Source organism: Glycine soja, chromosome 9 (genome assembly GCF_004193775.1).
Source record: "Glycine soja cultivar W05 chromosome 9, ASM419377v2, whole genome shotgun sequence".
Lineage (NCBI taxonomy): Eukaryota > Viridiplantae > Streptophyta > Magnoliopsida > Fabales > Fabaceae > Glycine > Glycine soja.
The window spans coordinates 11,367,036-11,421,902 of record NC_041010.1 but is presented as its reverse complement, the minus strand read 5'-3'; the positions used below and the strand labels follow the sequence as shown (position 1 = coordinate 11,421,902).

At 33.2% G+C, this 54,867-nt stretch overlaps 4 protein-coding genes across 4 annotated transcripts; all 4 read left to right on the top strand.

Annotated features, from left to right (window-relative positions):
- The first annotated feature begins 5,519 nt into the window (after nt 1–5,519).
- Nucleotides 5,520–6,426, top strand: LOC114368171 (GATA zinc finger domain-containing protein 13-like). Its single transcript, XM_028325511.1, has 2 exons — nt 5,520–5,569; nt 6,108–6,426. Exons 1-2 carry the CDS (start codon nt 5,520–5,522, stop codon nt 6,424–6,426), a joined length of 369 nt encoding a protein of 122 aa, XP_028181312.1.
- A 722-nt stretch (nt 6,427–7,148) lies between these two features.
- LOC114367817 (regulator of nonsense transcripts UPF2-like) lies at nt 7,149–23,687 on the top strand. The gene is made up of 18 exons (XM_028325021.1): nt 7,149–7,380; nt 7,587–7,661; nt 8,026–8,113; nt 9,494–9,696; nt 9,817–10,161; nt 10,397–10,501; nt 10,643–10,770; nt 11,381–11,557; nt 11,736–11,817; nt 12,559–12,846; nt 12,956–13,153; nt 13,252–13,353; nt 17,519–17,770; nt 17,864–18,082; nt 18,423–18,593; nt 20,475–20,660; nt 21,559–22,032; nt 22,431–23,687. Exons 2-18 carry the CDS (start codon nt 7,617–7,619, stop codon nt 22,932–22,934), a joined length of 3,567 nt encoding a protein of 1,188 aa, XP_028180822.1. The 5' UTR covers nt 7,149–7,380; nt 7,587–7,616; the 3' UTR covers nt 22,935–23,687.
- Nucleotides 23,688–37,296: 13,609 nt separating this feature from the next.
- LOC114367236 lies at nt 37,297–40,113 on the top strand. The gene is made up of 3 exons (XM_028324383.1): nt 37,297–37,639; nt 38,207–39,604; nt 39,830–40,113. Exons 2-3 carry the CDS (start codon nt 38,252–38,254, stop codon nt 39,851–39,853), a joined length of 1,377 nt encoding a protein of 458 aa, XP_028180184.1. The 5' UTR covers nt 37,297–37,639; nt 38,207–38,251; the 3' UTR covers nt 39,854–40,113.
- Nucleotides 40,114–44,130: 4,017 nt separating this feature from the next.
- Nucleotides 44,131–45,667, top strand: LOC114425672 (photosystem I reaction center subunit psaK, chloroplastic-like). The gene is made up of 3 exons (XM_028392622.1): nt 44,131–44,332; nt 44,512–44,595; nt 45,337–45,667. The coding sequence occupies exons 1-3, from the start codon at nt 44,246–44,248 to the stop codon at nt 45,562–45,564; spliced, it is 399 nt and encodes a 132-aa protein (XP_028248423.1). The 5' UTR covers nt 44,131–44,245; the 3' UTR covers nt 45,565–45,667.
- The last annotated feature ends 9,200 nt before the right edge of the window (nt 45,668–54,867 follow it).

Sequence of the window (54,867 nt, the reverse complement as noted above, 5' to 3'; positions counted from 1 at the left end):
TTTAGGGTTTTTATGTTTTGTTAGAATTAGTTTAAGATTAGGGCTATATACGCTTCTATACTGAATTGAGTATGATGCACACATTGCATGTCTGATATGCTTTTTAAAGGCTTGAAAAGTGCAAGAAAATGAACTGCATTTTCTGCGTTTTCTAGAAAATGCGATGAACTCGCTAAGCGAGTATGCTGCGCTACGCGAGTTCATCAATACTCATTGTGTATAAAGGCGTTCTCAAAAGAACTCGCTAAGCGCATCTACCGCGCTAAGCGAGTTCATCCTTTGAGGATAAACACTCATCCTCTTGCTGAACTACCTGTGGCTAAGCGAGGCTGAATCGCTAAGCCCAAGTAACTTAGACAATTTTTTTTATAGTCGCGCGCTAAGCTAAGCTTTCCCGGGCCAAGCGCGATTTGTTGCGGCATCCGTTGAGCTAAGCGAGCTTCGCTCGCTAAGCTCCCAACACTTAGTGAAATTTTTGAAGAGTTGGTGCCGCTAAGCGTAGCCTTTAAGGAGCTTAGCGCATATCCTTGCGGCAAGTGTTCAACTTAGTGGGCGCTGTCCAGCTAAGCCAATTCTACAGAAGCTAAATTTCTGCAACTTCCGCTAAGTGGCTTCACATGTCACTAAGCGATAGTGTTTTTTTTTTTACAAAGGCCAGCTAAGCGGACCATGTCTCGCTAAGCGGCCAGTGTCTTTTTCGGTTTTTGAAATTTGAATAACTCGTGTCCTGATTAATTGTTTGGTTCCTTTGTTTGCATATGGCTTCCAAAAAGAGAAAGAGTATTGGTACAAGGCCCACATATCAGTATGATACAAGGAGGTTCCACTCCTTTGAGGCCTGGACCCGATACACAAATAATGTTCTAGGAAGACATATACTGCCTAAGAGGAAGGTAGAAATATACCATACTGAGCTGGACGAGTTTAAGGCTGAATTGGAGACGTGTAACTTCCATAAATGCCTTACCAATTTAGTTGACATCAGCATAGATCTAGTTTTGGTGAAGGAGTTTTATGCCAATCTTTACAGCCCTAAAGGACCTTCACCAAAGCAAGTCAGGGTCAGAGGCCACGTGGTGAAGATTGATGTAGACAACCTCAACACCTTTCTAGAGACACCTGTGGTACTAGCTGAGGGTGAAACCTTACCCGCATATTCCAGATATTGCAGGTTGCCCGCTGATATTAGAGAAATTGAGGCTGCCTTATGTATCCCAGGTCGGGGATTTGTTTTAAATGCTGAAGGCCACCCTGGGAAGATTCTCAAGTGTGGAGTGTTCTCTCATACTCCAACCTGGCTCCTACTTCCCACACCCCGGACCTGACAGTAGATCGAGCTAGGCTAATCTTTGGCCTAGTTTCTCATATGGACATGAATGTGGAAGCTCTCATCTCTGGTCAGATTACATCTATGACCCAGTCTAACTCTTCTAGACTTGGGTTCCCTGCTCTTATCACCGCTTTATGTAAGTCCAGAGGGGTTGCTTCTGACAGCCTAGTCTTTGAACGCCTGAGCCCGGTCATTAACTTGGCATATATCAGGAAAAATTGTTGGAACCCTGATGATCTGACAGTTACTATCAGAGGGGCCAGGAGAGTGAGGACAAGGCCAGCTAAGGCCCTTTCCACATCTACAGCTCCTCCTCCAGCACGTACCCTAGCAGTTCCTTCTGCCTCAGCTCCTGTAGATCTTCAGCATTTTGAAGTCATGCTTCAAAGCATCCATCAGGGGCAGATTATCTTATTATAAAGTTTACAGATGGTGGCAGCTCCAGACTCTATTCCTTCCGTAGAGCAATTTAATGAGTGGGTAGCCTGGCCCGGAACTCAATCTTCTCTTCACAGGGTAGATGAAGGTCCCACAGCCCAGGTACCACAGCAGATGGAGGATGAGTCATCCGAGACTACCACTCCAAAGCCCTTGGTCAGAAGGAAGAAGGCAGCACAAGAAGCTGCAGCCACTTCTGAGAAATCTCATGAGGCCACTTCTGAGCCTTCAGAACCAGTGGCAGATACAGCTTCAATTCAGCAGGCAGCAGACCCCTCCACTCCTGAGGATCAGACTACACCAGTTCTGTCTCCGAACACCTCTCCTACAACTACCCATGTGCTTCACTTAACAGACGAGGAGGATGTTCAGACACAGGATACTCAGGACCGATCACAAGATTTTTAAATTCCTGATGATATTTTTGTGCCATTTAGTTTATTATTATTTTAATTAGGGTTTTAGTACAATAATTCCTTTTTGCTAGTTTTATTTATGAATAGTTGGTTTGCTTATTCTGAAGCATTTTGAACAGTTTAACTTGGTTTTTAATGATATAACAGTGAAGCACTTTTATTGACTTATGAAAATGGTTGTATGCTTTTATTTTAAATTAAGTGCACGATTTTGATGGAGTTTGTGTTTCTTTTCATGAGTTTGAGCAAGTGTGTATGTTAGACAAAGAAAGAACAAGAATGTGAACTTGCAATTACAGTATAAACTCTTTAAATTAATACTCGGTAAATTAATAAACTCTCTAAAATAATAAATTTGTCCGGTCCCGACTTGGGCCAATGTAAAAAATTGAAAAACTTGATAAAATAGTAAGATAATAATTTTTCGTTAGATCCCTTTATAATTTTTGGTCCCAAAAAAATCATAAATTAATAATTCATAGAAACTGAAAAAAATATATTACACTTTATTGAAATATGATTTAATAGTTGTTTGTTTTCGGTCCCTCTTGTTTACATTTATTGTACTTCAAAAGTCATTATTGATTTCCAATGCATATGAACATAGTAGTTACTAATTTACGTTGAGTCCCAAGGTTCGCTGCAACATAATTCTAAGAGGCATAGACTAATTTGCCTTTTTGTTTGGTATGTACAGTATAATTACTTAAAAACTCTTTAAATAAATAATTATTAATTTATCGATAAATTAATAACTCTCTAAATTAATAAATTTCTTTGGTCCTGACATTATTAATTTATAGAGTTTTAACTGTAGAATTGTTAGTCAGTAGACAGATTGATTGTGAAAGAAAAGCTTGAACCAAAACCAGTGAGAGTGTGACCTTAAACTATGAGTGAACGACTAGCTGTGAGTAATAATCTTTGCATGAATCTCCGAATTTTAGAATGAAATGTATAAATGAGGACATGATGAAAACCATGATTGTACATACATAAGCCTTTTGACCAAAAAGCTTACCTTGAATGATAATTATATCCTTTGCACCCTTTTTGAGTTGAAAGATTTCGTCATAAATTGAACCCTGAACTTAAATAATTATCTCCTGATACCTTGTTTAGATTCTAGGAGAGCATATAGTTCAAGGCAAATTTACCCCAAATTTGGGGGAGTGGAACTAATTGGGATGCAAAGAAAGAGAGAAAGCATCAGCACACACAACACATAAGTTGTATGTTAAAAAAAAGAAAATAAAAGAATAAAGTGTGTTGATGTAACAAGGTCAAAAGCAAATGAAAGTGAAAAGCTAGTGAGCAAGCTAAGCGCATGAAAAAGACCATTGGGATAAGTCTAGGATTTGTGCTCTCTTAGAATCTAAGCCTTTGAATCCTAGAAAAACCAATGAATTTTTGTAGCCAAGCCTCACTACAAGCCTAAGAAAGCCCTTCTGATTCTGTTTATACATTTTTGACTTTATGGCATGAGATGAAATTCAAAGATTGGACCTCTTGCTAGTTGTTATTAATGAATAGCTTAAACACTTGTGCTTGAGTGAAACAGTAGCCGTGAGACTATGGTTTAAGCTACTTTCCTTGATATCTGTCTTATGCCTAACTCCATCTAATTGTTCAGGTTACATTTTATTCTTCTCTTTGGATAACTGCATACCTTGTGAAAAACAAGTGATGAGGGCATTTTACTCCATTCTCTTATCATGCAATCAGTAACTTTTGTTGCATACACCTTTGTACATAGTCACTGTATGTCATTGTCACTTGAGGACAAGTGAGTTGTTCTCTTTTTGCTTGAGGACAAGCAAAACTGTAAATTTGGGGGAGTTGTTAGTCGGTGAAAACGACTAACTTTTGTGTATAAAACTTGTGTAAATTGTATCAAACTCTTCCAAATTATGGTTATTTTGTAGTGTTATAAGTATTTTCTGTTAAGTATAGGTAATAAATACTTAGTACTTCCATTTTGTGTGTTTAATAATCATTTTCTCTCAATTTCAGGTTAATTAGGCAAGCTTTGAAAAGTGTTGTTTTTCACTTTCTCGCTAAGCCAATCTGCTAGCTTAGCGAGCGTCCGCTAAGCGCAAGGGAGACTCTGGAAGAAGATGAGCTATACAGGTTCGCTAAGCACACCGTTTCATTTCATCCTCTAAGTGAGAAAGGCGCGCTAAGCCAAAAATCACTAATGTGTGCTAAGCGGTCCATAAGTGCGCTAAGCGCACGAGCACAAACAAGGCCACCTATTTAAGCCTGAAATCAGATTTTAGAGGGAGAGTTTGGACTGGGATTCAAAGCTTTGCATGTCTAGGGTTTCTAGAGAGAGAAAGGTCCAAGTTCCAGAGAGTTTTGAGAGATTTTGCTATGAGAAGATCTGCAAAGACCAGAGCTTGAAGTAGGAGTTGGTTTGAAAGCTTGAGATGAGTTTGTGAGTGATTGTGAGATCCTAGAGGTGAAGGAGACATCCTCACCACTTGTATTTTTGCAATCTTTCATCCTCAGTACAATTATATATTTCTCTTGCTCATAAGAAAATATATTAAATTTCTTACATATGTCATGTTTTTGAAATTTAATTATTCTTTTATAAGTTATGATATTTTAAGTTGCTCCGTTAAAAAAGAAATCTTGGGTCTACCCTTGATGGGGGCTATAGGTGCCTTTCAATTTGGTGGAGTTTAGTGATGTGGATGAGTTTATTCAGATGTCAACAAAATCCACCCTAATTCTAAACCTATATTTACTTTAAAACCCAAATCTCAAGTTGTGATTTTGTTCTAATTTGCATGTCCAATCTTGATATGTTTATGTGCTGATTTTTTTGCAACTCACATCATTTTTGCTACCATAACACTGCTGATATAGTTGTGATTCATATATGAAATTTTGGAGTTTTTCTAGTTAAGTATGGTGTTTGTTGTGCGTTAGTTTAAATTCAGGCTTTTTTCTTATGTATGGTGTGTTTTTTGTTTCATATTTATTTTCATGATTTCTTTGTGTGTTTGTGTTCTTCATTTTGAGGGGACTTCACCTTTATATGATAAAGGGGAAACACTATTGTGTAACAAATTCTGACAGTAAAAAATCATTTAATACCTCTCGTTCAAGTAATTTTTGGCAATTTTGAATCACTAAAAAATAAACCAATAAACCACCATAGAGCATAATAAAATAATGGGTAAATAGTCACGTTTGTCTCTCAATATGTAATTCACTGACAAACGCATCCCTCTCGTCTTTCATGGACTAATTTGTCAGTGGAGTGAGAAGACGAAAAGTCAAGAAAATATTATATGACAAATATGTTCCTATATTGACAATTAGAGATGGTCACATTGATAATCATTTCAGTAACAAATTTGTCCATGTGTGCCACGTAAGATATTTTATTAATAGTGACAGATGAAAGTTAATGGTCGAATATATTTGTTGCACTTTTTACACTTTCGAGGACTAAATTTTGTATTTTTTTATCTTTGTCGCACTTTTTACCCTTTCGAGGACTAAATTTTATATTTTTATCATTCAGGAACGCATTTATTGGTAAATTACACATTTAGGGGTTAAAGTGACTATTTACCCTAAAGTGATACTAAAACTAATGTCATCATTTAATGGTGATATTTGATGCATGGACTAAAAACATTAATAAGACAAAAGTTTAAAGATCAAGACAATTCAAAATGTTTTGTTTTGTTTTTCTTTACTTTAAATAGTGCAAAATGTTGTTTAGACTAAAATTATAAATTTGAAAAAAGTTTAATGTCTGATCGAGATGGTTTTTAATTGTAAATTTTTAAATTTTAAAAATTGATAAAAATTAGTTTTTTTTTCTTTCTAATTTTTAGTTCCAAAATAAATTAGTTTTTTTATCCTATTAAAATTAGTTTAATAGTGTGTTTGGATGGTGTTAGTTGTGCCATTGATGATGGTAATGGTAGTAATAGTGATGACGATAACGGTGTTGACACTAGTAGTGTTAGTAGTAGTGTTGATGGTGATAATATTAGTAGCAATGATAAGAACAATGGTAATGATGACAATGTTAATGACGATGATAATGATGGTGCATGTGAAAGTAATAACAATGTTAGTGATGATAATAATAATAGTGACAACATTGATAAGAGTGATAACAACGACCATAATAGTAATTGTGATATTAGTGATAGTTGTGGTGATAACGATAATAATTGTGGTAACAACAACGATATTATGAATTACTATAATTGAAGATAATAAATAGATATTTTTTTAAAAATTAAAATCCAAATTCATCATTATTCTTTTTATTTATTCAGAAAGTGAATGCAAAAGTGTTTTAAAATCGAGTTATGAGTTTTATTTTTAAAATTGGATTTGAAAATAAAAAATCAACAAACTTGCGACCACCTCAAATGAAACCTGAAATTTACATAATAAATATTATTCTAATATAAGTAATATTCAAATTAATAAACATATATAAAAGTATAAATTTTAGTCTAAATAATATTATAAATAAAATTCATACTAATAAATAAGTATTTTTGAATATATAAATTATACTTTATATTTGTAATGTATAATTTAAATTATAATATAAAATAATGTTTAACTACTGATATTTTTCAAAAAGCTATTAGTATTTATTTAATTTAGAGATAAAATAAATTAAATTTCAGCTAAAATTATTCATTATAAATTTGAAAAATATATTTTATATATTAAATTGATTAATTAAGGGAGTCTAAATTAATGGGTTGAGTAGGATGCACGAGTGTTGTAGGGTCTGATATCGTGTTGAATTCTTATGAATAAAAAAATATTTTATTAATAATATTATATATATGTTAAAAATATTTAATTATTTTTATAAATTTTAATTATCTAAAATAAATATTTACCGGGCTACAAACACATTTTCTAAAATCTAAACTATTAAAAAATTAACGAATAAACTCCTTGGCTCACTCGTGTGGTACGGTGGTTTCCCACACCAACAGTGGCGCAAACAAACGAGACCTCAAAAACAAAAACTCACAAACCCATCATCTCTCGCATTCGAAATTTCATCTCTCAACAAAACCCACCGTTTTCTGCGAAAATCAAACCCACACTCACCACTCTCCAATCTCCCATTCTCCCCTCTTTCTCCAACTCAGCGCAACCGTCACGATTGCGCCCAAAATCTCGATCTTCACTGCGGTAATTTCATCTTTGATTCGTTTTTTTCTTCTCTCTCCCTTAATTTCATGCCTGTGTTGCGTTGGGTTTCGTTTTAACGCTACTACGTTTCACCGATTTGATTGCCGTTTTCTTCGAGTGTTATTGGGTGTGGTAAAACAACGTTTGTTTCTCGCGTTGAACCCTAGTGCTTGCTAATTCGTGTTATTGTTGCTGCTGCTGTGCAGAGGCGTGTTTTGTGAGCACGGAATACGAATATGGATCACCAAGAGGATGAAAGTAACAGCAAACAAGACGATGAGGTTGCAATCATTCACCTTTTATGTGCTACTTTGTTTGAAATATGATATATATATATATATATATATATATATATATATATATATATATATATATAACTTGCATCAGTGGCTTAGGTTTTTTTGACTATATGCTACCTATGTTGGTTGAGTAGTTTTCTTTTCTTTCTATGGAAATTCAGCTAAGAATTAAGTAGTTTTGAGAAGGGTAACTGTATAGATTGTTTGCCTATTTTGTGTGGATATGTGGTTTGTATTGTCCTTTGCTTTCAATGGTGAATGAAACATTGTGTAATGGAAGTTCCTGGGTAGATTTTTCGTTGCAAGCAGACTTATTTGAGGCCTAACTTGTCTAATCTTTACACAGGAAGCTGTTGCTCGCCTTGAGGAAATAAAAAAATCCATTGAGGCGAAGCTGGCTTTACGGCAAAGCAATTTGAATCCAGAAAGGCCTGGTTAGTTAATGTTCCTTTTGATTTGAATAATAATATATGTGCTAAATATTTCTGTGCAGCTGATAGGAATGGATAAAATTCTTCAAATTACCTGATCTCAGGATTGATCCCTAGACATAATATTAGGTCTTATACCTTCTTTATAACAAAAGAAAAATAAACTGACCCTGCAAGATGAATAAAGTTTTACTTTCGTAAATAAAAGTTCTTTCTTGTTGCATGATGTTTTAAACTTGATTGGAAACATGCGCAAGACTGATGTTTGCGGTCAGAGTGATCTTGGTTTCATGTTATTAATATAACACGATTCATAGCTTTTAGAACATCATAAAATTATGAATTACACTTAATGTCATATAACCCTTAAAAGATCCTTCAAAAGTCAAAACGTCATTGTGTGAGCCTTTTTTTTTTCCTTTGATTTTCTCCAAACTAGTTTGACCTGTTCTTCATTTGATTTTACTGATTTTGCTCTAATTTTTTGCATAGCCTGTTTTCTAGGTTAAATGGACCGTGCACTTGACAAATTCATTAGTTTTCTAGTCAAATTGGCTAGTTCAGTCTATTTGCAATTGGTGGTTCCTTAGGAGATTTTCATGTGGGATTAATTTATTATTCAATGTGTGTTTGGTTGAGCGTTGATAGAAGTAATTTTGATTGGAATTGATTTTGGTTAAAATTGATTTTGAATTATTGTGATTTATGTTTGGATGTTTTTATCATAAAAGCAAGTTAGGAGTAAAGCTCAACATAATTTTTTTTATCCAACGCATAAGCTACTCAAAGTTGCTTCAACTCATAATCAATTATGAACTCAGAATCAATTCTAGGCTCTTTTTTGATGTGAAACCAAACATGTGAAAGTTTATCTAAAATCAATTTTGGACAAGGAATCAATTCTCCAAAGTGTTACCAAACACGCACTCAGAGTCAAGACTCTGTGGTTGTAGCTGGAACTTCATTGCTACCTGTTGCTTTAATCTATGTGGTTGTTATATCAAGGTTTAAAATATGCTTTAGATTGTGACACTTGAGGATGTTTCAGTATGAAGTAGAGAGACTGGGTAATTAGTAATATTTTTCCTGGTGAGAAGAAGGGTGATTGACAATTGAAATTTGTAACTCTTCCCTCCCCTCTTTCTTTGTTATAACCATTAGTGACAAAGAAACCTTAATCTAAATGGTCTCTTAAAGTTTGACCTTGAATTGAGATCACTGTTGTATAATCCATGTTTTGCATCCCACATAAAATTGGAAAAAAAGGTTTGGTTGTTGTTTTAACCCCATAGAGCATGTGTTTGTCTGTTTTCTCTTGTATGTGTATTGTATTGTTTCAATATTTGTTGCATTAATAATAATACAATCTGCTCTTACATGCAGACTCAGGATTTTTAAGGACATTGGATTCTAGCATTAAGCGCAACACTGCTGTTATTAAGAAACTGAAGCAGATTAATGAAGAACAGCGTGAAGCTCTGATGGACGAGTTGCGAAGTGTCAACTTAAGCAAATTTGTCAGTGAAGCCGTGGCTGCTATATGTGATGCCAAGCTTAGAAGTTCTGATATACAAGCTGCAGTTCAGGTATGGGCTTTGCAGTCCCCCTGGTTTCTACACATTTGAAGCTGTTTCTATATTTTATATGATGTTACCTTAAATACTTGACCCCTGATATGCGGCCATCATTTGCTTCTTTTTGGAAAGATCTGTTCTTTGCTTCATCAAAGGTACAAGGACTTTGCACCAAGCCTGGTTCAAGGGCTTCTGAAAGTCTTCTCTCCTGGAAAACCTGGTGATGAATCAGATACAGACAGAAATTTGAAGGCAATGAAGAAGCGCAGCTCTCTAAAGCTTCTACTGGAACTCTTTTTTGTTGGAGTTATTGAAGATGGTGGCATTTTTATCAATATCATAAAAGATCTTACCAGTGGGGAACAGCTAAAAGATCGGGATGCTGCACAAACAAGTTTGACCCTTCTTTCGAGTTTTGCTCGCCAAGGGAGAATTTTTCTTGGACTTTCTGTTAGTGGGCCGGAAATTCATGAAGAGGTATTTCTTTCATTAATCTTCATTAGAATATTCTCATGCTTTCTATTATTAATTTTTGTCCATTTTTCCATTTTAGCTTTTCATTGACTGTCATAATCTATAGTCATTTTTCATCATGATGGCAAGTTTAACTTCATCTTTTGTTTGTATTTATATATTATATTATTTTGTATCAAGGCTTGTTCTCTGTTGCTGGCTGCGTTTTATATGTTCCTGTACTGACATTCTGATACAGTTTTTTAAAGGCCTTAACATCACAGCAGATCAGAAGAAAGTTTTACGGAAAGCATGCTATTCCTTTTATGATGCTGCAGCTGAATTACTTCAGTCTGAGCATTCTGTAAGAGTTTCTGCCTTTGTAGACACACAAACACTAATATATATTTTGTCTTCACCTCTGTTCGGGTCTCTTAATTCCATCAAATCTTGCACACCAATTGTTTGCCCTTTGTGATTATTGATCAATTTTGTTTCTTGACAGTCACTTCGCTTAATGGAGCATGAAAATTCTAAGATTTTGAATGCAAAAGGAGAGCTCAGTGATGAAAATATTGCTTCATATGAAAAGCTTCGTAAATCCTATGACCATTTGTACCGTAACATCTCATCGTGAGTTGTTTTGTTTACTTTTGACTATTTCATTACCTGTTTACTGAATCTGTTCTTGGTGTATATTGGCTTAATATATTCTTGAAATACTATGAACCCCAGTTTAATGTTTACATGTGTAGCTGCACATGCATATATTGATCCATTACTAGCATGTATGTATATGCTAAAAGGTTTGATCTAACAAGAGACACTCGGTCAAGCAAATTTGAGGCAAATATGGATATGATTTTTTGCTGGTTAGGATAGTTCGTGAGATCTCTGTTTTTTGGAAACATAAAATGCTTTCAGGTTCCTCTGTTCCTATATATTAAGATCTTGTTGTGTCTGAGATGAGCTGCACCCTCCAGCTAACAAGGATGTGTTTCTTTGCTGCTTATCTCTCTTTACCTGGTACCCCAAATTGATTTAAAAAAAGAATTTGTTATGTCTTTGTATGATAGCTCTGCTTCATTACCCATTAAATTTAGATTTTTCTTAAATTCAGTCTGCCACTCTCTTCTGTCTAAAGGGGATTAAAAGTCAAATCATTCGAGTTGAATATTGCTTTGATGTCAATAATTATTCCCTTTAATTCTTCTATCCTGTAATTATGATTGTCGTGTTACAGATTAGCAGAAGCACTTGATATGCAGCCTCCTGTAATGCCAGAGGATGGCCACACAACTAGGGTTACCAGTGGTGAGGACGGTATTTCTTCTGCTTCTGGTAAAGATTCTTCTGTTGTTGAACCCATATGGGATGATGAAGATGCAAGGACTTTCTATGAATGTTTACCTGATCTTAGGTTTGTATTTCTACAAAACATTGCTGTAGCAAATATATTCATCCATTAGTCCTTGATTGCCGTATTGTTTCTTGTTTAAAGTTTTGATGTAAACACATCAATGGTTTAAATTTTTTCTTTAGTTGCTATACCAGTCTTTTACTTTACATGGAACTTTATCCTGCATATTTTTCTCCAGAGCTTTTGTTCCTGCTGTGCTTTTGGGAGAAACAGAGCCTAAAAGCAGTGAACAATCTGCGAAGAATCAAGACCAAACAACTGTAAGAACTCATATTGGTTAAAGTTTTTTTTTTTTCTCTTAAAAAAATTATTTCAGGATCTTCTGATTTTTAGTTCTTCATGCTTATTTAAATGCTTCCTGTCAACTAATCAGAGTTAGGTAACATCTAACTGTATCCAATTCTTATAACCTTAGGTCTTTCTATCTCTTCTGGGATCACTCATGATGCTTTGAAACCATTCTAGTTCTTTAAATACTTGATGGTATTATTCTCTGTTTTCTTATGGTAGTGTGACTTGGTTTACTTTCAATATTTTAGCTGTTTAGTCATTCTTTAAATACTTGATGATACTATTATCCATTATCCATTGAGCCTCTAACTAGCAGTCTAAGCATTTAAGAATGTTGACCCTTGACAAGAACACCATCCATTCTGTATATAGTCTGGAATGGGCGATTCTTTCAACTACTTTGTAGGCAGCAGCATTGATAGTTGATACATACTCTTGTTGACATGTCATAAAATGCATATAATTTACTTATTGTTTCATATTTCTTGTATCTTGTTGTCCTTGTATTGGAGCATATCTTATTGTCTTCATTCTTGTAATAAAATACTTTTTCTATTAAGAGACCTTCAGCAACTTTAGTCACTACGCCATATAGTTATGTGAGAATATTTTTATTCATACAACCATCCTGTTGGTGTTTTTTTTTTTCTCTTTACCAAGCCTTCTGCAACTATTTTACTGACTTCAAGATATATGATTTGATTATCAAGGAAATATTACCTGAATCAGACAAAGGTCAACAGACCACCCATGAAAGTGGAGAGGTCTCTACAGAGTCTAGTGCTTTGCCAGAGGCAGAAAGCACAGAAAGAGTGAAGGATAAGGAGGAAAAAGACAAGTCTAAAGAATTGGACAGAGAGAAGGAAAAAGAAAAAGAAAATGACAAAAAGGGAGAAAATGAAAAAGACAAACTCAGAAGTGTTGAAGGGACAAATTTGGATGCTCTACTGCAGAGGCTTCCGGGTTGTGTGAGCCGGGACCTTATTGATCAATTGACTGTGAGGATATCTTATTGTGTTCTATACTTATTCTTAGATTGCATTGTTATTTTTGTTGTCATTATTTATTATTATTGCCTTTTTGTTGAACTGTTGGACAAAATATTAGGTGGAGTTCTGTTATCTAAATTCAAAATCAAGTCGGAAAAAGCTTGTGAGGGCTTTGTTCAATGTACCAAGGACATCTCTGGAATTGTTACCATATTATTCACGCATGGTTGCCACTCTCTCAACTTGTATGAAGGATGTCTCGTCCATTCTTTTGCAGATGTTGGAGGAGGAATTCAACTTCTTAATAAATAAAAAGGTTAATTTTTCATAATTTTGTATTGACATCGTTTTTTATTATCTGCTTTAAATTCAGCTAATTACATTTGTTATCTGGTTTTTGAAATGTGTTTACAGGATCAGATGAACATTGAGACAAAGATAAGGAACATCAGGTTCATTGGAGAACTTTGCAAGTTCAAAATTTCCCCTCCTGGCCTAGTCTTCAGTTGTTTGAAGGTACAAGAGATTAATAATTGAATTATAAATGAAGGCTAAATCCTTCCAATTATAATTACAATTTTTTATTGTTGCAACTTATGTTTTGGAGCCATTCCTATATTTTCGATAGGGTTCAGTTTCACCATGACCATACATAGTGTTTTTAAAACTTCTGTTACTTTCTTTTTTTTCTTTGGATACCGAAATCTTAAGTATTGATAAGTTATATTCAAGTATGAAATATACTTTGTTAACCTCCATTTTTTCTGACTTTTAGATACTATATATTTTTGTGGATTGAATTCCCTTTGCCACCATAGTATTTCCTTGTATGACAATTAAAATATGTTTTCATAGTTCTTAGGTGCAAAGACTCCTTTATTCTTTATAATTTCACAAATTGAAAGATTCATTCTAAGTTCGAAATGTAAAATTGTCAAGGAAATTTGCCTCATTTGATGAGATATGACCTACTTTATTTGTCTTCCATAAGTTTTCCCTTTTGTTTACATTTAATTTATAGATTTCGGGGGGGGGGGGGGGGGGGGGGGGGGTGGCTATTACGATGATGGTAATGATATTCATTCTCCAAAGTAGAAAATTCTAGGGTTGTCCCAAACCAACCTTTTGAGACAGAGCACCAAACCAACCTTTTGACAAAAAAATCTTGCTCAATGTACAGGTATTATTTTTTTTTTCACTTTGTCCACTGTCACTTTGATATAAACCTTAGGAGAATCACTTTGTAAAATCTAGTCATTGTGGTAAGTAATGTTGTCAAAATTGAGATCTTACCTAGGAACGGGAATAAAGTGAAAAATTGTAAATTGTGGGATCATAACATGGATTGCTAGATCTCACCAAAATGCAAATTAAATTAATGTTTATATATGCATAGAAATAACACAAGAAAAATAACCTCTAAATCACAATATTTAACTAAAATTGTATTGAAAATTCATAATCATAAGGCCATGTGCAACTCATAATAAGTCACATAGCATAAGTTTTTAATACACAGCTAAAGGCCTAAAACATAAGAAAATAGTCCAAAACTAGCACCACTAACTGTTTAGTATTTCTTGGCACTTTAGGACCTCCATTCAAAGCAACTTCACTGTTGGACCCAATACTTGCACTGCCACCACACCCACTAGCACCAGTACCAACACCTATTTTTGTTACAACAAACCAAAATAGAGCAAAAGCAAACCAACAAAGGGGGAGAAACTGAAGAAGAGGTCAGAGGTTGAGGCAAGGGCTTGAACACAAGTTTGAACCAATGGCTGCAAACTAGTTTGTGATGGGAAAGATGGAAAGAAAGGTGCAAAGGAGAGTCAATGTTTTTTTTTGGAAGGCAAAGATAATTTATATTATAGAATAAAAAGTACCAGAGGTACTACATAGTACAAAAAAAGGGGGTCCTGAAAAGCCAGGAGATACAGCACCCTACACAATTGAATACCCTACTAACAGAAGCTTTAACTAAAAGCTATAGACATATTTGAAGACCAACAATAATAAGGAATCTGGAAGTTCCTTTCCCAACCCCTCAGCCAGGTCCATAATAGGAACAAAGTGCTATCTGTCAGCCTAGTGATATCAAAAGTTTGATTCTGGAAAATGATATCATTTCTGAGCCTCCAAATTGAACTTGTAGCTGCTATCCACCACATTGTCCTTCTTGTGTTAGAAACCTTTGATGCTGCTGAGGAATAGTGCTGGAGAAAATTATCCATTGGCCTGCAGTGAAACACCTTGTCTTCCTTTACCCAAGATAGGAATTCCCACCATAAAGGCATAGTTTTGTCACAAGTGAAAAACAAGTGGGATGCAGTTTCAGGTTGACTATGGCAGAAGGGACATAGATCATTATCCACCTGAGGGTCAATGTGGTCTCTGAGGGTTGTGTATGCAACAACACTAGGGTAATCAAAAGAGGGAAAAAGGGTCTTTTGAAGTCACAGAAAGAGGGAACAGGGCTCTTTTTGAAGTTGGGTTACAGGACCGGAACCAAAAAAATTGTGGGTCCAGAGCTTAGAAGAAATACTGCAATCCCTTGATTACAAGATCTTACCTGGCAATCCTAAGCAATCCTCCAAATTTGTGATCTAAGGCAGGATCAAGAATGGAATTATGGAGAAAAATCGTAAGATTATCGAATCTAATGATCTTACTCACAAATTTGACAACACTGGTGGCAAGAGTGCCCTAGGCCATATAAATTTTCATCAAAATTCCATTCATCCGATTTGGCTTGTATCTTGCATTCTTGCTATTGGATCCTAACTGTTGGGAGTCTCAAGTGTGAGTGAAATTCCATGTTGTATATAAGTGGACAATTGGAATAATAATAATTGGCAAGACTCATAAACCTAATTCTTTAAGGTTTTGGGTTGGATGTAGTGTTCATTTCACTTTTGCAGTTCTCACTTGGTTTGTTGATGCAGATCCCTCTAGTGTTTAAGGCTCCCGTTGTGTCCCAAGAACACTAAAATTCCACCATGCTCCATAGTCCTGGTGCCCACGTAGGCAGGCTTTGCAGCATCTTTTTGACTAGTCCCAGGGTATACACACGTGCTGCTCATTTGTAAATGAAAGGCTTGGTGGAAAGATCTGATACCAATTGATGAACCTCAGGATAATTCCAGCATAAAAGCTGACTATTGTAGTGGGAGAGCCCAATGCCACATAAACCAAAGCCCAATCAAAATTCTATATTTTTTATGTTAAACTCAAGTTCCATACCTTGCAATTGAATTCCAGCATTCGCATTTCTTGAATCTGGAACAAGGCTACCATCCACTGTTCCAGCTTGATTTTCTCAAAGCTAGAACCCAGCTCTGCTCCAATTTCTTTATGACACATCTGCACCTTTTGGTGATTGCAACTATATGAAACAATTTGAGAAGTTAGCATCTTGACTGTTTACACATTGAAACGTAAATTTCTTCTGCCAACTTGTTTATATCATCACTTCAAAATTTTTTCCCAAGACTGGTGTTCTAGGTCTTTGTATAAAGGAAATGGAAGTGGACCTCCCTATTTCAGAACTTATTGTCTTATCCTATATGTTAATTTCTTTCAGAAATCCCTTTTTCTGACTTTAATGTCTCCAAGAACATTCTGGTTCCTCTATTTCAACTTGCCCTTGAAAATTCTTGATTCTCATTAACTTTGACTCTTTTAGTATTCTCTCCCATCAACTCTTTTCCCTAATATCTTCGACAAAAGAAGAAAATAAATGGTAACTCAAACTGCGCTTAATGTTTTAGGATTAATATATTATAAAAAAGTGATCTGAGACTTGCTGTAGTAACCTCTCTTGAATAAGATTTGGAAACATAGCCTTCCAAGTGCTGGGGAAAAATCTGTACAATCTGGAGTATAGGAGTATACTTACTCGGTCTACTTATCTTTTTGTTTTTAACTGATCTGTAAAGGCTAAACTACAGTTAGTAGTTAGTCTATAGTCAGTTAGTTAATCTGTTAGGACAGCTGTGTGACAGCTATCACTAACTAACTCAGGTCAGTTGACAGTTACAGTTGTGTAACTGTATATATATACTGAGGTGTAACTAATTTCTCCTTGGGTTGAATAATATCCCACTTCACCTCAATTCTGTTTGTGATATTTTCTCTCTTTCTCTCTCTGAGATTTCTATATGGAGGAAACAACTAATCTGTATCCTCATAATTGACAAAGTCAAACAGGGTATAACCAAATGATCTTGAATCAATTAGTTGGTTTAAATATCTTTTTAGTCCTTGCAATTTAGCACTTTTTTGCTTTTCATCCTTGCAAAAATATTTTTTTGTTTTTAGTCCTTCCAAATTATGTTTGTTTGATTTTTAGTCCTTAAAGCACTTTAGTTAACGCTTTGAACAGTTAAAAAAAAGTTTTAGCTATAAGGACGAAAAACAAAACAAACTTAATTTGCAAGGACTAAAAACAAAAAATTGATTTTACAAGGACGAAAAGCACAAACAGCTCTCAATTATAAGGATTAAAAAGGTATTTAAGCCTAATTAGTTTTATATTTCCCCCTTACTTGCTTCAAGTCTAAATCCACTTGCATCCTTGCACTATTTGTTGAGAGATGTAAAGAGAATGAGGTTATGTAACCTTGATATTTTCATATAGTATATTCAATCCTTGATTGATGTTTTGTTGTCCTTCCAGGCCTGTTTAGATGATTTTACACACCACAACATTGATGTAGCTTGCAATCTTCTTGAAACATGTGGCCGTTTTCTGTATCGGTCTCCAGAAACTACTATACGTATGGCTAACATGTTGGAGATACTGATGCGGTTGAAAAATGTAAAAAACTTGGATCCGAGACATAGCACTTTGGTGGAGAATGCATACTACCTTTGCAAGCCACCAGAAAGATCTGCACGAGTAGCTAAAGTTCGTCCTCCATTGCATCAGGTGAGATTTTTATTTTGATTTCTTTTTCCTTCTCAGTTTCTCTAATAACTTTCATAAACTCAGTTAATATTTTAATTGGTGTCTTTATTGCAGTATATCAGAAAATTACTTTTCTCTGATCTTGATAAGTCTACCATTGAGCATGTGCTGAGGCAACTCCGTAAGTTACCTTGGAATGAATGTGAACCATATCTTTTGAAATGCTTCATGAAGGTCTACAAAGGAAAATATGGTCAGATCCACCTGATTGCATCTCTTGCTGCTGGATTAAGTCGCTATCATGATGAGTTTGCTGTAGCTATCGTTGATGAGGTAGTTATGTTTGATATATTACTCTTGATTTGTGATCTCTTCTTGTACAGTAAAATGATGTGTAGTTTGAGCAGTGCCTACTTGTTTGCATGTAAACTTGGTCAGACTAAACAAGTGTTGCCTCTCGATTGGAATCTGCACACTTATTTAACATGTTAAAACCAAATTGCTTTCATTTGTTTAATATTGGAAGTTTTAAGTTTACTATTTCAAGTTCTAGAATCAACAGTAGTTCTGAGGGAGAAGGAGAGTTTTTCTGGCGAATCTTTTATAAACATTTACTCTACAAACAGTTTTGAGATTTTGGGGTGAAATTGGGATTTTAGAATATGATTTTCAGGTACTGGAGGAGATTAGAGTTGGGCTGGAGTTAAATGACTATGGGATGCAGCAAAGACGCATTGCTTACATGCGATTCTTGGGGGAGCTTTACAACTATGAGCATGTAGACTCATCTGTTATTTTTGAGACACTATATCTCATTCTCATCTATGGCCATGGGACACAAGAGGTATTGATTTTACACTGGTTACTTGTTTTTAAGAGAAGGAATTAAGCTTTTGCATTCTTCTGTATTGCTAAAACCTGAAAGTATGTTTCTTTAAAACTAGGCGGCCACTATATGTACCAGAATTTCTATATTTCGTTTAAATTTTTCACACGCCTTCCTTTCTACAATCAGTATGAAAACATGTTTCCCCTTTCTTTCATTTTTGAATCACTTGAACGAACTTCTAATACCTGCTCTACTTTTGGAAGACCTTGTGTTATATCACCCGATCTCAATTTTTCATAGATAAATGTAACTAGTATATCTTCTTCAGAAAGTTTCCCCATAATGGCCATGAACTGTTGCTCCAGTTTTTTTTTATCATTATTAAAATTCCTTGCCCATTTAAGTATTTCTTTATTGTCTGGACATGACTTACGAGATGGTGAAAATAAATGTAACACCAAGGTACAATAAGGGAAGGATGAGATATGCTTCAATTTAGAAAGGATTTGAGGATACAATATTGTTGGTTTCATTAGAATTTCATTTAGCCTTTTGCTATCTGCTATGTAAATGTAAGATATATTTTATTTATATTGTCTTCACTATTCAACTATCAACAACCATAGGTTGAAGGTACCAGTTAGCTCTGCTGGTAAAATCCTTTGCAGTTGATTGCAGGGACATGTTATCAAATCCTGCCTTCACCCATTCCTCTCCATGTTGTGCATGAATGAAAAACCTTTTAGTGCCTGAAATCTAAAGTATATTTCAGATCAATTATATATGGACAAAATAAAAATTATCAATTAAAGCTTATTCCTTTCGCTGGGGTTGGCTACATGGATGAGTTGATCCCTTTGATCTCTATCAAAAGCCAAAAGTTTCAACAAAACATTTAGATCAATGTCTTTCTTAGATGTTTCTTGTCTCATGGAGTTTTTTTCAATCCTCTTCTACCCTTTTTGTCAGACTCTCTTACATTTAGTTCACTTTCTCATTAGATTTTTGGTCTGTCTCACATGTCTAGATCTAGACCATCTTAGGCTTATTTTTGTTTTCATCTTATTCTCATTAGTTGCTAATCCAACTTAGATGCAGTCATTCTTAATCTTGTCCACTCATCCTCATCAACATTGTTATTTGGGTTGCACATAATTTTTGCTTCCCACTATTCACTTTCATCTTTTGTTAACCCTCCATGCATTTTTTAATTAGTTGTGTCCATCATACATAACCTTTATTGTTCATATATATGTAATATGAATTACTTTTTTCTTTAGTTCCATCCCTGGTACTTCTCATGGTATTTATTGTAGGCCTTTACTTGATAGATGAATGAGTGGTTCTGCTTTTTTTTTTTTTGGCATGTTCCTTTCAAACCATGAAATAAGTATATATATCCTCCGGTATGGTTGATTTGGTATAAAACCAAAATAGGTTTCTTGTCTTATTCCACTGTTAAATTACTTCTTCCCGTAGTTTTGTAGTGTGGCTCATGAGCTTGATCCCTTCATAATTTCTACAACTTTGTATGTCATTTACACTTTTTGTAGGTATCAAACTGCTTCTCCTCCTTCATTATACAGCATTTTCGTAGATCTTATCATCAAATTGAACAACATACTAAGCGTAATTGTACACTCCCCCCTAATCACCCTTAAACTTAAATGGGTATACTATTTGGTTTGTTATCATTATTCGTCTAGTACTTCCTTTACCTCTTTTTGTTTAACACATTGTTATTACGAAAAAATAAGCAGTAAACAGATTACATAATTTTGTTGTGTAGCTTGAATATAGACATGCTTGAATATTTTAATTTTTCCATTAATTTACTTATTTTGTATGTGAGAGCCTTCTCGTGACATTATGGAATTCATTCATTAATCTTGTCAGCAAGATGTACTGGATCCACCTGAAGATTGTTTTCGCATAAGGTTGATCATTACTCTGCTTGAAACTTGTGGGCATTACTTTGATCGTGGCTCTTCTAAGAGGAAACTTGATCGATTCCTAATACACTTCCAGAGGTATATTTTAAGCAAAGGGGCACTGCCTCTGGACATCGAATTTGACTTACAGGTGAGTCAGGCAGCCTTTATTTGACTGTATTTCATTATGAGGGTATGGTTAATATGTTGATTCATGTGTTTATTGATTTGGTTTTGCTATCCTAGTATTATGTTTACTTCAGTATTAATGTTGGGCTACTAATGCTGTAGACATGGGATTGCTTTTGAGTGTCCTTTATATTCCATATTTTATGTCTTTGCTCTTTTGGATTGCAGCTTACATAACATTTGGATATTTAGAATTTTGATGTGCAGAGAGATTTAGTAGCTTTACGCATTCTAGCTTCTTTCTTGAACTTTATTGTTATTCTGGTTTTACACTTAGGAAGATAACCTATCGTTCTTTATTCTTGTTTGGTTGAAGATATTTTGGCTTTTCTTGTTTATTCTTGCTTTTAGTAGTTACTAATGCCATCTGAGTGACCTTATCACTATGGAATATTTTTAGATGGCGGAATTAAGTATCAGTGTAAAATAGGATTTGTTTATATGACTAACATGTTGTATTGTATCTTCCAATTTGACAATTTCCAGTAATAGAATAAGGTTACATATGGGGTGATGTTTGGAATGAAAATAGAATTTGCATGTTATGGCCACCTGAGAAAACATGGTAATTTTATAGAAATTTAGAATGCTAGATGCCAAAAATTTACCCCGCCCTATACCTAGCCCTCTCCATATTCTACTGCCCATGGACTCAAGTATTTCTTTTAGAATTGTTTATTAGGCAGACTGACAGTAGATCTTAAAAACTGTCCCACTAACTAAAAGGTGGCGTTCTCAAGTCAACCTTTTCCCTGCAGTAAAATCATTTTAAGTTAATTTTTCATTATATATATATGTGTGTGTGTGTGTCTTCGTTGTCTTGCATTTGCTATTTTTGGCTAATTATAAGCTGTGTGCAGGATCTGTTTGTGGACTTGCGTCCCAATATGGTTCGTCACAATTCTATTGAGGAAGTGAATGCAGCTCTCGTAGAACTCGAGGAACATGATCGAATTGTTTTTGCTGATAAGGCCAGTAGTGAAAAACATTCTGACACTGAGAAGTCTTTAAGTAGGACCACTTCCACTACTACAGTGGTTGGCAATGGACAAAGCATTGATAATGGTATGGAAGAAAATGGAGTGCAAGATGATAATGACAGTGAGACTGATTCAGGGAGTGACACAATTGATGTTGAGGGACATGATGATGAAGAGTTGGATGAGGAGAATCATGATGATGGGTGTGAAACTGAGGATGATGACGACGACGACGATGATGGGCCTGGACCTGCTTCTGACGAGGAGGATGAAGTCCATGTGAGACAAAAAATGACCCAGGTGGACCCTCTGGAAGAAGCCAATTTTGATCAGGAGCTCAAGGCTGTAGTACAGGCAAGGGTTTGCATAATTTATTATACTTGCTCCTGCTACATTTCTGCAAAATTTGATGTTTCCTTGTGAGTTTTGATTTATTTTGAGAAAAATATTTCCTGGGAATCATACTGCTATGCTGATATGGTAAGAAAAAAAAGAAAAGCAAATTTCCTCTAATCTAATACCATCTGAATTAAATAGATTGGGGGCAATTCACACTTTATATCACTATTATTTGGAGACCTTTTTTTTTTCCAAATATATTCTGTCTTCTCTCTTTTCCATCCAAACCCTAAATTTAACAATATTTGGTAATTTAAGATTTGACTTTGGAAAGAAAAAACATTATCTTGCTGTAAGTCATGTCTAGCTGTATTTCTAACAATTTCAAAGTTCTTGTTTCGTAAATTTTGCAGGAGAGTATGGAACAGCGAAGGCAGGAGCTACGAGGTCGTCCTACATTGAACATGATGATTCCAATGAATGTATTTGAGGGATCTGCCAAGGATCACCATGGGAGGGGAGTTGGTGGGGAAAGTGGTGATGAGCCCCTGGATGAGGATACTGGAGGAAACAAAGAGGTTCAGGTGAGAGTTCTTGTGAAGCGTGGAAACAAGCAGCAAACAAAGCAGATGTTCATCCCACGGAATTCCTCACTGGTGCAGAGTACAAAACAGAAAGAAGCAGCAGAGCTTCAAGAGAAAGAAGACATCAAGAGGCTTGTCTTGGAGTATAATGACAGAGAAGAAGAGGAGCTTAATGGATTAGGGACCCAGGCAACAAACTGGATGCAGAGTGTAGGTTACAAGGGTGGTGGCCGTGGCAGCAGTTTGGAAGGAAACAGTGGCAGGGGTAGTGGATCAAGACATCGGCATCATAATTATTCTGGCAGTGGAATCTATTACAGTAGAAGAAAGTGAATGGTACTTGAGTGAATACTGAAGGCAGATATTTGTTGCCTTCTGCTTCCCCTCAGCAAGGCAGATATTTGTTTGCCACACTACCACACTACCACACTTTGCTGTTCAAAAAATTCATGGCAAAGGCAAGTCTAATAGCTTATCTTGTTGGTAAGTGGTGGTTTCGAACATAGAGTGTTGGAGATGCTGGCAGGGGTTATAGAGTGGTGTACACACCACTTTGGTTTCCTGATCTTAAGCTGACATGCAGGATGTAAGATTGTGGGTTGCCTGCATACATGTAGCAAATGTAGTCCTGTAATTTATATCACGGCTTCGGAGCTTCCTGTATAGCTATCTGTATGGAGCTAAAATCACAATGTTTGGTTTTGGTGGTGTCAAGTTAGCCAAAGGTTGGATTATATAACGTGAAGAAAGAATAGGCAAAAAAATGTCTTGATGCTTTGTTAACATATCAAAAACCCTGTCAAACATCAGTGTAAGAATCGATCTCTATTGTTTACAAGTTTGTATTGCCAATCATCATCATTACATTCTAGTTCAATGAGTAATTCTTGTATGGGCATTGGTTTGATCCCAGACTGCTCAATTGGAGATCTAGCTGAAGATTGTACCATAGTTTGCCATTGGGAATGTGTTAAGCTTTTTCTTGTAGAAACTCCTTAGATGTGATGGGGTTTGGTACACCATGAATATTTATTATGCGTGAAAGCATAGATGATGCAAGGGGTATTCATGAGTTGGTTTGGTTTAGATTTAGTGATTTACGTAATATAAATCCAAATGAATCATATGTAATTGGGTTAGTTTTGTTTTGTTTGGGTTATCAGATTTAAGCTTAAAGGTAAATTATATTTTTTAACTTTTTAAATTAATTTTTCTGTTACAAAGTAAAAAGGTTCTTTAATGATTTTAGATAATAAATTAAATTATATATACATATGATATTATTACTCATTAATATGTAACATTTTTTACAGCTATAAGTTTTACGCAGCTCATTAATCTTTGTTTGAAATGTGACAAAATAGTTAGATAATAATTAATAAACATAACTTTAGATACTTTTAATCACAATTGTGGATAGTTTGCCTAGCAAAAGATTTTAAAACCATTTTTTTCTCACCTTGTTGGGTAATTGTTAAATGTTAAAGGATTTATTGAAGTTTATACCCATAATTTGTTTTTATTTATAGAGTCATGGGCCCATTTGACAATTCATATTCGGGAATTGCTTTGTGCATCTATTTTTTTTTCTTGTGCGTCCAGTAATTTTTTCAAATTCCAAAAATGTCCCTTGCTAACTTCTTCCTTTTGCCTTCTTCACGCACCATTCATTCTGTTGCTTTCTTCTTAGACATTCATTCTGTTGCTTTCTTCTTTGATCTAGTTTTATACTAATTTGCAATTCGTGTAAAATTTACAGATTGATAATCCGTAATCTTTATAAAAGTTACGGAATGATAATTCGTAAGTTTTATATAACTTACAGATTAACAATTCATATGATTGTTACGGATTGACAATCTGGATATTTCTTATGCATTAAAGATTGTTAATTCGTAAGGTTTATATAAATTGACAATTCGTATAATTTTTATGGATTGTCAATCCGTAAAAAACATGTGGATTGTCAATTTGTATGGTTTTTACAGATTGTTAATCTGTAAGGACCTTTCGTTTTTAATTTTTTTAAAAAAATTATTTTATTATTTTTTAATATAATTAGTTTTATTATTTAAAATATTTTTAAATAGATATAGTTTCATAATTTATATTTTTTAGTTTTTATAATTTGAAAGTGATATTTATTTTAAAATAATTTAGACTTATTTTATTTTAGTCGTTTTATTTTAAAATTGTTTTTTAGTCCTTATAATTTTATGAGTTAGAATTAATTACAAAAGTATTAGCAGGAAGTAATTTATCGTAATATAATTTGTAATAAAAAAGAATTGATATTTATAACTAATTTGTAGGTAATTATTTGTGTATTTTGTTTTGTAGCAAAGGTAAGTCCCTAAAAGAGTTGATATTTTTTTTTTGTAGCTAGTACTCGATGAGTATTCAAACATTTATAATATTTGTGTAAATATTATTAAGTTAACTACTTTATGGAAGTCAAAAAATAATTATATTGTGTCATATATTAGTTTATGCAAGTCTAAGTTTTAATATATATGGTTATAATTTTTAATGTATTATATTATTAAATGCAATAAAAAAATTAAAAAATTGTGTGATAGTATATGTATGGTGTCGTTAGGGGTCGTTTGTTTATCATTGAATTTTTTTCAATATTTTGTTAAAATGGACGAAGATCAGTGGATGTATGACAATACAATGTTTGAAGAAATTGATATGAATGAAGAAAATGAAGAGAAACCTGGTGTGAATGAAGAGAATGGAGAGGAATCTAGTGTGCATCAACATGTTGATTATTTTAATGCCTTCAATACTTCTTAAGTATTAATATGATTTTTTTTAAAGTAAGTAAATGAATGTTCCTTGACGACTAAACATGTATTATCCATATTGTAGGTGTTTGCTACCCGTGATGATGTTTTGCATTGGGCTTGATCTATTGTGTATGATATTGGTTTTGGTGGTAATTATGAGGTCAGACACATGTACTGAAATTAGAGGAAGGACCTCATTTATTTTAATAGGTTGTGAAAGGAATGGAAAATATAGAGTCAGGAAGAAATATTTAGTACGAACAATTACTGACAATAGAAAATGTGGGTGTCCTTTTAAGCTGCAAGCGAAACTAGTGGTGGGAGGTGAAGGATGGATGATGAAGTTAATATGTGGGAGTCATAATCATGTATTGGCTAAGTCATTAGTTGGACATCCATATGTTGATCGATTGACTAAGGATGAGAAGATTATTATTGTTGATATGACAAAGTCAATGGTCAAACCAAGAAATATTCTTCTAACATTGAAGGAGCACAATGCCAACAGTTATACAACAATGTGATATATCCTGCAAGTTGCCTGGTGGATTTCTTTGACGCATCATTCAAATTGTCATACACATGGACTAGTGCAACTGCTCCCTATGAATAGCTTCCAGATTAGCTTAGGTCACGAAATGCGTCCAAGAATAACACATGCACATGTGTGACACTCTTATTAGCAAATAGTGTGCAATCAAGTATATGCAACAGATATGCTCAAGCTGCTACGGTCCACTGTCTTGCGTCACATTTGCTGCGATAAATGTCTCGCAGCCAAACTAGTCGAACATATGCCCCATGACATTGAAATGTCTCATCTTTTGCTTCTTGTGTACTAACTTCAAGCAACTAAACTAACAAGTTTGCGACTTGGTCTACATGAAGAGTATCAAAGGTATGGAAGACGCCTGTAATGGCCAGATGTAGCAACGATGCCACATCATCGAGGGTGATAGCAACCTCTCCAATCGAAAGATGGAAACTACTAGTTTCCTTGTGCCATCTTTCCACAAAAGCAAATATACGTCCTTTATCACCGGTGTCTAAGAAACATGAAATCAAATGACTTAATCCTATGGCGGCCACTATTTCTTCAATCTTTGGACTAGGCCTTTCAAATTTATGTACCTTCCTTCCATGAGAGGACAATGTCAACTCAGGATGTTCCTGAAAAAAAAATATTAATCACTTCAAGTTAAATGAAAAATAGTTATGAAAATATTATATAATTCAAGAAATAAGTACCTCTTCTACCCAAGCTGTGGTTGTCACATGATGAACATATTCTGTCAAAACTGATGTATCATGGGACCCGTCTGGAAAACCCTGGGCATCAGCACGTGCATCATCAGTAACTCTCTCTTGAGGCTGGTCATGAATCTCGTCAACTACATGAACCACATGCTCAACATTTTTAGTAACAGGTGCAACTGCTTGTTGTTTATGTGCAGATGTTGTCGGCCTTCGACACTGAGGGGCTTCATCCACATCACCACTAACTTGGGTCCCTAAGACTTTTCCAATAACTCTACTTAAAGCCCAACGCAATCCTCTGGTTCTAACCATAATATGCACATTTAAACATTAGTAACAATTAATGTTATCATTCAAATAATAGTTGACTTTCATAAACTAACTAACAAATTGACTAATAAATAAATTCAATTTAAAATATTGAATAAATTACATTTTAATAATTCATAAATAAATATTTAATTATTTTTTAATTAACTTTTTTAATACTTGTATATATTCATAATCTGCACATGTAAACATTAGTAACAATTAATGTCATCATTCAAATAATAGTTGACTTTCATATACTAACTAACAAATTGATTAATAAATAAATTTAATTTAAAATATTGAATAAATTACATTTTAATAATTCATAAATAAATATTTAATTATTCTTTAATTAATTTTTTTAATACTTTTATATATATTCATAAATGGATATAGATTTTTTTTAAAAAAAAATTATAGACTTCATGTCACTAATACTACTAAACTTAAAAATATGATCCAAATCTAAGTACAATTTTGTTTTTTTATTTCTAATAAATGACTATTTCATTTTTTTTACAAATTAGTATTTGAATACTTTTAAATATTTATAAAAAATGAAGAAATTTTAATTTTATACTTCTAAACATTATTTATATAAATATTTAATACTATTAGTGTAATAATATTTATATGACTAAATCAATAAAAAAATTTGTCATTTACAAATTTAGATTTTCTTGTTAAACTAATTTGTACAATATATACCTATAAAAATTGGAATTAATGATATTTAACAAATTTTTAAATAAATATTTTAAATATAAAATAATTAAATTTCTTATATTTTAAAAATAAATAAATAGCAATAATATTTATACATTCATTTTTAAATAAAAAAAATCATAAATTATTTATTAAAAAAACTTCAAAAAACAAATATAATCAATTAAATAAATACATATTAAAATATAAAAAAATATTTTTTTATTCAAAAAATATTATAACAACAAAAATATTAATTTATTTCTAATTAATAATAATTTATTCAATTATTATTTTATTAAATATTAAATTTTAAAAAATAAATAATTAATGGATTATACAGATTGACAATTCCTATGAATTATATGGACGGATTGACAATCCTTATAATCCATACAGATTGCTAATCCGTATGCATTATTCGGATTTCCATTCCTTATAATGTAGCAGCAAAGTCACATAGCATAAACTGAAACCAAAATACAGCAACAAAGGGACTCACAATGACGGCGACAGTGGCAGCGGGGAGTGACAACGACGACAAAGGCACCAACGATGGGGTGTTGACGGCACGACGTGAAGAAGCAAAAATGAAGAAAGAGTGCACCAACAGCGGGGTAGGGTGAGGGAGAGGAGAATATGGAGCTTTTAAATTTTTAAGTGAAGGATATTTTTGTCATTTAACTTAAATTGTTGGGTGCACAAGCAATTATGCTGGGTGCACGAAGCAATTGCCTTCATATACACTTCTATTTGATATTTGATGGGCTCGTGAAAGAATAATTTGAGCTCAACCAACAAACCTAAAATCATAAAATTATAAAAATTTCTGACTTCTAACGTAATGTAACACTTGCACTAGTGTAACATCCTTATTTATGCTTGTATATCTTTTACCTTGTTTGGATGAGGAATTTCAAAATTTCAGAAAATTTAAAATTTCAGAAATTTGAATTGCTTTTATTTTAATTTCTATCATTTTCAAATGCATAGTTTGGATAAATCAATTCAAATTTCTTAATATTTTTTGTTTGGATAAGGAAATTCTATTTAAACCCTAGCTGACATCGCCAAAAATCCTAGTTAATGTCGGCCAAAAAAACCTCAGCACACGTTGGCTAAAAATAGTCATGGTCGATGTTGACCATAAAAATCCTAGTTGATATTAGTTAAAATATCCTAGTCGACATTGGCCAAAAAATCCTAGCGAACATCGAAAAAAAAAACCCTTAACTAATGTTGGCTAAAAATAGTCATCGTCGATGTTGATAAAAAAAAATCCTAATTGATGTTAGTCGAAAAATCGTAGTCGATGTTGGCTAAAAATAGTCTTGTTGATGTCGTCTAAATAAATTCTAGTTTGTGCTGGAAAAAAACACTAATTGACGTTGGTAAAAATATCATAGTTAACATTAGCTAAAGATAGCTTTGGTCGACAATGTCTACTAAGAAATAGCTTTGACCGATGCCGGCTAAAAAAACCATAACCGACTTCAGCTAAAAAATAGATCTTGTCGATGTCAACTGGAAAAACCTAGCCAGTGTCAACCAAGAAAATCCTAGTCTATGTTGGTAAAAAAAATCCTAGCCAATGTCAATAAACAAAATCCTATCCAACGTCAATATAAAAACCCTAGTAGACATTGGCAAAAAAATCCTAACTAATGTCTACTGAAAAAACACTATCTAACATCGACCAAAAAAATTTAACCAGTGTTGACCAAAAAACAACCTTGATTGACATTTTTGAGAGAATTTGAAATCTGATTGTTTTAGTTAATCAAAATGATTCATAAAAATACCAAAATTTTAAATCACCTTCAAATATTCTATCCAAATAAGTTATTTTATAATGAATCATTTGAAATGAAATAAATTAGTAAAATAGTTAAAAATTAAGAAAAAATTATAATTTAAGTTGAGAATAATGTTTTTATAATAAAAATCATCTTTTTGGAATTGTTTTAAATTATTTGAAATTTTTGTACTAAATGACTAAAATGCACCTACCTAGTTGACGATATAGGTTAAACTAGTGTCATTTTTATACAAAACAATGGTAGAATAATTTTATAAGTTAAATTTTTAAGTGTTGGATAATTTGTTGAAATTGTTTTTTTAAATTTCAAATTATTTTGAATAAAATTAAGTGAAATTACAATTATAGCCTAATTAAATTGAAAGTAACAAAGATACTTGTCTGTGTGTGTAAGGGTCAAAAATAAAATACTTTTGGAGTATGACTGAATAATATCTTAATCAAACGATTATTTTTTTGCAAGTCATGCATGGTTATTTGTAATGGTATGGAAAAGCTACCTTATTGCCCCCAAATTCCTGCCATTAAGGTGCCATCAGCCCATCACATGAACATCATATATTTGATATTAGCCATAGGAGAGAAATACAAGCTTGGAAAACTTGCAGAGAAAGCAAAAGAGAAAAGAAGAATAAGCTTGACTTGTTATTGAAGTGTAAAACTTAGTTAGTTACATGCTGTTATGGCATCTATATATACACAAGTTAGTTGGAATGACTAACTTTTAACTAACTAACTAACTAACTAGAGTTCTAGCCATTAACCATGATCAAGCTAAACTAAGCATCTAACTATGCTAAGATCCCCCCTCAAGATGGGAATGGATGTTGGACATTCCTAGCTTGGAGTATAAGAACTGAAAAGCACCAGGCATGAGTGCTTTGGTGTATATATCTACAAGCTGATTGGCAGAAGTTATTGGAAGCAATTTGACAAGCCCTACAAGGATCTTCTCTTGAATGATATGGAAATCAATTTCAATATGTTTGGTCCTTTCATGAAACACAGGATTTGAAGCAATATGTAAAGCTGACTTGTTATCACAATACAGAACAACAGGTTGATGGAAAACAACTTTGAATTCTTCTAACAGAAAGGTTAGCCATTGCAACTTCTGAAGAGCTTCTAGAAACAGGAGCTTGCTTCTTAGATTTCCATGAAATTAAAGAAGAACCAAGACAAACATTGAATCCTATAATAGATTTTCTAGTGTCAATATAGCCAGCCTAGTCTGAATCACTAAAGCCTTTCAATTGGATAGAACTATCTGTTGAAAAGAAAATGCCTGCACCTAGAAACCCTTTGATGTATCTTAGAATTCAGGAAGCAGCTTGTTAATGAGCCAAAGTTGGCTAAGCCACAAATTGACTTAAATGTTGAACAACACATGTGATATCGGGCCTTATATTTGTTAAGTAGATTAATCTACCTATCAATCTCCTATAAGAAGAGGCATCTTCAGCTGAGAGAGGAGAACTAGAATGTTGATGCAATATGGTAGTGTAATCAGAGGGAGTGGATACTAGTTTGGAACCCAACATGCCAGTATCAGTAAGAATATCTAATGCATACTTTCTTTGGTAAAGATTGATACCAGTAGAAGTACGAGCCACTTCAAAGCCTAGAAAGAACCTTAGATCACCCAAATCCTTAATTTTGAAAGCATTATCCAATAGGTGTGAAATATTCTGAATCTCAGTAAAATTGTTTCCAGATAAGACTATATCATCCACATAAACTAGCAAAGCAGTGATATAATTGTGTTGATGTTTTAGAAATAAAGAATAGTCAGAAGCACATTGTTTGTAACCATGAGATATTAGAAAAAAGGATAACCTGACATACCATTGCCTACTGGCCTGTTTCAACCCATACAAAGACCTTTGAAGTCTGTACACTAAACCTGGCTTTTTTGGATTCATACCTTGAGGAATCACCATGTAAACTTCTTCATTTAAATCTCCATGTAAGAAAGCATTATTTACATCAAGCTGCCTTAAGTGCCATTTGTTAATAGCAGCTAGAGCAAGTAATAGTCTGACTGTAGTCAATTTAGCCACTGGAGAAAAAAGTATCTAGATAGTCCCGACCCTCCACTTGAGTGTATCCCTTGGCAACTAATCTTGCCTTGTATCTTTCTATTCAACCATCTGATTTATGTTTTGTTTTATAGACCCACTTACAACCAATGACAGTCTTATTTGGAGGAAGATCAGTAAGTGTCCATGTATGATTAGCTTCTAATGCCTGAATCTCAGCATTCATGGCTTGAATCCAATTAGGATCTTTGGATGCCTCAGTGTATGACTTAAGGTTCAACTTGTTGAGTGGCAGATAAAATTGCACTATGATAAGATGGAGATAATCTACTATAAGAAAGTACAGAGCTTAAGGGATAAAGACTACCTATAGAGTGACTGGCAACAATAGATGGTAAATAACTAACATGAAAATCTTTATATTTGCATGGTCTTTGAATTTGTCTTTCTGATCTTCTAAGAGTTTGTGGTATTTCTGTGGGTATAGAGGCTACAAGAGAAGAATCAGGTGGGAAAAATGGTAATATGGAAGAAGTGGAGGCAGGAAATTTAATGTCATCATGAAAAGAAGAAATTGGTATAGGCAAAATAGTAATGAGATCATGAGAATCTTGAACATTGAAATGAAAACAATCTTCATAAAAGATAACATTCCTGGATACACTGATGACCCTTGTTTTAAGATAAAAAATGACATAAACTTTTGTATGTGACTTGAAGCCTTGAAAAACAGAAGTTGTAGCCCTAAGATCAAGCTTCTTCCTATTTGCAAAATGTGTGCTAGGGAAACAAAGAAAACCAAAGACTCTTAGAATGGTAATGTCATAGGGATGTCCATAAAGTTTCTCATAAGGAGCTTTGTTGTCAAGGAAGGGAGTAGGCATACAATTTATAAGAGTAGCAAATTGAATAAGAGCATAGGACTAAAAGACAAGAGGCAAGTTAGACTGAAAGAGTAAAGGTCTAGTGACATTAAGTAAATGTTGATGTTTTCATTTGAAAATCCCATTCCGTTGGGGAGTTTCAACACAAGAAGTTTGATGCATGATACCAGATTCATCATAAAATTGTTTCATGATGAACTCTTAACTATTATCTAAGCGAATCATTTTTACTTTTGTATCAAATTGCCTTTCAACAAATGCAACAAAAGACTTTAAATGAGATTGAGTTTCTGCTTTAGATTTCATAAGAAATATCCAGACAAATCTTGAGTGATCATCCACTATGGTAAGAAAATATTTATGACCATTTAAAGAAGTAATATGACATGGACCCCAAATATCAACATGTATAAGAGAAAAAGGGGAAGAAGAATGTGAATCACTGCTAGGAAAATAATTTTTTCTTTGTTTTGCATGATGGCAAGTTGGACATACAAATTGTTTGTCAACTGAAAGTAAAGGATGTGATTGCTTCAACAATTGCAATCTTTTAAAAGAGGGATGTCCTAATTGAAATTGCCAAATATTAATGGGTACTTTATTACATGAGTAAGTAGAACTATTATAAGAAACATAAGCTGTGACAAAAACAAAATCAGATTTCTTCATGTTGAGCTTATAAAGACCATCCACCAAATCAACTGTACCAATCCTCTGGAGGGTCTGTACATCATGAATAAAGCAAGTGTCAACCACAAAGGTTAGCTTACATGGAAAGTAACACAATAACTTTGATATAGATATTAGATTGAACTGAAAACTTGGTATGCATAATACATCCTCAAGGTATAAGGAACGAGAAAATCTAATAGTGCCTGCATATGTTGCAGTAACTGTATGACCAGTGGGAAGTTTAACAATAATGGGACTTATTTGTCTACATGAAGAATACAAGTGAGAAAATGATGTAACATGGTCTATGGCACCTGAGTCCAATATCCATTTACTCTCACTTGCCCTGCTCATACTACAACTTATTGATGACACATTGCTTGTAAGTACATGACCAGAATTGGTCATTGTGCCAATCTGATTCACATGTGAACTATTGTGAGTTGAAGATCCTTGTTGTTGCAGCAATGTCATTAACGCTTTGTATTGTTGAGCAGCCAATTTGACATCTGAACCTTGCGCCTCTTGATTCTACTCTACATATGAATTTGCATTTTCCTCTTTTACAACATTTACATGATTGACTAATGAATCTTGAGGCTTATGATATTTATGACCAGGAGGGTATCCATGATTTCTATAACATTCATCAACAATGTGATTATTCAAACCACAGTGAATGCAAATTTTATTGCCTCTTCCACCTGAATTTCCTCGACCAAAACCAGTTGAACCACTTCTTCCTCCTCTAGAAGATGGATTATGAGGAAAACCATTTTTTCTGTAACATTTATCAGCAGTATGCCAATCCTTACCACAATATGTACATGAAAAGGGTGAGTTTGATGAGTTAGTGTTTGCTGCATTAATCAAACCAGTGCTTCCTAATGCATAATTGTTGTTAATTTACCTTTCTTGTTTTACTGCATATGAGAAAACCTTAGCTATGCTAGGTAGTGGATCCATCATCAAGAAATTAAATCTGACAGTACTAAATTGATCATTCAATCCTCTAAGAAATTGCATCACATGATCTTGTTTCTTCCTCTCTAAAACATTACTAAATGTGTCACATGAACATTTTGGATTACAAGCATATATAGGATTAGGTCTATAGCTCTCTAACTCGTCCCAAATTACACGTAATCTTGTAAAATACTCAGTTATCGACTTGTCACCTTGTTTAATTGATGCCATGTCTTGCTGTAATTCTGCAATTCTCAAAAGGTCTCCTTGTGAATATCATGATTTTAAGTCTTTCCAAATATCTTGTGCATCATCCATCCATAGTATGCTTTGTCTAATTGAAAGAGAGACTGAATGAATCAACCACGAAACCACCATATTATTGCACCTCTTCCAAGCTGCATGAAGTGCATGATCTAATGTAGTCTTTGAATAGAGCCATCGACAAACTCAGATTTGTTCTTCGCGCTTAATGCAGTAAGCATAGATCGACTCTATGAATTATAATTGGACGAATCAAGAACCGGAGAAACCAAAGCTATTGCTAGATTTCTCTCGGATGAAGGTAATAAGGACTGTGTACATTGAGTGATTGATCTTGTTGTTGTTCACTCATGATGTAAGAATGAAGGATATGATAATCGAGAGGAAGAATGTGAGTAGCGTAGCAAAGCTCCTTAAAAGAAGAGAGCTCTGATACCATCATAGATTTGATATCAGCCATGGGAGAGAAATGCAAGCTTGGAAAACTTGCAGAGAAAGCAAAAGAGAAAAGAAGAATAAGCTTGACCTATTATTGAAGTGTAAAACTAATTAGTTAGTTACATGCTGTTATGGCATCTATATATACACAAGTTAGTTGGAATAACTAACTTTTAACTAACTAACTAGGTTCTAACCATTAACCATGATCAAGCTAAACTAAGCATCTAACTGTGCTAAGAGAACGCTCCAAAGATTTTTGTGACCAAATTCCTGCCATTCAAGACTAATTATATGATATCTTTGAGAAAGCGAAGTCAAGGTCAAAATTTTAAGTTAATGTAATAAAAATGTAAAATTAATGAATTTAATGGTCATGTAACAGTCTAAAAATTCTAGACTGTCATTTAATCACAAATCATCTACATAATTTTGAAGATAATTATTATAAAAATAAATAAACTTACCATATATTATAAGTTGTGATTGAATGATTATGTAAAATTAAGAATTATTGCAGATGACAATTAAGACGAAATTTGTGATAACTAATACAATGCCCATAGCAATGTTTTAATACGAGACTATTTTTTTTGTCCTAGGTTAGAGATTATAGGTATCCCTCAACCTATTAAATCAAAGATTAATTCTGCTTGAGGTGCGTAATTACCGTTGGCCCAAGAAAATTTTATACACAATGGTAATCAAACATATACTCTCCCGCTAAATAAAAATGAGTATTTCACAAAAGATATATAATAAAGGGACTATGAAAAGGGAAGTTCATACAATTATACTCAATGCAGTATATTAATATAAGTAAAGTTCAAACAACAATAACTACAACTTTAATATTTTTTTGTTAAATTACAGTCACATGATATTTGAGCTTATAGAATACTTACAGTTTAGAGTTGAGTTGAAAAAATTGTTTGATTCTAACTAATTTATAGATTTAAAATAGTTAAATTTAAATTTTGAATTTGATGTTTTGTTTAAAAAACATGAAGGTTGGATTTGAATAACTTAATGTATTTATGACTTAATTTCGTTATTAATATAGTCTCTGATTTTTTTTTTAACTTTATAGATTTAATATTTAACATATAACATCAATGTTAATAGGTGATGTAAAAAAAATTAGTCCTCTTGATAATACATTATAATTTATACACAATTATGAGATTTTGATAACAAGGTTTCAATTGTACCAATTGAATCTGTTAAGTTTCCTTCGTGTTACAACCAAGTTTTTTCGTCAATTATTTCATTAGAAATTCAACGAATTTTACTAATGTGGCATTTGATAATGTAACACAAGATATAAAAGTTAATATGTATTCTAATGTGACACTTATGTGTAATGATGTGACATGCAAATCAATAAAAAAAAGAAAAGAATTAACAAAGTGGTACTAGTAGTCTAGTAGAATCAAATTCTTTAGTGTATATAAATTAGTATATACAAAGCCTAAATGGGATTTGAAACTTCACTCTTAGTAGTAATAAATATGTGTTATTTTGGTTGTTATACATATTATTAATTTTAATATTATTATTATTTATTTTAATTACATATATAGTATACATTTATGAATATTAATTTTAGCATTAGTAGTTTATATGATATAAAATTATTTAATTAGGTAGTGGGTGTAATTTTAGTCACTCATTTAAGTTATATATATATTATAAATGTTTTAATTTGCAATTACATGTCAAATTAATTCATTAGTATATTAGTTGTGCTGTTGCTCGTTTACCTGGGAGAGAGGATGCTTGATCCCTCCTAGTGACTAGTGTCATTATATTAATTCATTTATTAATTTTGCATGTCATCTTAGTGTCGTATATTATCATCACCTAAGGTTCAGGTAAGTGTCACCTTAGCATATATGTCAACTCATGTTATTTTTTACATCCGTGTTGTGTTATTATGTTTGTGGTATATTATCATCAAATGTCATGCCAATAAAATTTATTAAATTTTTAATGAAAGTCAAATGACATAGTTCACAAAAAGAAAGTCAAATGAAAAAGTTAAATGAAAATTAATATTAATTTTGGGTAATATTAAGAAAATCAGAAAAACATCATAGAGAAGGAAAGAAAAAGTCAAATGAAAAATCTGAATCCATTACCTACAAGGAAATGAGAAATGAAATGATTAATCACCGCCCAAAACTTAAAAAAAACGGGAAAAGAAAAAATGAATGTGGGCATTAAAACCAAAGCGTAAACGTTAACGAACCGTGATTTTGTCCGTAACTGCAAACAAAGCCACACTCTGCACAATAGCAGAAGCCAACCCAATAAAGTTCGTTTTTTTAAGAGTCCTGAATTTGAGGGGATGTGTTTTTTTTTCTTGAAATTTAAAAATATTTTTTTAATTCATGAATTTTGAGAAATTGTTAAATTGAAATTTTGTAACGATTTTTAGCGTTTAAAAAACCCGCCAAAAAAAAAATACTAAAATCTATCATAAAATATTATTTTATTACGTAAGAGACTAAAATTTCTTTTTATTTCTTCTTAGTTGTGAAGATTGTGGCACAAGCAGAGTGAGTGGCCCTTTGATACTTGTGAGTGTGATCAAGATTGTTTCTTCACGCTCCGCTGCAAGATTTCCATGTTTGTCCCATTTCATTTCCACCCATTTGGTCTGAAGTCTTTTTCCTTGTTTGAAAAGCGTGTCCAGTTTTATACACTCTTTTTTCATTTCCCTTTATAAGCAAACCAATCTTTTTTATTAAGTTTACTTCCCCTAAATTTCCTTTTGGCCATACACCCCTTTACTACAACAAGATCCCATTCTCTCTCTCTCTTTTTTTTTTCTTCTCACAAACGATTTCTCATTTTTGGTCGGGTTCAGATTCTGTACTGGTAACTGGTAAGTGGTTGCTTTCTGTAATAATTTTCTTCTTCCTTAGGGATTATATATATGATATATCTGTTAATGGATCACCTTCTTAGTCATATCATTTATGATATTGTTAGCATTCTTTTGTTACCATGACATTGGAACAAAGTATTCAATTTTGCCGATGATTAATCACCATCAGGAATTTGGCTGATCGCTTTTAGTCGAATTTTTGTGAGACTCGTTGGAATTTGACAATAGGATTTTATTTAATGCCAAAATTTCGTCTAGGTGACTTGTATAGTTGTTCTGTTTCTGAGGCACGGCACATGTAGTGGTAGTAGACTTTCAAAACTAGATTCCTTAATTTTCGTGGGTTTTGTGCGTTTATTTATTTATTTATACACTATGCTCACATGCCTTAGTGACAACATTTTCTCTCGCAGATAATATTTTATCTAAAAAAATACTGAAATTGATCCATAAAGTCTACTTTGATAACTATAATTTTCCCCCTATGGTTCTTTATGATTGCAATTTGCAAGTTCAAGGGTGATTGTGATATACTGAAATTGAATTTCTATGTTCTGTGTTCAGGTTTTGGTGATAGCTTCAAATTCAATAATCAATCAAGGCTGTAGTATGGCAGAGAAAAGCATAAGGTGTTCTGTGATATCTAGAAGTAAAAGTGATGTAACAGCAATGAGGGACACGCTTCTTGCGCAGCAGCAACTTCTGGAAAAGCTATATGCTGAATTGGATGAGGAAAGAGAAGCTTCAGCGACCGCAACGAGTGAAGCATTGGACATGATACTGCGTTTGCAGGGAGAGATTGCCGTGGTGAAGATGGAGGCAAGACACTACAAGAGGGTGGCAGAGGAGAAGATAGGCCATGCTGAGGCCTCTCTTGAGGCTTTTGAGGAACTAATGTATCAGAAGGAAATGCAAATTGCGTCTCTCGAGTTTCAAGTGAAGGCTTATAGACACAAACTTATGAGCTTGGGGTGTGAACTCCAAGAGGATCTTCTGCTATTGAATAGGAGCGATCAAAGAAATGGAGAAAATGGGGGTCAGAGTAGCTCTGTTAGAAGGCTGCAATCAATGCCTGCAATTCAGTTTCTGAGTTCTTTAAGAGCTGCTGCAAAGAGGGGAAGATCACCTAGTCCAGTTCTTGATGTGATCCCTAAGATAATTGAGGAGAGTAATACTGACAAAGAAGTTGATCAACCTGGCAGTGGAACTCTTGATTCATATTTGAACCAGATAAAGGAGTTGAATGAACAAGTGAGGGTGATTTCAGATTGTGCTGAAGGAGAAAAGAGTGCAAATTTGAGAAGTAGAAGAGGGAGGTCTTGTTCAATTTTACCACATGCTAGTGCTAAGATGACATGTGATCAAACACACAGATTGATCTCTACTAACTTAGATGAAGTGAGTCAAGGTGAAAGTACATACAATAGAGGAGTTGCTAATGATTCTTCTCGCTTGCTTAATGTTCATGATGTGTATGAAGTCCCACAAACTAGTGAAGATCATGAGGTCAGTGAACATGGGGAAAAGAGGGTTGAGAATTGGAGTTCTGATGCAGAGAACAACAGATTAACAAAACCAGATTCTGTGTCTGAGGGAATGGTTGAATCACCTCTTAAAAATGATGCAGAAAAGAAAAAAGGTGTGTTTAAAGTACATGGTGAAATCAAAACTCCTTGTCTTAAAGATATGATGATGACTATCATTGGCCAGAAGAAAGGGGGGATGTGTGTGGATTGCAATTCTCAAGCCGAGTTTCAAAAGCTGAATCAGAGATTTGAGAGGCTTGAGAGGGAGAGAATTAGTGCAAGGCAAGAGATTATCAATGAAGGGAATGGTGAAGAGCAGTTGAGGCTGTTAAAGGACATACAAAGTCAACTCCAAATGATACAATCAGGGATGAGAAGCTTGAAAACCAAAGAAGTCACTCCTAAGGATGATGTGTCTTTGGCTTCTCTCCAAGAGGTAAAATATAATATGGTGTTTCTTTCCTTCATTTTGAGACAAAATTATGTGTATTGATTGAATGAGTCTTTTTCTTTCATTTTGTATGCATACACTCTATATTTGGCATTAGTTTTGATGTGGTAAGATAGATAGGTTGGGACTGGCTTTTGATGAAGAATTATTTGTGCTCTTTATTTCTGACATTTGAAATAAGAATTAATGATAGTAAATTTCTATGAACAGGCAATGTTGCACTTTTGGCTTTGATGAAGTACCTGCAGAATGACCATCTTAGACGACCGATCAACTCACTGCATTACATGATGTACAATTGTAAATACAGTTTGTATACAGAGGATTGTTTCTTTTTGTTACCAAAAAATGTATACATTTCAATAACATGTGGTATATACTAAGCACTAGTATGACGGCAATTTGAAATTTTTGTAGGCTTGAATATGGTTTCCCTTGTCTTTTTTCTTCTTGAGATTGAGGTTGTGGTAATCATAGCTATTGGATTAAAAAGCTTTCTATAGTGCGAAACAGATACTGTATGGTCACAATGTTACATTGAAGGGGAAGTAAATGAATGCTCTCAATAACTCAATTCCTAACGTTGTTTATGTATACTTAGGAAGAAAAGGTTTTTCTTTAAAAAAAAAGAAAAAAAGGAAGAGAATGTTTCTGGAATTTCTCACTTCAGTTTCACCATTTTTCTTTTGCTAACTATTAACAAGATATTTGATTATGTTGTGAATAGATGAAATTTTATTACATAACTGTTAACGTAACTATATTGAGTTTCCTTAGTTGCAAAAGTGTTAGGTGATACTAAGGGGCTAGTCTTCCATACATGAGAGATTTGAGAACAGTGAAAATAGATAAACATAAACCATGCATGTGAAAAGGAATTTTCTTTTTTTGTTGAAACCGGGGTATTCCTTGGCCGGCAATTAAATAGTAAATACTCTTTGAAAGCATTGAGATTCATTTAAAAGATTGACTTTCTTCTAATATATGTTTTTCTATATGCACTGACCTGAGATCGAATTTTCACCACATGCTTAAGAGACAAAATTGTCTGTCAACCATTCCAGTTAATTAGGTATATGTATAATGGGATATTTTGTTTTGCCCACTTGTTGTTCTTTGCCTTTACAACAGATTCTGAATTGTGGTCTCCATTAGCACTGCATACTAACGAACTACGTGAAGGCATAGGCTGAAAGTAGCTCAACATGCAAAAGGAAGGAGAAAATAAGGACAAGAAAATGAAATCTAGCCTAGTAGAAAGTGCATCTTGTATGTTTTTTCTTTAATTTTCTTAAAGAAATCATGCTGCATAATTTGTATGGCATGTTTATGATATAACCAAAAACACACGGGAATCAACTTTTTTTTTTGTGTGTGCATGAATATATGAGAACAAAATGAGAAATTTTTTGTCTATAACTAAATAATACCCAATTAAGAAAATAAATATACAGAATAACTGAATAATGTATTTGAGTCTAAGTAAATAAATGATGATATCCAACGATAATTAGTCTTACGTCTATGCCTGAGATGATATCTTATCAGAGATAACAAAAAAAGTAACAAAGCGGATAAATGACATTCCTAAATGCGCAAATAGGGTATTTGGTCTTGAAAGAACTCAAATTTTGATGTAATCTTTAAATTCGTAAAAAGTATGAAAATTACGGACTGTTGTTAAGTTTCACAACCATTTTTTTTTTATTAAGATGTAATGTTCAAATGCAAATTTGACATTAAGTTGTATTTGTTAGTCTTGTGGAGAAAATTATAAAGAAACAGAGGAAAGAAGAGAGACAATACCTATGCGGAGAAAATAGAATTATTCTATTCTAATTTAAATTGTTCTTATTAGTAAAATAGAATATTAAAACTAACTTGCTCCTTAAAGATAAGAACCACTTATTGACTAGCCTAATCCATTAAAATTGACTTACTCATAAAATATCATAAAATATAGGAAACCAATTTATTTACTAAATCCTATTTTAAAATCTGAAAAATAAAATATTATGCAGTTACAAAAGTATATCTTCAATAGTATTTTTATAATTAATTTAACATGAAATTGTATTTTTTAAGGGTTAATTTAACATTAAATTGTAGATCAATAGGACTTAATTAATCCACTTTTTGAACATTTAGGAATTCAAAATTTGTCTTTTCAATAACTAAATTATCACTTGATTAGACAATCAGATATCAAAATGATCATTTTGATTTTTGGGTATGTTTTTATTTATTTATACGTGGCTCTTCACACTAACTCATGAACAACATTGATAGATCATCCTACCCCAGTTTGGAACCTCTACGCATTTTGTTGCTGCAGTGCATGCATGTAGCAAGGTTGGTTGTATTTCGTTGCTCCACCCAAGGCTGATTGCTTTATAAAAATGACTATTTTTGTATTTTTTATCTGTCTTTTAAGATTGTTATGTAGAAATCAATAATTACACCAAATTTTATGGCCATCAACAAATCATATTATCAGAAAATTGCACTGTCATTGTTAAAACAGACACATAAAGTTGATGCTGTGGGAGTCTCCATAGCAACATCTGATTCTAAACTTACATGCTTGTGCTTGCTTTTTATCTGAGCCACCACATGCTTCAATGTCGATTCAGTAACCTCTGAATTCAAACTAGGATAATTTTCCACATTAAAGTTAGCCTCAGCTTGTATCATCAACTTTTTTCCTCTAAATCAAACATTATAAATGTGAAGTGAAAAAAATAATAACAGGTTTTTAAACCAATACTGTCAAATGTGTTTGATTTTAATAAAAAAAAGTTAGCCTCAGCTTTCAGTTTGATGGTACAAGCTGAAGTTAAAACTTAGACATTTTTTTCGTCAAATGTGTTTGATTTACAGTAAAAAAAAAAAGTTTTAAATTGTGTATGAATATATCTAACTTGAGGCCTAGTTGGGTGTGTTTAGGGAATTATTTTTAGAGATTATCGTGATAATTAATTATAGACACAATTCATTATTATATAAATTAATCCTCTGTATATATTATTTGGCATTTGGCAAACACTGAAAGGGACAAATAATAACAGGTTTTTAAACCAATACTGTCCATTTTCTCATCAAGCACCGAAGTTGTTTATTCAGTGCAGTCAGTTTCTTTATCAAGCACTTAATAGTTACAGACGAGGCAAAGAAAATGATACATTATAATTATAATTTTATGAGAACAAAAATCACGAAAATTTTGTAGGAATGAAATCCAAGCTTTTAACAAATTTACAAGGAAGAAACCATTTAGCTGCGACTAATGTTGGTGATGGCGTGCCTTCCCTTTTGGTGTTATTAGACTTTGACCCGTATAGGTGTGGTTGGAGTATATGTATAAATTCTGCACATAGTTTTAAAAACCGGTTTGAATGGATCAGTTGAAATGAAAATCGGTGATTTTGTTGGATGGGACATGCCATCGACTTGGGGTTAATTAACTTGAATTGAACCGATCAAATTTGTTATTGAACCGGTGAATTTTGATAGAATAACTTATCATTATACTATCATAATTAATTTTTAAACTTATGCCACCGATAATATATATATATATATATATATATATATATATATATATATATATATTTATATTTATGTTACTTATACGAATTCATATGATTTAAACAGTGATCCATCATCTCATTGCCTTTGAAACTAGTTAACAAACAATCCAATTTTAAAAATGTTGTATATACTATTTTTTTTTATTTAACAACTGTCGAAGGTAAACTAAAGAAGGGTTTTTTTTTTACTGGATGATAGAGGAAATTTGAATGCATTTGGTATGTTGCCAAAGGTAAAGTTAAAATACTTAACTAGTAAAAGATAGTACCAAAGTTAAATTTAGGTATTGTTTGATCTAATTTTTCGGGAGCTTTTTCTTTTTTTTAAGGGAAAAAAATTAGGCTTAACACTTTTTCCGAAGTTTTTTTTTTAAAAATTAAACAACTTATTTTTATTAAAGTAAAGAAAAAAAAAGCTTTTCAAAATATTATATGAAATAACTTTTTCCTCTTTCGGATTTTTTTTAAATTAAACAAAAATAATTTTTATTTTATTTCTAAACATTTTATTTAAACTTTAATTTTAAGATAACTTTTAATTAAAAAAAAAAAAGTTTGATCACAACATAGCCTTAGGCTTGACATGCTTAAAAAGGAAGGAAAAAAAAAGTAGACACTGAAAGAATCAACTCAACATTTTTTTTTTTGAATATTCAACTCAGCATTTTTACCAATAAATGAAGAGTTATTATTGAAAATAAGGAATTGTTGAAAATCTACTAATCTAGAATGGAGACACCTAAATCCCTCACACAATATCCAATAGTACACAAGATATAAAGCAACCTGGCAGCTAAGACATTATCCATTATCCACTCCACCAAATCAGATAATGCCACGTCGGAGTCATGTATCTTTGGCCATCTCATATTGGCTTTCCGAGGCCACAAATTGCTCATGTGGCTGCCATTAGATACGCATATTGCATGTTACATCATAACCGTTAGCAACCAAAGAAAAAGGAGAGTGCTTAGAGACAGCAGAACATATTATCATTTCCTCTTTTTTTTTTTTTTTTTTTTTTGAGTTTTAACAAATGGCAACAACCACTGTGATCATGACCACTCTCCCCCAATTCAGTGGTCTTAGACCTCAATTCTCAGCTGCCCCTGTGAAGAACTTGGTTAGCATAACATAACACCCTTTTTGTATTTCCACATTTACCATGTCTTTTTTGTTATGTTAGACACAAAATTGATTTGAACCTGATCTTGTTACTTTAATTAACCATCTCACATCTATTGCTTTCATTTGCAATATTGTAATTGTGATGATAACTTGTTGATTTTGCTCATTATTCAGGTTGCTGTCCAACAACCTATGAGGCCCAAGGGGAAGGGTGCTTTGGGAGCTCGATGTGACTACATTGGTTCATCCACTAATCTGGTAGGATCTTAATAGTTTGAGTCATTTCATTGTTTCCTTGTTACTTTTGTAGTTTCATCTGACTTTATTTACAAAGCATAATAGATAGTAGATTCAATTCTTTTGGAGGGGTACATAAGAAAATCTTGTTTGTGCATGCAACAATCTTGTGAATTGCTGAGTGTGCATATGCATAATAGTACTAAAATTCATGTAGTTTCTAGTTCAGTTACCATGAGAAAGAAGTGATTGAGAATTATGTATGAATGTTAATTGGAATTCCTGAAAGTTTGTTATATAGTTGATTGAATCGTAGTTATGAAATTTTATCAATAACCTTATACTGAGTACCGAATTCACTTGTATCACATACTAGATTCCTTTTAAAAGGAAATCTTGTAATAATAATGTAAAAATGACGAACTGCATAGCTTCTTTAAATTATTTCAATTTTCTTTCCAATTTTTTTTCTCCCAAAAGTGCTTAATAGAGATTTTTATCTAAACAAACCCCCTTTCTATGTGTACTTGTACCATTTACCATTATCTATGGATTGAACAAAGTAAAACTTTCAAAAAAAGGAGATCTATCTCAATTGGTTGAGCATGATGTGTGAGTTGGTGTAAACCTCATGTATCTGTCTTTGATTCCTGTGAAAAAAAAAGAAGTAAAACTTTCAAAAGCAGTTGTTACAGTTGTGAATTGCTTGATTTGCAATGCTACCATGATTATGTGTATCTGATTGTTGACATGTTGGGGCAGATTATGGTGGCTTCTACAACCCTGATGCTGTTTGCTGGAAGGTTTGGATTGGCTCCATCAGCAAACAGGAAAGCCACTGCAGGGCTAAAGCTGGAGGTGAGGGACTCAGGCTTGCAGACTGGTGACCCTGCTGGCTTCACCCTTGCTGACACCTTGGCCTGTGGATCTGTTGGCCACATCATTGGGGTTGGGGTTGTCCTTGGTCTCAAGAACATTGGTGCCCTGTAAATGAGCAACTATAATCAAATTTAGTGCTTGTTACATCAGTAATCAATGTTATTATGTACTTTATTTTCACATCACTCTTCAGTCTTCCCTCAACCTTACTTAATCTTTAGCTTCTCCCTTTCCCTCCTATATATCTATATATATATATATATATATATATATAGTTAAAAAATAGTTTAATGTTTATGTATTGACAAAATAATTTTACAGTATTATTTAATTAGTATTATCCAATTACAAATAATCGTTTGAATCATTTTAAGATAATTATTTTAAAAATTAGCAAATGTATTATATAAATTATGATTATATGTAAAAAAATTTACACTATTAATACATAAACTCTTTCTCTATGGTGGCAAATGATCAAATGTTTTCCTGCAAAATAGAGCATTCTTGGAATCTTGGGCCGATGGATTTGAATTGCTACTAGTGAGTAACCTGCATCATGCAACTTCTTAGGCTTAATATAAGAAGGACACACGTTTGCAAGACTAATATTTCTCCTCAAAATTATAAGATCTGTGGCAAATTTACAATAACTAAAAAAATATGGATGTACTGGGTTTCTTGAAAACCAATATTCTCGATATTTGGGCAGTCTAAATATATGTATGTTAAATATCAGAATAATTTTGTCTACTATTTCGTAAAATGTCAAATATATATGCATGGAGATTGAAAGACCTATTTTCTACTTATAATGCCATATTATTTTTTTTTCTTGCAATTATTATAATATATTAAAGATGAAATTAATAAAGGATAAATTTATTGAAACACAACATCAAATGATTTTTTTTTTGTAGAATCTATACATAATATTTTTTTTGGTGGAACAACTATTTATGCTATATGAAGGCTTAATTGTGAAGCAACATGCTTATACTGTTATAAATAATTTTTGGTGGCTATCCATATTCTTTATATATTATGAGTAATTATATTTTCCCTTTATTGTTAATTCTATTAAGTTATTTGTAGCCTTTCTGTTACAATTTGTACCTATAAATAAGCCAAGTCTATTATGAAAACATGACACAAGAAGCACAATAATTCCTATTGTCTCTTCTCTATAAATTGTATGCTTCTAAGTTTATTTTTCGTATGTTATCATCATGATTGACTTTCTTTCCCTTGTCATATCCACAATTGGCATTACAACTTGCAAGAAAAAATCTTGTAAAAAATATGATTGGAAAAAGTCTAAGAGGGGGAAAGAAGGAAAGGGGTGGAGTAGGGAGGGTAGTTCAATGGGTTCGCGGGTGGGTTCAGTGGGGCCGCAAAAGCCATTACCAAAGGCGATGATAATGCAAAGTGAAGTCCGCATGAGAGAGAGAAGAAGAAGAAATCTATGGTGGTCACTCCTCGTATAATCGTACAATTGTCTGTGACACCACCGTTATTGTTGCGGTCCTCATCGTTGGAGCACAGAGGCTGGGGGAGAAGAAGAAAAAAACAAGGGTGTATCAAGCAGAGAAAGTGAAAAAAAAGGAGAAAAATCTGAACATTAATTAAAAAATAAGGAGACCTAACCGTCTACAAATTCCTTCCCACATTGGGAGACATGTAAGGGTCTTCCATCCTACCCAACCTCACATGAATAATGCAAACATGCAAAAGCAACGCATTTCTTCATCCCAAAAAAACCAATACACATGTCATAAATTTTCTCCACATTACTTTCAGATACATAAATTTAAAAAGGAAGATTATTTGATGTGATCTTTGTTATGTTCATTGAGACATTTTAATTAATTGTAGTTTTTTTTTATCAACTAAAAAGTTTATTTGATTGTTTTATAAAGAAATTTTTTTAATAGTTTCTTAGTAGCTTCTAGAGTCTTTTAAAATGTTACTTGAAGGTTATGATTAAGTTTGACAAGTCATTTAAGCTCGTTTCTAATTTCTTTTACTAACTAGAAATCTCATTTCATTGTTTGATAAACAAGTTTTTTTTAGTAGTTTCTCAGTAATTTCTAATGTTTTTTGAAAACACTACTTGAAGTAACATTTTTTAAAACACTAGCTTCTAATTTTTTTATATTATTTTTCCTTTTTTATCCCTAATGCATTTATCAAATTTCATGTTTACCCTTTTGGAATAAATCAGGATTTTATTATTTTTTTACTCATTTGTATGTTTGTCGTCTCCTTTTTTCCTCCAACATCCAAACCCCCTCATTTTGTTTCACAACATGCACACTAACCTTTTTTCTCCAAGTAATGATATTTTTAATTTTTTTCACTAACCTATACAATATTTTGATTGTGAAATACCCCAATTGTTAACTATGAAATTTGCGCTTGTTTTCGTTAACAAACATAATCTTAGGTATATTTGAGGAAGGGGACAATTCTTCCTTTGGAGACCTTTTATTCTCCTGATAGGTCATTCGTCATGATTTGTGTTAAATTCTTATCAATATCAAAGATCAATCATTGGAACAAATTATAAACAAAAGAGTAATAAGTTTCAATACTATTGACTCCAATGATAATTCTAATAGTATTTTGATATTAGTTCTAATAGAAATTTTTCAATAATAATTTTGATAGTAATTTCAATAATAATAAGAAGTAGGGATTGAAATAGTAATTTTTTTAGAAGAGATGGAGATTGGAAAAAGTAAAAGGATTTAGAGGAAAATAAAAATTGGAATTGAAATGTTGGTTGAAAATATTGTCCTACCTCGTCAATCGATAAACGTCGCGTGGACTCATGAGAGTCACGTGGATTTGAGAGAATATGAGGGTGTTACATGTTTTAACCCTTATTACAATGGTACAAACTAATATTTATAGACAATAATTCCTAACTACTCAACTTTTCAAATAACTTCCGGACGTCATTTTCACCGTCGATGCCTTTTGTTTTCGATTTTCACGTACCCTTGATGACTTGTATCTTTAATCTCTACCGTTGATATCTTCTAGTGTCATGATGCTTTCTAATTCTTCATTTCTTTATCATTGTACAATTAGCCAAAAGACTATATTTTGACACTTAGTCAAAATAGTCTATTAAAAGACTATTTCTCAATGCTCCATCAAAGATCATTTTTCGATAATTGAAAAATGTTGATATTAACACCAATATTGATGAGTAAAAAAAGAAATAAAAGAAACATAGGGGTTGATTACAGTTTTGCTTTAGTGGGTTTTTGCAATTGTTCAAACTTCCATAAATTAATTAGAGTTGTGCTCTTGAATTGGAACGTGATAGGAGTTGCTTTTAGTGAGGGTATTGTTTGCTTTTCGAATGTTATGAATTTAGTGGGGTAGGGAAATTCTTCTTTTAGTGGGTTTTATATATGCACAATACAATTTTATTTGCTCTTAAAATTTTTTAGTACTTGATGACGAGATTATTTTCGTATTCTATTTCTAACTATGATGCACAATTGGGTTTTTTTATGTTTTATTTTATTTTTTACTTCAATTCATTCATTATACTTTTCATTGTTTTTATATTACATTCTTAATTTAATGATTATACTATTTATTATATTAATTTATCATTATAATCAAGACATTGATAATGATAGATGATAGGTTTATTTTTTTTGTTATTATATTTTACATTTTTTTATGTTACAATATTTATCTTAACCATTGTACCACTTATAATATTTAATTTATTATTTCAATGACAAGGGAGAAAAATGCATTTTTCTTGGTGCTAGTGATCAATCAAAAGCTTATAGGCTATACAATCCTAGCACTAAGAAAATTTTAATCAGTCATGATGTTGTCTTTGATGAAGAAAAGACCTGGCCATGGAGTGACAATGTTGTTAGACAACATATTCTAGTAGATTTTGATGGTGAGAGTGATGAGAAAAGGCAGCAACATATGCCAGCAACTCAGAATGATTCACAAAGCCTACTTGTGGTTGAAGAAGTTGGAGAACAAAGGCCTCAACGAGTTAGAAAAAGACCAACATGGATGATAGATTATGAGGTAACTGATGAATCTGATGAGGACCCACTCACACATTTTTCCTTATTTGTTGATTGTGATCCTACAGCTTATGAAGAAGCTATCAAAGAATCAAAATGGTGCAAGGCGATGGATGAAGAAATGGCAGCCATTAAACGAAACAATACTTGGGAGTTGACTGATCTTCCAACAAGACACAAAACAATTGGTGTCAAGTGGGTGTACAAGACAAAATTGAAGGAAAATGGTGAAATTGACAAGTATAAGGTGCGCTTAGTAGCTAAAGGCTATAAGCAAGAGTTTGGTGTTGACTACAAAGAAGTGTTTGTTCCTGTAGCTAGGCATGATACAATTAGATTGGTGAGCAGAAAACTCATGGCCTATCTTCCAGTTGGATGTGAAGTCCGCTTTCTTACATGGAGACTTGGAAGAACAAGTATTTATTGATCAACCTCCTAGTTATGTGAAGCTTGGAAGTGAGCATAAGGTGTATAAATTAAGAAAAGGCACTATATGGACTAAAACAAGCTCCAAGAGCTTGGTATAGTCGTATAGATGCTTATTTTTCTAAGGAAGGGTTTAAGAAATGTCCATATGAGCATACGCTTTTTACGAAAATTAGAGATGGAGGTAAAATTCTCATTGTTTGTTTATATGTGGATGATTTAATTTATACAGGAAATGATAGTGCCATGATTGAAAATTTTAAACAGTCTATGATGCTTGAATTTGAAATGACTGATCTTGGAAAAATGCATTATTTTCTCGGTATTAAAGTGGTGCAATCTGCTGTTGGTGTTTTTATTTCTCAAAAGAAGTATATGTAATAAATTTTAGACAGGTTTCAAATGAAGAACTGCAATTCTGTTAGCACGCCATCTGAAGTGGGTTTGAAGCTCATTAGAGATCTTGAAGGAAAGAAGGTTGACAACACCCTTTACAGGAAAATTGTGGGAAGCTTGATGTATTTGACCGCCACAAGGCCTAATATTATGCATGTTGTAAGTCTCATTAGCAGATACATGGAATGCCCAAAGGAGATGCATCTTTTAGCTGCCAAGAGGATTTTTTGATACTTGCAAGGAACAATTGAATATGGGTTGTTCTATAAGAAGGGTGATTTGTTTGGTTTTACTGACAGTGACTATGCAGGTGACCTTGATGATAGAAAAAGTATAGCTAGCTATGTATTCATGATGGGTTCAATAGCTGTTTCATGGAGTTCAAAGAAGCAATTGATTGTTATTTTATCAACAATAGAAGTAGAGCTTGTAGCGGCAACTGCATTTTCCTGTCAAGCCATTTGGTTGAGGAAAATTCTTGAAGAGCTGCACTTCAAACAACAAGAACCCACTATACTTTATTGTGACAATAGTTCAATAATTAAACTTTCCAAGAATCCTATTTTGCATGGAAGAAGCAAGCACATTGATGTTAAGTATCATTTCTTAAGAAACCACACAAAAGATGGAGTTAGTGATCCTGTTTATTGCGAAAGTGAAGACCAAGTTGCTGACATATTTACCAAACCCCTCAAATTGCTTGCGTTTCAGAAGTTGAGGAAGTTACTCGGTGTCTTCACTTTGCAAGATCGTGATTAGAGGGTGTTTGGCTGTTGATATGTATTAAACTGAGTGTTTGTAAACATCAGCTTAAGAGAGGGATTGTTGAAAATATCATCATGTGGGTCTATTATTCTTGTCCTAGTCTTTAGGAATTGTTTCTTCAATTTCCTTTATTGTTGCAAGATGTGGTTTATTGTTATTAACCGGGTCTATAGGAATTTGTTAGTGGATTTTAGTACGTGTCAAGATTTGTTATGGTTTTTAGTTTTACTTGGTCTATAGGAGGGTATGTGTCTTTATTTTCTGTTTTGCATGTTCAGACGAGTGCCTAGTTTTGTGGTAGAATGTTGAGTTGTAATGCCTATAAATAGGCTGCTTTATTGATGAATAAATTGTCAAGTCAATCCAGAATTTCCTCTTACATTTAATAGTTCCTCTACCTAATTTATTATATTTCGTGATTTCTCTCTGTTTTAATTGATTACTGTATGATATCTGTTTGGTAACTTTTTCAAAACTTTTTATTTTAATAGATTACGCCATGTTTTAATCGATTACCATTGCTTTGTATGTGTTTTTTGTTTTGAAAACTTTTTGTTTTAATCGATTACTTGTTTGTTTATTTGATTACATGATTGTATGTATGAGTTTAGTGTAGATCTCATTTTGTTTTAATTAATTACTTAACTTTTTAATTGATTACGCTGGCCTTAGGAGGAGTTTTTCTGGCATATTTGATCAATTTCGCTTGCGATTTGATTGGTTACTTGTAGCAGCTTTTGGTTTTAAATGATAACGAGGGCTAGTTTAATCGATTACTATGTGATTTTAATCAATTACTTGCGTGTCTGTTGATCAGTTACATTTCTTCATCTTGACCTCATCAAAGCCTCCATTACTCCAGCATTTACTCTCGCCACCTACCATAGCCCACCTAAACGTCTCTATTCCTCTATAAAAGGCAGCCCAAACCTCTACTTCAACCATACCTTCACCTTCTCAAAGTTATCATTTCCAAACCTTAACCCTTCTTCTACCTCTGAACCTTCGTTTCTCTTCCGAAGATGGCCACGAACCCCTCCAGAGCTCAGAAGAAGGCCAAGTTTCCAAAAGGAAACAAGGAGAGTGCTCTCAAGTAGCTCTTAGCTGGCTGGATACGTGGTTCTACGATGAAAACAAGAAGACTAATTTCAAGATGATTTACGCCGTGAAGAATGTGACAATACCCAAGTTTCTGGACTTGGAATGGTTTTCTCAGCAAGGATTCAACTTTTCTAATTTTCTCAAAGCACAAGGTTTGTCAAAATTTGTGCAGATGAAAGGAACTTTCTACCCGGAGTTGGTAAAAATTTTCAACACATGTGCCTATGCTGACATGAAAGGAAATTTGTACTCTACTGTCAATGGTGTAGAGATGATTATTGATGCTGCAGTTTGGAAAGTAGTTGCCAGATTGGATATGGGTGGAGTCCACAAGTTCGAAGAGTCTGCGGATGGTTACAGCAAGATGCAAACATGCAGAGGTATGCTTCTTGACCCAACAAAGAATTTGAGAAACAACCTAGGTGTTGGTGGTTTAACTGCTAAAGATAGGATGTTAGTGTATCTCATTACCTACATTCTCGCACCAAGGTCCAACAATCATGCATAGGTAACTGACGATGACTTACAAATCGAATATGGTCTCAAATCAGGTATTCAGATGAATTGGGTACTTATAATCGAAGATATTATGTTAAAGAGCCGTCGGTTAGTGGATTATGAGTTTCCATATGCTGTCTTAGCCTTTAGATTCATTGATTGTTTCTAATGAGATAGTAGATTTCACCAAAGCCTCTAATGAGGTAACCAAAAAGGCATCTCAAGAAGCTTGGGATGAGATTTGTTGATCATGAATGGATTATGGTCGGAGAGCCACCAATAGCAGCAAACATGGACTAGATGGAAGAAGAAGCAGAAGAAGAAGCTCAATAAGAGCCAACACACCAATGGAACCCTTTTGAGTCTCTTATGATTCAAAAGATGGATGTCATTCTTCACCTCCATCAAGAGCACCAAGCCGATGTTCACAGTTCCTTAGAAAACATTACCACTAGGCTTGAGAACATAGAAACTAGGTTATCCCTTAGTAACCTTATCAACCTGGATGAGGATGAAGCGTAGTCATGTTCTAGTGCTTGGTTCTGCCATTTGTTGATCTGTTTGCAATGCAATGTTCTGTTTGTTGATCTGTTTGCAATGCAATGTTCTGTCTATCTCTGTTTGCAATGCAATGTCTATCTATCGATTACTTCTCTCTCATTTAGTTGTTCAGAAGTAAACAAGAACACTTTAATCGATTACTTTGAGTATCTAATCAATTAAATTATTCTTGAGTTATTTCCAAATGTTGGTAAGAACACTTTAATCGATTAAAAAGATAATATAATCAATTACTTCTTTGAATTAATCGATTATTTTGTATATTTAATCGATTATAGGCGATTATAACTGTTTTCTCTATAAATAAGCAACTTGTGTTCCCCTCCACATACATCAAGAGAATACTCAATATCTCAAAAATAACACATAAACCTCTAATTGAGACAAAGATCTTGAGCTGTCATAAGTGAAGAGAAAAGAGAAGAAAAAAGCTTTATAGTAACTCATGACTTCTTAATTGTTTGATTATGAGGACTTTTACTTAGAAGTGAGTTGTGTCTTTTGAGTTGAAGAACACATCCTCAGTCCAACAAGGGTTTTTATGGAAAAGATTGATCATGTTGTACCTCTCTTTACTTTTTTTTCTGTGCATGGTTTTGCACATCTTTTGGTTATGCATGAATCGCATAGGGCATGCTAGAATAGGATTTTCTAGTTTGGGCTAATAACAAGATTCTCTTAGGCTTATATTCACAAAGGACCCTAGTGTTGGGTGCCTTAGTCTCTTTTTCCAGGGTTGGAATAGTAGATTGGTTGTGATTGCTTGAATTTTTTATGCATCGTAAAAATCTAATTTTGGCTTTGGATTAGATAACTGGATTAGCTTCTCTAATAATAGAGAGTGAACTAGTATAAAAAGACTATGTATTTCTTCTCTTGATCTGATATTTTTCTCTCATTTAAGTATCAATCAAGTTTTTTTTTAAAAGATTCAAGATTTATATTTGTGAAAGAAAGGATGTTAATGAAGGATCTTGTTTAAGGGTGGATTGATTAAGTATTGATTACGTTCGATTCGTAAATGTTTTGTGATACGATCCATACAAAAGTTTTTTTGTAACTCTTTTTTTTAAAAGGTACGTTTTGTTTTGAAAACCAATTCACCCCCCTCTTGGTTTATTGAGTTCCATCATCTTTTTTCATACATGTGTAGATTTTGGGGTTAAAAATAAGCAAGATGAAGATGGAATGAAAATATTGCATTAATTGATAACAATGAAACCAATGGGAGATTGCGAGAAGAGGTTTATAATCCTTCCAATCACAATGCAACTTGGTCATGCAAAATGTTTCAATCTCAAGGCATACCTTGTAGACATATACTTTGTGTCCTAAAAGGGAAAGGTTTAACTAAGATACCGAGTAGTTATATTGTGAATAGGTGGACAAAATTGGCAAATAGAAAACCGATTTTTGATATTACTAACAATGTCCTAGACACGTTTTCTAAGTCAGAAAATGAGAGTAAGCTCATATCAGATGTATGGGGACACACTACTAAAAAATTGTTCTTTTACGACGCACATTCTAAGAAGGTTATATAAAACCGTTTTAGAAAGTCACGCGGTGGCAGTTTTGTAATTAAGAAGTATAA

Bases quoted from the DNA above. Each gene is read 5' to 3' on its own strand.
- LOC114368171 (XM_028325511.1), top strand. From the start codon at position 5,520: ATGGTCACATTGATAATCATTTCAGTAACAAATTTGTCCATGTGTGCC. The intron at 5,570-6,107 runs GTAAGATATTTT...GGATGGTGTTAG, and splicing joins AATTTGTCCATGTGTGCCAC to TTGTGCCATTGATGATGGTA.
- LOC114367817 (XM_028325021.1), top strand. From the start codon at position 7,617: ATGGATCACCAAGAGGATGAAAGTAACAGCAAACAAGACGATGAG. The intron at 18,594-20,474 runs GTATTGATTTTA...TAATCTTGTCAG, and splicing joins ATGGCCATGGGACACAAGAG to CAAGATGTACTGGATCCACC. The intron at 20,661-21,558 runs GTGAGTCAGGCA...AGCTGTGTGCAG, and splicing joins ACATCGAATTTGACTTACAG to GATCTGTTTGTGGACTTGCG.
- LOC114367236 (XM_028324383.1), top strand. From the start codon at position 38,252: ATGGCAGAGAAAAGCATAAGGTGTTCTGTGATATCTAGAAGTAAAAGT. The intron at 39,605-39,829 runs GTAAAATATAAT...TTCTATGAACAG, and splicing joins CTTTGGCTTCTCTCCAAGAG to GCAATGTTGCACTTTTGGCT.
- LOC114425672 (XM_028392622.1), top strand. From the start codon at position 44,246: ATGGCAACAACCACTGTGATCATGACCACTCTCCCCCAATTCAGTGGT. The intron at 44,333-44,511 runs GTTAGCATAACA...CTCATTATTCAG, and splicing joins CTGCCCCTGTGAAGAACTTG to GTTGCTGTCCAACAACCTAT. The intron at 44,596-45,336 runs GTAGGATCTTAA...ATGTTGGGGCAG, and splicing joins TTGGTTCATCCACTAATCTG to ATTATGGTGGCTTCTACAAC.